General features: G+C 41.4%; 1 protein-coding gene and 1 long non-coding RNA gene across 2 annotated transcripts; one reads left to right on the forward strand and one right to left on the reverse strand.

The window, feature by feature from the left end:
- Nucleotides 1-3,165: 3,165 nt before the first annotated feature.
- Nucleotides 3,166-31,840, forward strand: mdc1 (mediator of DNA damage checkpoint 1). The gene is made up of 14 exons (XM_008120112.3): nt 3,166-3,641; nt 8,569-9,042; nt 9,731-9,812; nt 11,692-13,367; nt 15,667-15,762; nt 15,865-15,945; nt 17,824-18,294; nt 21,026-21,084; nt 21,313-21,882; nt 25,204-25,335; nt 26,875-27,057; nt 28,182-28,310; nt 30,840-30,950; nt 31,495-31,840. The coding sequence occupies exons 1-14, from the start codon at nt 3,518-3,520 to the stop codon at nt 31,747-31,749; spliced, it is 4,443 nt and encodes a 1,480-aa protein (XP_008118319.1). The 5' UTR covers nt 3,166-3,517; the 3' UTR covers nt 31,750-31,840.
- Nucleotides 31,841-32,674: 834 nt separating this feature from the next.
- On the reverse strand, nt 32,675-38,860 carry LOC100562706 (uncharacterized). The gene is made up of 4 exons (XR_118856.4): nt 38,680-38,860; nt 35,860-35,987; nt 34,960-35,085; nt 32,675-33,057 (listed from the first exon to the last, which is right to left on the reverse strand). It is a non-coding gene; the product is annotated as an uncharacterized LOC100562706 (long non-coding RNA).
- Between the last annotated feature and the right edge of the window lie 33,229 nt (nt 38,861-72,089).

Here is a 72,089-nt window from a genome sequence, read left to right on the forward strand (position 1 = left end):
CACTCAAGTTATTTCAACAAGCGTTTGGAGACCCCTCTGATCAGAATAGGACCAGGTGTTTAACCCTATTACTTCTATGAGTGTGCCATTAAAACATTACCTATATTTCTTCTACATCAATCTATGCTTTAAGTATCTGGAAGGTGATAACAGATCATGATAGAGTGGCCATGTCAGGAGCAAAAGAAAATTCCTGCAACTTTAACATGTTTACAAATGAATTTCTGTTGTGTGCCATCAGATTAATGGTGACCCTACTGCAAACCTGTCATGGGGTTTTCTTGGCAAGATTTGTTCAGGGGGTGAAGTTGCCATTGCCTTCCTCTGAGGCTGAGAGTGTGTGTCCTATATGTATAAGTCTAGAAACTTCAGTCAATAAATCAGCCCCCTCAAAACCTGGGTCGGCTTATCTACAGAGCGACGTGAGTACTGAATCATAACTCATAAAGAGGAAACGTCTCCTGCTATGAGTAGAATGGCAAAAGGGAATAACTCACTTCTACATTGCCATAAAATCCAGATTATCGAAGCAGGTAATCCACACTATCTGCTTTGAATTGGATTATATGAGTCTACATTGCATTATAATCCAGTTCAAAGCAGATAATCTGGATTTTATATGACAGTGTAGAAGGGGGCTAAGTGGTGCTTTCCCATCTCTGCAGAATGACCTGTGACTCATCCATGGGTAATTTCAAAATCCACAACATTGTCCTCAAAATCGACCCTTGACTAAGTCGACTTATCCATGAGCATATACGGCAATTTGCTCAATATCACCATGGCTGTGTATGGATTTGAACCTTGGTCTCCAGAGTCATGACCCAATGCTCAAACTACTACACTACACTACACTGACCCTTGTGCAAAATAATACTCATGTACAACAACACCCATTCTGTTGCACATGAGAAGCCTACACCAGTCACTCATGTTTCCCAATAAACATCTGGAATAAACATCCCAGTAACATCTGGAAGGCTGCAGTTGGGTCAATTTAGTCATGATATTGGGGTTTGAATTCAGATACAAGTCTTGTGAATAGGATACCTGACCTCAAAATGTCCTTTAATCTTTCCCCAACCTCAGAGCAACAAGTGCTCTTGGGTTGCAATTCCCATGATCCCCAGTCTGCATAGTGGATAATCAAAAGTGATGGGGAGTTGTTATTCAATAACATCTGGGGACTCAAACTGGGTAACAACTAAATCACACTGACCACTATGTAAAAATAAAATTATAGTTGACTCTCTGTATCTATGGATCCTTCATCCATGGATTCAGCGGACCTTTGAAGGCAACCATAAGGTGGATGTGGCCCTCTAAAATAGACCCTACAGCCCCTGGTATTTGTTGGTGGCCTACCATTCAAATACTAACCAAGGCTGACCTTGCTTAGCATCCAATATCAGATAGGATCTGGTGCTTTTAGGGTATTCGGGTCCTCAATTTGAACTATACATTGTGCAAAGCCAGTAGTCCTTGTTTGCCCCGAATCTCCATCCTTCATTGCCAAGGAACGACCCCAAATCCTAGGCAGGAAGAAAGGCTTCTTCTCCCTATTATTCACTTTGTCCACACAATGCTCCAATGATGACTTCATTCCTGCTGATGCCAAAGGGAACCTAAATGCAACTAATGAGAGTTCCAGGCTGAAAGACAAAACCCTCTTTAGTCTGCTGTTCTTTCTAAAATGATCTACTGTATAGACATAGGAGACAAAGGAACATCATCTCAAATCTCTGAGGGCCCATCCACATGGCTATATAATCCAGAATATCAAGTCAGATAATCTAGAATACCTGCTTTGAATTGTGTTATCTGGGGGCCCTTCCACACAGCTATATAACCCAGAATATCAAGGTAGATAATCCACAATATGAGCTTTGAACTGGGTTATCTGAGTCCACACTGCTATATAACCCAGTTCAAAGTAGATAATGTGGGATTTTATACAGCTGTGTGGAAGGGGCCTGATTCATGCAATTACATGGTGAATGGTAGGAAAACCCACCTGTGGTGTTCAGCTGTGATTTTTATTTTATTTTCATGTGATAAAAGCTTTCACCTGGTAACACCCACTGCTGCTCTTAAAGACCCATTAAATGGAAATATAATTGTGTTGTTGAAGGCTTTAATGGCCGGAATCACTGGGTTGCTGTGAGTTTTCTGGGCTGTATGACCATGTTCCAGAAGTATTTTCTCCTGACATTTCCCCCACCTCTATAGCAGGCATCCTCTGAGGTTGTGAGGTATATTGGAAACTAAGCAAGGGAGGATTATATATCTGTGGAAGGTCCGAGGTGGGAGAAAGAACTCTTGACTGCCTGAGGCCAGTGTGAATGTTGCAACTGGCCACCTTGATTAGCATTTAATGGCCTTGCAGATTCAAGGTCTGGCTGCTTCCTGCCTGGGGGGAAATCCTTTGTTGGGAGGTGTTAACTGGCCCTGATGGTTTCCTGTCTGGAATTCCTGTTTTCTGAGCATTGTTCTTTATTTACTGTCCCGATTTTAGAGGGGTTTTTTTTAAAATACTGGAAGTCAGATTTTATTCATTTTCATGGTTTCCTCCTGCCTGTTGAAATTGTCCACATGGATTTCAGTGGCCTTTAGCCATCTTTGCCAAAGAGGGTTGGTTCTTCCGCAAAATACAACACCCAGAACAGTTAACGTGGTATCAAACTGGATTAAATCAACAGGGTAGATGAACCCTATAATGTAGAAATAAGAAAAATGGTTTCAAAATTGAGGGGAAAAAACCTTAATATAGAATACGAGCTGAAGTCATGGAAAAGCTCAAGATATTTAAACACAATTACAACGGATACGGAGGACCGACTACCCCGCGGATACAGAGGACAAGCTCTTCGACATCTACGGTATCTGCATAGGCTCTCCATGTCTTGCATTTACTTCCGCCCTCTCGCTTGGAGGCCCAACAAAATGGCCGCTGCCGTGAAGTCGAAGCCGGAAACCCTATGGCTGAAGCAACTCTATGCTACTGGAGTTACGCTCTAGGCTGGACGTTTCCCGTCTCTGTGATTTTCCCTCTCTTATATTGGATCGGAAAAGAGCGAGGGACGTCCGGGCCGTTTACTCCCCGCCAACCATTAAAACGAACCGACCAATCGTAAGACCAAGAACTTTTAAAGTGGCAGCTACGGCATCCAATAAGAAAAAGGTCCTGCGCAAGAGGAGGCGGGACGCACCATAATTGATTGCCGGAGTCCTATTTGGGGGAGCAGAGAATTCTTGAAGCCCCTTTTCGATAGGTTCAAGTGGGGAAGAAAAAGGCGGGAGTTAGATTTAAAGGGACAGGCACCTAAAAATAAGAAAGATTGGGGAAAGGTGCATAGGTGTGCGTGGGTTAGATATTAGGATATCTTAAGCGTATGTATATATTTGGGAGGATATCAAGGGAATAATGCAAGGAGACAGAGGGTGTAGATGAGGTTTGGAAAGGCAAAGGGAAGGGGTAACATTGTACCTACCTATATGGATATATAGTGATTGCAAAATGGAGCAAACTCAGTTGTTGGACTGGGATGAGGAAGGGGATACCATTGAGTCTTCTAATGGGGATACCCCAAAACCTGTAGGGCGCCTGCACCTTTTGAGCAGCAAATATGGCCCTGAAAAAGGTAAGGATGCATCCAATGAGTGCTTTTATTTATATTTATTGTGTGTATGTGTTTATGTGTATGTATCACACACACAGACACACATATATAATGCCACCTTTCTTCCAGAGTGGGATGCAAAGGCAGTTTGCAAGTACATTAAATTAAAATATTTCCTGCACATTTTATTATATTTATGGATGATATTATTGTATTTCTATGCCACCTTTCTCCCAAAGTGGGACATAAGAATGGGAAAACATTACATTAAAACATTTTGATCACATTTACTATATTTATTTGTAATACTGTATTTATATGACACCATTATTATTATTATTATTATTATTATTATTATTATTATCATCATTATTATTATTACTACTGTCATTATATATTTATACCCCACTTTATTTCTCCTGCAGGAGACTTGAAAGCATCAGCTTTCAATTCAATATGTACAAATATGCAAACATTAAAACAGGATTAAATATAAGGAGCATCACAAAAATTTCCGGTGAAAAACCATTAAAACATGTTCAAAGTTAAAAAAAACAAAACCCTTTCTCCAAGAGTGGGATGCAAGGTGGCTTGCAAATACATTAAATTAAAAGGTTATTATTATTTTATTGTATGACACAGCAAACAAGATAGATATGCTGGATTTCGTATCACAAAATCACAAGTCGAACACTTCCCAAGTGTCTAGGACTGTGTGATGTATTTTCGGATGATGCGTGCAGATCCCAGTAGGGTGGCCTTTTGCAGTTGGCAGATTGTGATTTTGTCAATGTCTATTGTTTCCAAATGCCAGCTGAGATCTTTTGGCACGGCACCCAATGTGCCGATCACCACCAGGACCACCTGCACTGGTTTCTGCCAGAGTCTTTGAAGTTCAATCTTGAGGTCCTGTTGTTTTTCCTGTTGTTTTTCGTCAATGCGACTGTCACCTGGGATGGCAACATCAATGATCCAAACCTTTTTCTTTTCCACAACTGTGATGTCTGGCGTGTTGTGTTCCAGAACTTTGTCAGTCTGGATTCAGAAGCCCCACAGTATCTTTGCGTGCTCATTTTCCAATACTTTTGCAGGTTTGCGATCCCACCAGTTCTTTACTGCGGCCAGGTGGTACTTGAGGCATAAGTTCCAATGAATCATTTGGGCCACATAGTTGTGCCTCTGTTTGTAGTCTGTCTGTGCAATTTTCTTACAGCAGCTGAGGATATGATCAATGGTTTCGTTGGTTTCCTTGCACAGTCTGCATTTTGGGTCATCAGCTGATTTTTCGATCTTAGCCTTAATTGCATTTGTTTTGATGGCTTGCTCTTGGGCTGCAAGGATCAGGCCTTCTGTCTCCTTCTTCAGTGCCCCATTAATGAGCCATAGCCAGGTCTTCTCCTTATCAGCTTTTCCTTCAATTTTGTCAAGGAACTTTCCATACAATGTTTTGTTGTGCCAGCTGTCAGCTCTAGTTTGTAGTGCGGTTTTCTTGTACTGATTCTTTGTCTGCTGTGCTTTGAGGAGTTTCTAATTTTTGACTTCAATCAAAGCAGGTTCTTCACTTTGCTTGACATATTCTGCCAGGGCATGTTCTTCTTCTTTGACGGCTTATTTTACTTGTAAGAGTCCTCTGCCACCTGATCTTCAAGGCAGATATAGCCAGTCAACATCACTGTGAGGGTGCAGTGAATGATGAATGGTCATAAGTTTTCTTGTTTTTCTGTCTAAATTGTCCAGTTCCGCCTGTGTCCATTTTATAATGCCAGCAGTATATCTTATGACAGGTATGGCCCAGGTGTTTATGGCCTTGATGGTGTTGCCTCCATTGAGCTTGCTCTTGAATTTTAAAATTAACACATATATCATTGCGTAATTAAAATACATCCGCTGCCTTTCTCCCCATGGGGACACAAGGCAACTAACAATCCTACACTTTAGTCAAGTTTAAAAAGCGCAATACAAAACTTTAAAAAAAACCAATTAAATAGTACACTGTGGTAGAAACATATTGAAATATAATAAATACACTTAAAATAGCCTTTAAAACTAAAGTGTATTTATTAATCTTGTTTTATTTAGATGCCACTTTGCTCCCAGAGGTGGGCTTGCAAAAACATGATTCCATGGCACTCTGCCATTGTAGTTAAAGTAGTGTCAAACTGCATTAATTAGTTAAGAATGGGAGTGAGACAACAGGAAGATAAGTCTAGGAAGTGAAATTCATTTCTGGAAGAGTTTTTATAGGGGAAAGGTGTCCACTGAAGCTTCATCTCCAGTCCTTGTTTCCACAACAAGCCAAATTTTTCAAAATCCAATTAGCACAGGGACAAAAGTGAGGTGAAATCTTCTGAACAGGGGCACAAACAGCAGAACAGACACCATATGGGTGTTAACCCTTCCCTGTGCCATCCAAAACGTGTGTGTGTGTATACACACACATACACATAAGTTGAATTTGTATGTAAGTTGGAACAGGTACATTTTAAATGTAATTCCAGCCATATATATTCAAATTCAACTTAAGAACAAACTTACAGAACCTACCTTGTCCGTAACTTGGGGACTGCCTGTATATTGACTGAATGCATAAAGAGACCTTTATCATGTTCATGCCATGTGTAAAATCTGAATGAGGGACATACCCTTGAATTTGGGAATTTCTTAGGGTATGAAAACAGTTTCTCTTACTCTTTAAGAGCAAATTGGCAAGTGAAACTTAGGTAGGGCCTTTTGGGGGCTGTGTGATACTGAGTTATCCCTTACATAATCACCCTCATTACATATTCCCGAACTAAGCACGATTGTCGGCTTGCTTTAGATTAACTTCAAACTGTGATTCACCTTTGATTATGTAATCGTATCAGAGGCGCTTATGTCAGATTGAATATCCACTGCCTATGGAAGAAATGGGGTCAGGGGAATTTGGAAAAGTTTTTGAGGTGTTGATTTGGGACGACTTCATCAAGGCATTGAATGTTTGCCTTTTTGCCTGGAAACCGCTCTGTGTCTCCACGGGAAGATAAGGTAGCCTATAAATAAATTATTATTATTATTATTATTATTATTATTATTATTATTATTATTATTACTTTTCACCCAAAAAAGTAAGCAAGATACAAAAGAACAAATGAAGCTGTTTTATATTAAGTCAGACCCTAAGAATCATTGAGTTGGAAGAGACCCCAAGGGCCATCTAGTCCAACCCCATTCTATAAGGCAGGAAGTCATAATCAAAGTTCTCCCAACAGATGGCCATACCACCTCTGCTTAAAAACTTTCAGAAAAAGAGACTCCAACACAATTCCTGGCAGCATATTCCAGTGCTGAACAGCTCTTACAGGAAGAAAGTTCTTCCTAATGTTTTGGTGGAATCTTTTCCCCTGCAATTTGACTCCATTGCTTTGTATCCTACTCTCTAGAGCAGGCATGGGCAAACATAGGTTGTTAGGAATTGTGGGAGTTGAAGTCCAAAGAACCTGGAAGGCTGAAGTTTGTGCATGCCTGCTCTAGAGCAACAGAAAACATCTTTTCAGATATTGAAACATGGCTTTCAGCCTTTTTTTTTCTTCAACCTAAACATACCCAGCTCCCTAAGGCATTCCTCATAGAGCTTGGTTTCCAAACCTTTGCTAATTTTGGTTGCTCTTCTCTGACACATTCCAGTTTATCCATATTCTTCTTGAATTCTGTTGCCCAGAACTGGACACGGTAGTCCAAATGAAATCAAAGAGAGTGGGACTGTGACTTCCCTCAATCTCAACACTATATTTTTATTGATGCAATCCAGAATGACATTGGCTTTTTGAGCTGCTGCATAACACTAGTGACTCATGGTCAGCTTGTTGTCTACTAAGACTCCTAGACTCCTTTTACATGGACTGTTTTCAAGTCCAAGGGTCACACATCCTAGGTAAAGGTAAAGGTTTCCCCAGTCGTGTCCGACTCTGGGGTTGGTGCTCATCTCCATTTCTAAGCTGAAGAGCTGGCGTGGTCCGTAGACACCTCCAAGGTCATGTAGCTGGCATGGCTGCATGGAGCGCCGTTACCTTCCTGCCGGAGCGGTACCTATTGATCTACTCACATTTGTATGTTTTTGAACTGCTAGGTTGGCAGAAGCTGGAGCTAACAACGGGCGCTTATTCCTCTCCCCGGATTCGGACCTGCGACCTTTCGGTCTGCAAGTTCAGCAGCTCAGCGCTTTAACTCACTGCGCCACCGGGGTTCTAATATATGCATCCTATATCTGTGCATTTTATTTTTTTCTGTTTAAGTACAGTACAGGATATTTCTTCTAACTGAAATTCAATTTGTTAGTTTTGGCTCAGTGCTCTAGTCTATTAAGACCCTTTTGAATAAATCCCCCCATTTCCATTGTTGAAAATCAAAGTGTGATCCTTGCAGGAGATGGGAGTGTAAAAATGTCCCCTTGCTCCTCACTGTCCTAGAACAAGGAAATAGATGGCTATCCTATGAAGCTCAAATTTGTCCAGAAAAGGGTGACCAAAATGATATAAGGTCTAAAAGCCAAGCCCTATGAAGAACAGCTTAAGGAGCTGGGTAGGTTTAGCATGGAGAAAAGATGACTGAAAGGGGGCATGATGGCTGTGTTTAAATATTTGAAAAGATGTCCCATCGAGGAAGGGCCAAGCTTGATTTCTTCTGCTCAGGAGACCAGGATGTAGAGCAATGAATTCAAACTGCAGGAAAAAAAGATCTCACTTAACCATTAAGAAAAAGTTCCTGGTGATAAGGACTGTTTGGCAGTGGAAAATGCTGCCTGAGAGTGTGGTGGAATCTTCTTCTCTGGAAGTTTTAAAACAAATTGGATGGCCATCTGCTGGGGGTGCTTTTCCTGCATGGCAGAATGATGTTGGAATGAATGGATATTGGGATTTTTTCCAATTCTTGATGATTCTATGACTAATGGCTTGACTTTTTTCATCTGTAGATTTCTGGATCTACCCAGGGGAGAATGTCATTGGGCGCCTGGAAAGCTGCCAAGTCTGCTTACCTGCCTCATCGGTCTCTAAGGCCCACGCCGTGATTGAAGTCCCCAGCTCTGACGGGCCCCACCTTTTGTATGACAAGGGCAGCCTAAATCGCACCCGGCGCCAACGGATGGTCTTGATTCCACAAGTCCGCTATAGCCTTCAAGATGGGGACTCCTTAATCTTTGGTGACGTTGGATGCCAATATTTCATGTTGACTCCAGAGGCTGAGCTTGAATCCCCCAATGACTCAGTGGAGATTCCCCCAACCCAGACAAGAGTGGAGGCCAGCACTTTGGTCATTGAGGAGACACCTGCGCCAGGGAGGAAGATGAGGATGCGCTTTGGCGGAGTCCTGGTTCAGGATTCGGACAAGGAAGAGGAAGAGGAGGTGAATGAAGCAGGCAGGAGCGTTCCTCACCGAAGAGGAGATGGTAAGTTTTAAAGGAGGCCCATATTTGGACTTTCATCTCTTATAGTGCCAGAATTTAAGCTGCTATAGTGAGTAGCTTCTAATTGAGTCCCCCCTTTTTTCCGTATCGAGAGCGATTTGAGAAACTGCAAGTCGTTTCTGGTGTGAGAGAATTGGCTGTCTGCAAGGACGTTACCCACATGTTTTACCATCCTGTGAGAGGCTTCTCTCATGTCCTCACATGGGAAGCTGGAGCTGACAGACGGGAGCTCACCCTGCTCCCTGGATTTGAACTGCTGACCTTTCGTTCAGCAGTCCTGCCGTTACAAGGGTTTAACCTATTGGTCCTGAAGCTGGCTAAAAGATCAGAGCTTATTTATGGTGAGACAAGCATGTTTTGAGGGTTTCATGCTGTCGCTTTGGATTGTTCCCATGCTCCATCCCAACCACTGTTTTGGTGAGCCAGAGGTTATATTCTGGTGGAGTAGAAGAGAGTTTACATGGGGCATCTGCATATGATATAGGGGTCACCTTCATCCCCAGATTCCTTTTATGCATCATGTATCTCTCCTCCATCTCCCAAGATCCAATTTGCTCAGTGACCAAGCAGTGATCCTATCCAAAAACTACAATATGATTTATGGTAGTGAGAAAGAGGAAAATGTTTTCCTTACTGCTTTCTCTGAAATTTAATCTGTTTTTTCCATTAGGCTCAGTTTCCTCTCTTGAAGATGCTAGACAGCCCAATTTGGCCTCCTCCATGTTTTCTTCTCCTTCTGTTGTGCCGGAAAGGTATGCCATTTTTGAGTGCTAGTTTTGGGAGAGGCCTTAGCAACCTTAATTATTGTAATGTGTAGAAGGGAATATGTTGTTGTATTGTCGAAGGCTTTCATGGCCGGGATCACAGGGTTGTTGTATGTTTTCTGGGCTGTATGGCCATGTTCCAGAAGTATTATTTCCTGACATTTCTCTGTTGTTCACAATACCTTTTTTTTCTGAATGATGGCTCAGAATGATAAAAGAATTGAAAACGTGGCAACTTCCAGTGGAACCTGTAGAAGAAATATGTTGAAATGCCCATAAGATGGTTACTTTATTAGTAAAAAAAAGAAAGGGAATGGTTACTTGCTTCTTTTAGAAGTTTCAAAAGCAGTCAAATCACATTTTTAAAAAGCAGTCACCTCTAATAAACACCTTTAATGTTAAACACTTGCTGTTTAATGTTAAACACATACTTATGTTCAAAACCAGGAATTGACTTTGAGCCACTCCTGGTATTTCCTGTTGTTTGTCTGTTCCCCCCACAGAAAATTGGTGGCCACCCTTACACCAAAGGATGGTTGCAGAGTTGCACAAAGCTTATGAAAGTTGCTATTTGGACAGTAAATCCCAGACCTCTTTGGGTTGCTCTAGCTGGAAAATTCTAGTAACTGCAGTATAACTGCAGTCTCTGTGGCAGTAACTCTGGGGCATTAGATTAAATGGATTGAAAATTTAAAAATCAAGCTCCCATTAAATCATCATTAATGAATGGGTTATATTCCACAATGGACTGAAAAATACATTTTTAAAGCTACCATTTGAGTATCTTTTGCCGGAAATGCATGGATAATGCAGAAGAATTTGGATTTTGGATTTTTTTTTAAAAAAAGATTGAAATATCTGTATAATGAGATATCTTTAGACAAAACTGTCTAAAATATTGTATAAAATTACCTTTGGGTTATATAAAATATTGCCTGAAGGTAATTTTATACAATATTTTGGATAGTTTTGTGCATGAAACAAAGCTTGTATACAATGAACGATCAGAAAGCAAAGGTGTCACTATTTCCGCCACCTCTGTGTACAATTTTGAACTTTGAAATATTTTGGATTTTGTAATCCCGGATAAGGAATGCTCAACCGGTATTATAAAATATACAGTAGAGTCTCACTTATCCAACATAAACGGGCCGGCAGAATGTTGGATAAGCGAATATGTTGGATAATACGGAGGGATTAAGTAAAAGCCTATTAAACATCAAATTAGGTTATGATTTTACAAATTAAGCACCAAAACATCATGTTATACAACAAATTTGACAGAAAACGTAGTTCAATATGCAGTAATGCTACGTAGTAATTACTGTATTTACGAATTTAGCACCAAAATATCACGATGTATTGAAAACATTGACTACAAAAATGCGTTGGATAATCCAGAACGTTGGATAAGCGAGTGTTGGATAAGTGAGACTCTACTGTATATATTTTAAAAGTTCAGATGGCCAAACACCATATGATGAATTTTAAACCTGAACCTTATGCTTAATCTTCTTTGTGTATTTTAATATGTATCTTCTGGAAATATGTTTTATTATGCTTATTTTAAAGAATGCTTGTAGGTGAGTGTGTTTTACAATGTTGTAATCCACTTTGAGCCGTGAAATCTGGCAATAATAATAATAACAATTATTATTAATAGAACAGGCATCTACCCTTCACTTCCATATTGTGGGGAAATAAGTTTTGCCTTTCATAAAAAAGAATACAAACTGTTCTTAGCTGCCTACATATTTAATGGCTTAGTAGATGAATCACTACTGTTTCTTTAACTAAGCCAGAATTTTAGGTGTTTGAGTAGAGGAATCTGCTTTTAATTGTTACGTTTATCATTTGTACCCCACAGTGATGAGGAAAGTGGGGAACTCTCTGTCAGTGACTTGCCTTGTCCTTCCTTGCACCTGCGCTTTGAAAGCCAGGATTCTGAAGTAACTCCTTTGGAGAATGGTGGCCCTCCACCTTTGGACAAAGAAAAAGCAACTGTTCAATCAGGAACTCCTGAGGCTGAACCAAAAGGCCCCCCAAGCATGGAAGAAGATGCAGCTGAGAAGCAAGGAGCTGCTCCTTCTGGCCATAGCCTTGTAGAGAACCTCCAACTGGATAGTGATACTGATGTGGAAGATGAGGAGATTGCTGGTAGCATGTCCAGATCATCAGGGCCTGGAAACTTGGAGGAAGATGACAAAGCTCTAGAAATAAGCAGTGACACAGATGTGGATGACCCTGTGTTGGTGGATCCAGATGCCACCAGTCAAAAGACCCACCCTGCAGTTATCTATGTGAGCAGTGCTTCTGATCAGGAGGAAGTAGCAAAGGACTCGGGTATCCCAAAGGCCCAGAAAACTGCTGAAAATGGGGATGATGACACAGATGCGGAGGATGGGATGGAAAACCCAAGTGTCGTGTATCTTGAAAATCATGAGCCTGTGCCTCAAATGGAAGGTGGCTGTCAAAGTATGGGAAAAGCAGAAGAACCACATCCTAAAGGCTCCCAGCCTGGTGAGAATGAGGACAGTGACACAGATGTGGAGGAAATCACCCAAGAGCCAAAGGAGAAGGCTACATCTCAGCGATCTCATGAATGTCAGAACCGTGGTGCAGATGTGGATGACACACCCCTCAAAATGGACAATCCAAGTGAGACTTTGAAGACCCATAAAGCTGCTCTGGACAGCGATGAGGATGCAGATGTGGATGACACACTCCCCAAAGCTGAGACTTTGAAGACCCATAAGGCTGCCCCAGACAGTGATGGGGATACGGATGTAGAAATGTCTAACTTGGTGCTGGAGAACTCGCATATTGCTCAGCTCCACAGTTCTCATCCGATAAGCTTCAAGGACAATGATTCAGATTTGAAAGACATCCCACACAAAAAGGCTGTGTGTCAAGTTAGCAGTTGCCTGGATCAACCGAGTGCTGATACTAAAGAAGTATCTAATCTTAATGTTCAACAGCAGAGCAGTGAGGAAGCTGTTAATGAACAATCCAAGAGCTCAGATGGGAAGGAAAACCCTGAGATCATTGACAAAGGAGCCGCCTTGCCTCAGATTCAGTGCCTGCCTGCTCTCTCTGTGGATAGCGATACCGATGTTGAAGAGGAGGAGGTGGAAATTCAAGATGTGGCCCCCAAAGTGGAGCATAAACCCATAGTTGCTGGTTCCAGTGGAGACGGTAGCAGAAGCAATCCTGAGAATAATGCTGTTGAATCCCCAAATAGTCTTGGACCTATTGAGGTTGAGGATAGTGATACAGATGTGGAAGTGGTTTCTCCATCCCATAAGGAATCGGTGGCTCAAGATGATGATGCAGACGTAGAGGAAGTGGTTGCACCATTGCCAATGAAACCCATAGAAGAGCAAGAGACTCAGCTATTAGCTTCTGAGAGATCTCAGGCGAATGGAGAGAAATTGGACGGCTCTGCAGTGGATGTGAGAATCCACCATGAACCTGGGAAAGAGGATGACGATACAGACGCAGAGGAAAAGAAGTCCTGTTCGGGAGAGGAGAGCAGCACTGATGGTGAGGGAAGGAGAAAGAAATGAAGGCAAATTTCCTTTCCTTCACTGGTAGACTTTCTAATTGTGGGGTCTTAATAGATTTTTTAAAAGACCCTAGTGCTGTGATCTGGTTAGTCATAAAAGATCTAAATATGTTGTCGAAGGCTTTCACAGCTGGAATCACTGGGTTGCTGTGAGTTTTCTGGGCTGTATGGCCATGTTCCAGAAGCATTCTCTCCTGACATTTGGCCCACATCTCTGGCAGGCATCCTCAGAGGTTGTGAGGTGTGTTGGAAACTACTATACAAAATCCCAGAATACTTGTAAAGTATCTACACAAACACAAGATAGTCTATGTACAAAGAAAATATGTTCAAATAACATATAATATTATTAAAGTTCCCCATATAAAGCTCAATTTGACAGTACCAGACAAAATGAAAAGGAGCAACAGCTCTAACACAAAAGTTATCCAAGTCTGATATTGGTTCCAATGTATATAGGCTTCAGGGATACATAGTCAATGAAAATATCTTTTGGAAGATATTTTCATTGACTATGTATCCCTGAAGTGTGTTGGAAACTAGTCAAGTGGGGTTTATGTATCTGGAATTTCTAGAGTGGGAAGAATTCTTGTCTGCTTGAGGCAAGTGTGAATGTTGCAATTGGCCAGCTTGATTAGCATTAAATGGCCTTGCAGCTTCAAAGCCTGGTTGCCTCCTGCCTGGGAGAATCCTTTGTTGGGGGGTGTTAACTGGCCCTGATTGTTTCCTGTCTGGAATTCCAGTTTTTTAAAAAAGTTTTTTTGAGTATCTTGATTCTAGATTTTTTTTTTAATACCAATAGCCGGATTTTGTTCATTTTCATTGTTTCCTCCTTTCTGTTGAAATTATTCAGTTGCTTGTGGATTTTTATGGCTTCTCTGTCTTGCAGCTTCAAAGCCTGGCTCCTTCCTGCCTGGGGGACTCCTTTGTTGGGTGGTGTTAGCTGGCCCTGGCCAAATGTGATAGGACTGCCTTGGCCTGCTAACACATCCCAACAAAGGATTCCCCAGGCAGCAAACAGCCAGGCTTTGAAGCAGCAAGGCCATTCAGTGCTAATCAAGCTGGCCAATTGCAACATTCACGCTTGCCTCAAGCAGACAAGAGTTCTTTCTCCCACTCTGGAAATACCACAGATATATAAACCCCACTTGCCTAGTTTCGAATAGACTTCACAACCTCTGAGGATGCCTGCTATAGATGTGCGTGAAACATCAGGAGAGAATGCTTCTGGAACATGGCCATACAGCCCGGAAAACTCAGCAACACAGTTATAAATATGTTGAGGTCAAAAGGCCATTGCTCTAATGCCAAAATATAAGTTGTGGTAAACCAGAAGTTGGGAATAGATGGCCTTCCAGATGTGAAAGGATCACAACTCATATTATCCTGGACTGTTATCTCATCCAGAAGAATGGTAAGTTACACATTCAATACACAAATAAATAATAAGATTTCTCATCAAAGTTAGCAATGGTGGAAATCCCAGTTGTAATAGCACCAAGTAGGCCACAATTTCCCTGCTGCCCTTATGTTGCAGAGAAATATCAGGGACTTTGAATCTTCTCTGAGCTGTAGAGTTACATCTTAGCGTGGCCTTGTCTTATGTTCTTTAGAAACTACAGCTCCATTTGTTAACACAATGCATGCTGGGATATATATGGGAGCTTCAGCAAAGCATTGCAATGTGGATTGATTTTTTTCAGCATTTGAACCAATGCTGAATGGGATACTTGGTTTCTTTTAATCCCTCCCATAATCTGCCAGTATTTTGTCCCCACTGAAAATGATAAGATTGTACTCCTTTTGTGGCACTCCACGATTCAACTACCTCTTAGAGCAGTGGTTCTTAACCTGGAGTCCCCAGGTGTTTTGCCCTACAACTCCCAGAAATCCCAGCCAGTTTACCAGCTGTTAGGATTTCTGGGAGCTGAAGGCCAAAATATCTGGGGACCCACAAATTGAGAACCACATATTTTGTATTTTTTATAAACTTCGCCATCCCAAACCATATGTATGGAAGTGCCATTGTCCCTGGATGCATCTACACTGTAGAATGAATGCAGTTTGACACCACTTTAACTGCCATGGCTCAATGGTATGGCATCATGGGAGCTGTAATTTTTCTAAGTCTTTAGCCTTTTCTGCCAAAGAGGGCTGGTACCTCAGAAAACTACAATTCCCATGATTTCAAAAGCATTGAGGCATGGCAGATAATGCATTGGGATTCATGGCTGAACTTTAGAAATAAGAGGGTCTTGTTCCATTTTGTCCCCGCAGATGATCAGGACATAGATCTCCAGGCAACACAATGTTTTCTGCCTTCTGAGCCCTCATCTCCTGGGATTGAACCAGCAAGAGATCCCATCGTGGCAGGTGGGGATTGTTCCAGGGTTCAAAGAGGAGCAGCTTTTGGGGTCTTTATAGGCTTGTGTGTTTTCACTAGAGAATAACACCATTTTTCTAACCCCATGCCAGATTCCCATAACAATCTGGAAGAGGAACCGACTCAGGACTTCAGAACTCCTCCTGCACAAACCAGGCTCCTATCTGGGAAAAGTAAGTTTGTCAGAGGCCTCTCTAATTAATAGCTCTTTAGTGTAATGCATTCCACTTAGGGCTGTATTTGAAGAGTGTTTGCAAACTTCTTCATTTGTTTTATAATTGTATTTTAATTGAATTATTTTAATAATTGATATGGCTTGATTCTTTTCTAATTTTTCGCTTTGATCTGTTTTTAACTGTGTTGCTTTTTTAAAGTTGTTAGGTGCTTTGTGTCCCAACTTGGGGCAAAATAGAGCAAAAAGTAGAGCACAAACAACAACAACACAACAAAAACAGTAATTCCATAGTTCAGCTTGCACTCTGATGGTATTTCAGAGAGGATGCAAAGGAGCTGCTATCTAGCCATCATCATCATCATCATCATCCATAGTGACGTTGACATTGACCTATGATTAGAACTAATAGAAGTTTTTATAGTTCTGGGATTGCACAGAAATCACTCTTCTGTATCACTGCTTTTTGCACCCAGTTCATCTGAAAATTGAGTGGAGTTTGTTTCCAAAAAGTACCAAGTCCATCTGAACAAGTTTCCACTTAATACTGCAGCAAGGGCAGCATTGGCACTCTTTTTTAAAAACTGGTGTAACATATGATTTTTGTGTAGTGCTCTTGGCATTTAGTGCTGCTTGCACCCTAGAGTGACAACTTGTAATGTGAGCATGTTTTCATGAACCTGAAGGAGGCATACCTATGATGAAAGTTTGTGTGAGTGAATGGATCAAGTGTTTGTGCTTAGTGTTCATGGTGGCAATGAAACCAGCTTTTAATCCCATCCTTTTCACAGCCTCTTTGATAATGCACTCATCTCCTATGAGCTTCCCGAACATTTCAGGTGAGGAAAACATATGAATGAGGTGGGGGTGATTGTGAATGGATTGCCAGGAATATTTCAGGTTTTCAAGTTCATTGTCTGAGGAGGATATGGAAAAGTGGCTACTAAAAGCCTAAGCAACATATTCATGTACTCATGTAAGCATTTAATAGTTTTAACATCGATTGAATTGATCAATATATGCTAGACGTAATCTAGTTGTTTTGTGATCCTCATGGAGCCCCACCCAGTTCTTTTTCCCACCAGAAAAAAGACTTTGAACACCAGAATTTGTATTTCTATTGCTGAAGTCAATTAGATTCCACTAACTTCTGATACTCACCTCTTTCCAGGGCTTGACCAAGGTACAATAGCTAAATACAATAGATAAAAATATAAAACTGTTTAAAATATATCAATTGCAAACACATAAAGTTTAAAACATACATCACAATCATTCATACCTTTAAAATTCACAGTTATAATACTATGTAACAAAATTTGAGAAAAACGTGTTCCTGGTTTTAAGGTGTTATTTCTTGTTTAATTGTGCGGTAATTACTTTGAAAGTAGTTGTTATACTCCAGAAACTTTGTTTTTGTGGCTGCCACAAACTATGTTGAACACGATTTTTTTGTTCCTGGGTTATAAATGTCATTTCCTAATTGGCTCAATCATAAAAACATGGAAAAGGTTTATTTAACTGCAAAAACTTTGTTTTTGCGGGACATCCTACAGCACATTTTGCTATAGCTTTTCAATGAACATCTCTCAAGAGTTCTCAACAAATTTTATATAGTTTGTGCCAGCCACAAAAATGAAGTTTTTGGAGGATAACAACTGCTTTCAAAGTAAGTACCACGCAATTAAACAGGAAATAACACTTTCAAAGTAGGAATAGAAAATTTTCCAATTTTGTTGCATGATTTTAGAGATGGTAGGGCTTGAATCCAGCAAGGTTTGAGTTATGATCCCATATGGAAGGCAACAGTTTGAGGATGAAGCAGGCTGGGATGCAGTATGAAGACTCTTGGAATTGTATTTTCTTTTTCTCCACATAGAGTGGAAATCCCCACAGAAAGAGGAAGATTCTGACTTAGATGCTTACGCGTTGGAAGCCACTCAGGCATTCTGCACAGAGCCCAGGTCTCTCTCAGAAGAGCCCACACAGGCTTTTGTTGTGGAAGAGGAAGAAGAGATTATCCAGAACACTGCTGAAAGGGGTAAATGCTCTGTACCAGAAACACAAAATGTGACAGTTTCAGCTACTAGCAAGCAGCAGGCCACCAGTTTCTCCGGGAAGAGCACACAACCTTATTCTATAGGAGTTGCCTGTTCTGAGCCCAACTCTGAGACAGCCGTGGAGGAGGTAGCAGAGGAGTGTAACAAGGAAGAGGAAATCCGGGCAGTTCAATCAGTGCAAATGCCCCTCTTGGGCAGCAGCCAACCTTTGACTCTGCAGGAGGTGCAAAGGAAGTCCATGACTGAGGAACGAGTTTGTATGATGGTCCCCGAAGTTGGAAGTGCAGGAGGTGAGTCATGGGGATACAGTGTATGGCTGTATAGCAATTAAACACACATCTGTGGCATGTAGACCCATAGGGTTATAAGCCTGACAGCCAGTGTAAGATGCTGGGATTTGAATGTGGGATTGATACTTGAGGGTTCTGAAATCGCATCCTTTACTTAGCTATGAAATTTCAATGGGTGGCCATGGGCCACTTTGCCTCCCATCTGTCTCATCTACAGAAGAAACTGGAAACACATCTTGGGGTGCTCAGTTGATGAATGTTTTTATTTTGTATACAAGCACTCTTCTATCCCTGTCTCATTGGGAAGGAGATCATCCCCTTATCTTCTTCGGACAGATAAGACTGTTGCACCTTTCTGGGCTGAAAAGGTATTGGGAGTGTTTCCACCATCTCTTTATTCCTGAATGGCAAGCATTTTGGTTGTCTCACTTTGAGATTCCTTTCCCTAGAGGGGAGACAAAACAGTAGAACATAGTGGCTATAGCAGGCATGGGCAAACTTCATCCCTTCAGGTGTTTTGGACTTCAGTTCTCACAGTTCCTAACAGGCTGTTAGGAAATGTGGGAGTTGAAGTCCAAAACACGTGGAAGGCCCAAGTTTGCCCATGCCTTGGCTATAGTGTTGGAAAACCAATTACTGGATGGTTAATGCAGTTAGGAAGAATCAGGAGTGATGGATTTTGTGTCTGGCTGGGCTTGCGATCAGGTTTTTCATACTAACCATTCATTGCCTCAGTCAGGGATTTGTTACCTGCCTATTGCAGCAGTTTCCTGCAAACAGAAGGAACAGTATTACTGACCAAGTGAGATGCTGAGTGAAATGGATTTGTCCTGGTTTAAAAAGGCAACAGATTTTAAACCATAAAATGAAGAAATTATTATAGGAAACAGCTTCCAGAATCCCCCAGTCATCATAGCTGGTTGTGCTAGCAAAAGGGAGATCTGAGAACTCTTATTTTGACCTTACCTGTATGATTTAACCCAACTTGCATCAGCCCTAGCTTGGGAGCTGTATTCTTTATCATCTTCTTGTGTTTTAAACTGTGTGAATTGTTTATGTATTTGTGTTGTTACTTTTGTAACATTGTGAGCCGCCCCGAGTCCCCACGGGGAGATGGTGGCGGGGTATAAATAAAGTTTTTTTTTAATTATTATTATCTGGAAAACAGGCAGGCTGGAATGTGGGGAGGAGATTGAATGGATTTCTGCAGAATTATGGCCTAAAGGAAGGAAGAAAAGTGCCTATCTGTTGTCTAAGACTTTTATGGCTGGGACCACTAGGTTGCTGTGAGTTTTCCAGGCTGTGTGGCCATGTTCCATAAACCTCACCTTCCTAGTTTCCAACAGACCTCACAACCTCTGAGGATGCCTGCCATACGGTAGATGCAGGTGAAATGTCAGAAAAGACTGCTTCTGCGACATGGCCATGCAGGCCGGAAAACTTACATCAACCTACTGGTTGCAAATTGTTTTTATTGCGACTACAACAATTGTACCTTGCCCTGAAATCTGTGAAAATCGGGCAAGTTCACATACTCATAAACAACCTTACTGTCAGACCCCAGGCAGCAGGGCACCAAGAACCATACACGGAGGCCAATCTCTATCTAATATCTTTATTAAGGAAATGTATAAAAGTAATAAAAACAAGTGAAGAATATAGTTCAGAAGCAGACCTTTCAAATGAGGTCAAATAAAGTCCAAAAATGTATTGTCCAATAAATGATATTAGAGTTCAAAGTTTAAATCCAATACCGAAACACACACTATTGCCAAGCAATAGTGTGGGGAAATGCCAGAGTCTTAGGAGTCCAAGGTAGCTTGACAACAAGGCTGGATATAATCTTGGTTCTTTAACAAGGTCCGTGACTAGGAACAAGTCAAACAGTGATTCTTGGAACAAGATCCGTGGTTAAAAGCAAGGCAAGGCAGTACTTGAATTCTTGATCCGGGAAGCAAGGAACTGGGGTTACGAAGTCCACAAACGATCTTACTCCTGAAGCTGCTCTGTTGACTCCGCAAAGATTCTCCCGCGTCAGGCACCTATATTGGGGTCTCGTTTTCCCGCCAACAACCTCTTTCCCTAGAGAACAGGAAGCGAAACCCAACTTTGTCCAGATGCAAGACTCCTTAGAATTTCCCAAGGGAAGCAGGTCTAATCAGCCTGTTGTTTGGCTGCAATCCGTAAACTCCTGCGATTCTGTTCCCTCACTCCTCTGTCTGCACAATAGGACTCTCTCCTAGGGAACGGAGGCGAGGAATGTCCAAGGTCTGTTTTACTGAATTCTTGGGTACAAACATCAACATCCGGCAGGTGAAAAGACTCCGGCTCTTGTTGAACCGGCGAAAACCCCATGTTTTCGTCTTCATCTGCCACGATGGCACTAGGAACAGGACTACAAGGCCCATGAGGCATCACACTTAATGAAAAATCTGGAGCTTGCTTTCAAAAGGTGCCAAATCCACTAACCCACACAAATGATAATGAGTTATAGGGGGCAGTGCATTATGTACAGATCAAAATTATCAAAATGTATCAAGTCACTTTGGTACAGGGGTTGGGCCAGAAGACCTTTACCTCAGGAAAGAATATTTCTGGAACATGGCCACAGAGCCTGGAAAACTCACAGCAACCCAAGTGTCTGTTTCTGTGACATTCCATTGATTAGCTCTGCCTCTTAGTGGCAGAAACAGAAGTTGCATCCACTTTAAGCTGTTGCATTTTTTTGTAGGTGGACAATTGGAAGAAAGATGTTCAGTGCCAGTAAAACAACCAAGAGATGCTGACCAGGTGGGCATGATGTTGGCTGTATCCTTGTAAAATGCGGCATCCTATTCTGGTGGGAAATATAAGATTCTACCTCCTGCAGATTTTCCTTTCATCTCAGGAGTGAGTAAAGTATAGCCTTCCAAGACTCTACTTTGGAAGACTTCCTTCCAGTCATCTTGAGATCTTTTCTCAAAAGTCCTCAGTCCAAAAGAGTTTCCCCTTCTGACGTTATCACTCTTTATATTACAGGTGCCAGGATGTTCTAAAGAAGAGCCTCTTCAGCCAGAGGCCTCTGCCCCTGTGCAGAGGCACAACTTGCGCTCCTCTTTGACTCCTTCCCCAGCTCCTGTCTCACAGAGACGAAGCCTCCGATGTCGCATCCGTGCAGTATGCACCGACACACAGCAGTCAGAGGAACCGGCTGCCCCTGTCTCCAGGCTCAGGAGGCTGCGGCAACAGACCAGTTCAGCATTGTACATGAAAGAGCTGGAAGGAAAAACAGATCAGCCCAAAGAAGAGAAAGCACACCCCAACAAAAAGTCCAAGACTGCAGAGTCAACAGTAACCACGCGGCTGAGTCGAACGAGGAGCACACAAAGGGAATCTGATGCCACTGGCAGGCTGAAGGGAGATATGACAGTGGCTGCGGGCAGCCCAGGGACGAGGGAGCTGACAAGGCGGGGGAGAAAGGGAGCAACAACACCACCTATGAAGAAAGAGGAGCCAGAGCTCCCTCAGACCAGGTCCAGCAGGCGTTCAAACTCTTCAGTGAACACGCCAAGCCCGAAAGGGACTAGAAGAGCTGTTAAACCTGAACAGGTGGGTGGCGGAAGGAGTGATAGGAAAACTTGGTTTCTAAGAATTAAGAATAGTTCTGGTACAATGGGTCTCTTTTAAAATAATTAAATGGGTCCAATTTTTCATTGACTGTAGATTATTCTCTGTTGAGGTGAATGTGGATGTGCTAGAGCACATGTGTGAAATGCAAGCCCCACAGGCCGAATTCGGTCCACCATGTCATTTTATGTGGCCCGTGAGGCTTCCAATGCCAGGGCAACATAGTTACACTTATGCAGTCTTTATTTATTTATTTATTTTTAATAAATTTTTTAAATTAAATTTTTGCAGTGTTACACAAAGAAAAGGGGGGTAAACTAAAGGGGATGTTGTGGGGGGAAGATGGGTATGGGTTATTAGTTGGGAAGAGAGAGGGAAAAGAGAAGGAGAAAAAAAAAGACTAAAAACTGGGTAGAAAAAGAAGTAGAATAGAATAGGGCAACAAACGGGGGTAAGTACCCTAACAGGGGAGGGGGGGGGGGGTAGTAGACTTCCGATCTTCTAACTTCCATTCCAGTTGTTTCAACAATTCGCTGCTTCTTGCAAATATTCGTCTAGAAGTAACCAGTTCGTTTCTCTCATTGGTCTTCCAGTAGTTTTTTTTAGCAAAAAAGTCAATCTGTCCATGTTTTTAATATCCATTAATTTCTCCAGCCATAGTTCCTTTATGAGATTTTCCCCATCTTTCCAGTTTTTAGCTAATACCATTCTGGCTGCTGTGATGACATAAGTAAATAATCTCTCTTTGTCATCTGTTTCTCTTTCTAAATTAATTTCTTTTTCTTTTTTAATATTATATAGGGCTAATAGGAAATATTCTGGTTTACAATCAAATTTTACTTTGAATTTTTTTTTACATTCCTTATGAATTATCAGCCAGAATTTTTTAATTACCTTGCAATTCCACCACATGTGGAAGTATGATCCCACCTGTTTTCTGCAGTGCCAACAAATACTATCTTTGTCTTTGTACGCGAGTCCTAATTTTTTTGGTGTCAGATACCACCTATGTACAGTTTTTAGCCAGTTTTCCTTTAATTCTATTGAGTAACACATTTTAATCTTTTTATTCCAGATAGTATTCCATTCGTCCATTGTTATCGGTCTGCCCACATTTCTAGACCAATTTGTCATTGAATCTTTAATTATATCTGTTTCTGTGTTCCACTCTAATAATTTGTTATATAATATTGTTATAATTTTTTTCCCTTTTAAGTAGGTTATCCCAGAAGTTAATATTTGTGTTAAAGCCTATTACTTTATCTTTTTTATAGCACTCTTTTACTTGATAGTATTGGAGCCATGTAATGTTCTTATAATCTTTTTGGATTTCCTCCCAATCCTTTAAAAGAGGTGTATCTTCCGTGAGCTTTTCTTTCTCAGTGGTATCTTTATATGTCGGCCATTTTGCCACCCAAGTAATCTACGTTGGGTTGCCTCCAAGGGAGAAAGCCAAAGGGGTGGTTTTTCGTATAGAAATCTTTTATATTTTTGCCAAATTGTAATTAAAGCCGATCTAACAAAATGATTTCCAAATTGTTTATTAATTTTGACTTTATCCTGCCATAAGTATCCGTGCCAGCCCCATCTCAAGTTATATCCTTCTATAGTTAATAATTTAATTTTTTCCAGTTTTACCCAATCTATTACCCAATCTAAAGCACACGCTTCGTGATATAATTGTAAATTTGGTAAATCGAATCCCCCTCTTTCTTTTGGAGTAGTCATTGTTATGAATTTAACTCTTGGTTTTTTGTTTTGCCATATAAATTTGTTTATTTCTTGATTCCAATCATTAAATAATTTTTTGCCTCTAATGATGGGGATATTACGAAATAAGTATAGTAATTTGGGCAGAATGTTCATTTTAATTATCGCTATTCTGCCCATGAGTGATAAGTTTAAATGTTTCCAGCCCTCTAGGTCTTTTTTTATTTCATGCCATTTTGTCCCATAATTTAATTCCAATAGTTGATTATTTCTACTTGTAATCCAGATTCCTAGATATTTACTTTTTTATTTTTCTATTTATTTATTACATCACTTTTACCCCGCCCTTCTCACCCATCAGGGGACTCAGGGCGGCTTACAATATAAACATACACATCAAAAAACAGTTTACATCAGATTTAAAAATAAATCGAGATTTAAAATTACAATAAAATTAAGAGTATACATTAAAAATATACATAATTATACATTTAAATATACATTTACGGCACTTTTCATGTCCAGGTGGAGTCTGTCAGTAGGTCATATATTCATATCTCATTTTTGCTGCTACTCATGCTCAAATGCCTTATAATTACAGTCTGCCCTTTGAAAGCAGCCATAATGATGTAGCCCTTTGTGAAAATTGCGCTAATAATATTAACAATAACAACGACAGCAACAACATTTTATTTGTACCCTGCCACCATCTTCCCAAAAGGACTCGGGGCAGCAAACAAATCTTTTTTATTCATAAGATAAAAAAAATTACATAGACATCAAAATGATAAAAACATGAGCAGATATCCTTAAAATATCACATAATAAAATTAAAATACCAGAGCATGACTGTTCACATTGCTGACATTTAATAATATGGAATGTGATTGTCCTCTCTTTCCTGTATCCACGTGTGACCTGGAACTGAACACCCACCAACACAGTGGACCCAATGTACGTGGTTTAAACTTTTTTAACAATCAGTGTCAGATTCTGGAAGATCTTGGAGTTAAAATCAATCTCAAAACAATAAATCGCTGGAAAGAAGTGGTTTATTCCATCTTCCCACAATCCTAAGAAGACAGTTCTAAAGTTTTCCTGCTCAAACCTCATCAGACCCCAATTCCCATCCTGCCCTCTACTGGGCAAAGACTCTGCTCACAGTTTGTTGACTGCAGTTTTAATTTCCCTCACAAAACAGATGTCTTATCTACACTAACTTCCCCAACTGTCCCCAACCTCCCATCCCCCATCTCACTTCTTTATGGCAGAGAAAGGAAGCAGCCAGTCCCAGGCTGATATAGTGATCCTGATACCCAGATGTTTTGACTAGTTAAGCCCTTTGGTTTATTTCTGTTGTCTCAGATACATTTATTGTTTTATGCTTATTTTAAACTATTTTCATTGTTTTTTAAATATATGCTGCCTGATTTTCCCAAAATTTATAAATGGATATAAATGCTTTAATACATACTAATTGAATGAGCGCAACACCCAGAATCCACAGCCAGCATACTCAGAGGGTTCTGGGACTTACAGTCCCCAAAATGTAACACTTTCTAAGGTTTGGAACTTGTGTCTTCTTTCCCTCAGGACTCTCCAGCACAGTCCACACCATCCTCAGGAAGGAGGCTACGGCGCCAGAGCACGGAGAGCAAACTGGTGGGAATGAGATCCCAGCCCCAATCCCAAAGCTCTGTGGGCTCTGGTGCTCCTTCTCCAAAGGTATCACATGCATTCATTGGGGTGTAGGGAGGAGCTTAAGATGTTCCAAGGAAATTCACCAGCTCTGTTTCTTGGATTTTGGAGTTTAACACATAGGTCTGTCTGATTAAGGTATCTACAGCCCCAGGTAATCTGACATTGTTGGAGGTGAATGAGTGAACAAGGTGGCAGAGGAGGCATGGGAAGCACCGTGTAGAACTAGCTCTGTAAAGCTAGCATAGAAATCGAATGGGACGTCATATAAAAGGTGGCTCCACACCCAACAAGGAAGAGCAATAAGTTGCTTATTGCACCAGGAATGAAGCTGTAATGGCTCTTCTGCCATTGGGCTAGTTTAAAAATGATTTTTCTTAGATGAGTAATTGTTGTGGGTCTGTATTTACAAGGCTGCTGTGGGACTGGATGCTGAGATGGATGCTTGTGGAAATTTAGGCTCCTTTCTTGTTCTCCCCCTTGGGGTGGCTGGCCCTTTCATCTGTTCGGAAGAGTGAGAGGCCTCTAACAAGTTGCTCTGGACCTCAAATTATAACTGTCAGAACCTCTTCAGCTGGAATGGCCAACGATCATTCTGTCTGGGAATTTGGATAGTTGTGGTAGCTTTATTGCACATTCAAAAGTGACTATTTATATTATTCAGTTACCAAAAAGGCGCTCCGGTCCCTAACCCATGAGATAGGTGGAGGCTTCCTATAATAATTCTTGAATAGTGAGGAAAAAGAGTGGAAAATGAAAGTTGAGTGATGCCCCATTATAAGGAAGGCAGGGAATTTGAAGTAGCCAATGCCTTTGTCATCTGACTAGCTTAAATGCCCAAATGTATTGCATAAGCCTCAGCAGCACCATCACTTGCGTGACCCAGACTGGACTTACGGGTATTACTGTCACCAATCACAGGATTTTCTTGGCAAGATTTGTTCAGAAGCCTTGCCATTATCTTCCTTTGAGGCTGAAAGAGTGCAACTTGGCCAAGGTCGCCCATTGGGTCTCATGGCCAAGTGGAAATTCAGACCCTGATCTCCAGAGTTGTAGTTCTAGCATTCAACCACTACATCATGCCACCTTTCATTTAAAACTATATAATGCAAAAACAGTTAAAACAATGTAAAACACACTACAACCCCCGTGGCTTCATTTACCAACATATAGCAATTTTATGTCCTCTCTAGATATTTTCAGACCCTCTAGTTTAACTCTATGGCATTCTTGGGCCAGAAGTCCTTTATTTCAATAGAATTCGCTATTTGCTATTTTATGTATCCATGTGAAATCAGGAAACATCGTGGTAGATCCAGGGCTCTTACTATAATGCTGACCATAACATTTGTGCAAGTTGGATAAAATCAACTGGTCCCCAAGGGACTGTAGCATTGGCTTGCCCTTGTTGGTTGTTTTTTAATCTTCATGCTTTGATTCTGGGCTGTTGACTTTGGCTGGCTTACTCCTTTCTGCTAACTGTTTTGAGACTGTGCTTCTGATAAGAAAAGGTTTTACGATAGGTACTATATATTTATTAAGCGTCTTTCTCACCTTGTCTTCCAGGTGCTGTTCACAGGAGTGATTGATGAGGAGGCAGAGCAGGTAGTGAGGGAGCTGGGCGGATCCCTGGCTGAATCTGTCTTCGACTGCACACACCTTGTGACGGACCGCGTGTGTCGCACGGTCAAGTTCTTGTGTGCCTTGGCTCAAGGCATCCCCATTGTTACCCTGGAATGGCTGCAGAAGGTGAGCAACTGCTCTGCCCCATGCTCTGTTTCCAGGTGCAGCTCCACTGCAGCATTAATGCAGTTTCACACCACTTTATCTGCTATGACTCAGTGATGTGGAATCATGGAAGTTGTATGGGCTCCACAATCTTTGGCAGAGGAAACTAATGGCATTGTAATACTACAACTAGCATCCTATAGTTTTGAGTCAAGACAGTTAAAGTAATCTCAATGTGCATTAATTCTATACTGCAGACCAGTGGTTCCCAACATTTTTTTGACCAGGGACCATTCTCCAACATTCATACCAAAAGGGTTATGAGTCAGTTTTTTTGTCAACTTTAGATTCAGTTTGGTTATCTGGGGTGCTGATTCAGAAAATTGCATTGGATAGGCCACATCAGCTCTAGTTTCTGATACAGAACATATGTTATCGAGTAGTCGCCATCTGCTCGTCCACAGAAAACCATATTTAATAATCTAGAGCTGATGTGGTCTATCCAATGCATTTTTTTTGAATCGGCACCCCAAATAACCCCACAAGGTAAAAAGGTAAAGATTTCCCCTGACGTTAAGTCCAGTTGTGTCCGACTCTGGGGGTTGGTGCTCATCTCCATTTCTAAGCCGAAGAGCCGGCGTTGTCCATAGACACCTCCAAGGTCATGTGGCCGGCATGGCTGCATGGAGCACCGTTACCTTCCCGCCAGAGCGGTACCTATTGATCTACTCACATTGGCATGTTTTCGAACTGCTAGGTTGGCAGAAGCTGGATCTAGCAGCGGGCGCTCACTCTGCTCCTGGGATTTGAACCTGGGACCTTTCGGTCTGCAAGTTCAGCAGCTCAGTGCTTTAACACACTTCGCCACCAGGGCTCCACAAACAGGCCTAGAAATGAAGTAACTGTGAGGCAACAGACCATATTTTAGTTCTCGTGGACCACTGGTGGTCCATGGACCACAGGCTGTGAACCACTGGTGTAGATGCACCTTCAGTGTGGGGAACATGTGGATTTCTAGATATTGTTGGACTTCATCTTCCTGCACCCATATCCAGTGGTGAGATATGTCTTTGTGTTAATGGGTTGACCTTTCATCCATTTCCTGCATTCTTATTTATATCCTGTCCCTGCCCTCCCTTTAACAGAGTCGGCAGAACTCCTTCTTCCTGGCACCAAAGAGCTTCCTTGTTCGTGACCCTGAGCAGGAGAAGAAATTCCGGTTCAGTCTCGCCACATCACTACGGACAGCACAGCGAGACGGGGGACTGTTTCAGGTAAGATCATAATTAAGGCCCCCTTCCTTGAGGCTGCTCTGGTCTTCACAGGAAACATTTACCAATAATTCACCTGTTTCAATTTTGTCTTAAAAGCGGGTTGTGTGATTCTAGTTGAATCAACAGTGCTATGCTACACTTCGAGTATGCCAAGTTTATAGCAAATATTTTATTTATTTATTTATATTTATTTATTTCCCACATTTATATCCCGACCTTCTCACCCGAAGGGACTCAGGGCGGCTTACAGTAATGGCAATGATTTGATGCCCATACAAAATCAATATCAAACAGTGCATAAAACAGTTAAAACTATTAAAATACAATATATATTACAAAATATGAAGGATATGCAGATTATCATGGTTTTTTTTTTGTTTTTCTTTTTCTTTTAATTTGAAATTGAAATTGAATGATCTGCTTTTTGCACAAGCCCATGCCCAGCCCCCTCAAATTTTGATCTGCCCATCATATTACTGGTTCTGGTTTTTAGGTTTGCTTTGTTTCATTTTAAGGGTGTTTTTATATCCTACTGTTTTTACATTGTTTATTTAGATTGTTATTGCTTATTATGTTTTTAAATGTGTTTTTAGTTAGTTAACTCTGTTGTTTACTGGCTGGTCCCGCTTATAAGTCACCCTGAGTCCCTTTGGGGAGAAGGCAGCGGGATATAAACATAAAATTATTATTATTATTATTATTATTATTATTATTATCATTATTATTATTAATGCATAAGAATAACCAAACAGTAAAGAAGCTACAGTATAGGGTGAGCAAACTGGCAATTTGAAAATATTGGCCTGAATTCTGTGGCTTAGCCTAACTGGAATATACCCATTGAATTGATGAGACATATTTATGTGTTGCTTATTTTATAATTATTTTATAATTTAACACTAGAAAACTATGTCGCACCTCAGCGCTGATTCACCTTGCTCTAACACACAAACTCCACCACAGCAGACTTAAGTCTTTTCTTTTCTGTTTATTGAAGAAAGGAGGTAGCAAATGTAGTAAAAAGCAGGAACACTAAGCAAAGACCACTGGCAAGAGTGGATTTATAGTAGGTAAAATCCAATTCTCACACTACGACGCAAGCCGGACCTTAACTCCAAACGAGCAGTTCTGTCTAATGAGCCATCTCCTTCACTCCCACTTCCATCTGAAGGTCAGCCTTATCGTTACTTGATTGAAAATCCTCCATCCTCCCTTCTGTTCCCATGTCAACCTCAGCTTCTGAATCTTCCACCTGGCTTTCTCCTGAATCAACAGCCCCCTCTGAGAGAAGCTGAACTTCCCGTTCATCATCAGAGTCTGGGTCAGGCTGACCCACAACAAACTAATCGGGAGAAAATAATCCTACCGTACAACTGTTGTACTAAATGCAGTAGCATTGGATTTAGGTTATGTAAAACTAATTATTTGCATGTATACATGTCAAAAAGAATGGAGCTCAGTGATCCTTCAAGATGGAAAAATATGCAGAATAGGATTACCTGTGTATGTAAAAATAATACTGTATTTAAAGTCAAATTTAGAATTATTAATTTAAAAAAGAGAAGACAGTATACTAATTGGAAGTAACATCTAACTTATGTTTATTTATAAATATAGCATTAGAGGTGTGGCATTTCGTGTTTTAATGTATCCTACTTCAATCTTTCATCTTCTGTTAGTAGTACAAACATATATACTTGTTATTCTCTGATTTTGAACAGTCCGATTGCTGCTCGATGTTGTCTAAAATTTATATGTTAAATAATAATAGCTCACTGCAAATGAACCATTGCCTGGTTCATTTCGGCTATACAGTAGAGTCTCACTTATCCAAGATAAATGGGCTGACAGAACCTTGGATAAGCGAAAATCTTGGATAATGAGGGATTAAGAAAAATGCCTATTAAACATAAAATTACATTTTGATTTTACAAATTAAGCACCAAAACATCATGTTTTACAATACATTGACAAATTTAAGCTGGGAATTCCTCACTTTTACATTAAAGAACACAAATGGATGAGTCTAGCCTGAAGGATGAGGATTATAATGTTCTGGGTTGTATTGACAAACACTTGATTTTACTTTAAGTTTGCTTCTTAGCCCTTATATTTCTGTTTATTAGGGAAGACAGGAATAAGCTGCTCCGAAAATCAGGGGAATCTTCATACTCTAGTTGACCCTCCATGTTTGCAGGTTTAATTTTTGTGGATTTGATCAATCTGATCTCTAAAAAAATCTCTGAGAAAGTTGTTCTTATAAGTTTTAAAAAATTGGATTTTTTTCTTTGTATTTTTTCTAATTTTGTGATAATTCTATTGTACATGGAAGTTAAGAAAACCTGTGATGATGTCATGGGGAACATGACTGGCTGTGGCATGCAATGCAGATGCACTTGCCTTGATGCGGATGGACTGCAGCCCCATAAGAGAGGGACTTGGGATCGTCAGTTTCCCATCCTTCTATCCTTCCTTGCTAAGATTTGGTACAAACACACGCATGCCATAGATCTGTCTCTTTTTTCCCAGGGCTACGAGATACATGTCACCCCTAATGTTAAGCCAGAGCCTGAGCATATGAGAGATATCATTAAATGCAGCGGTGGGACATATTTACCCAGAATGCCCCGAACCTACAAGGTAAGCAAGTGATAGTGTACATATATAGAAAGGAGAATGTACTGGCAGAAAAGGCTGCTCAAAATTATCAAAGGTGTGGAAGCCAAGTCCTATGATGAGTGGCTTGGGGATGTTTAGCTTGGAGAAGAAAAGTTTTTGTGGGTCCATGACAGCCCCAAGGAGAGACAGATAAGAAATAATTATATTTAAATATTTGAAAGGATGTCACATTGAGGGGAGGGAACAAGCTTGTTTTCTGCTGCTCTAGAGACTAGGACTAGCAATAGATCCAAATTGCAGGGAAAGATTTCACCCAAACATTAGAAGGAACTTCTTGATAAGAGCGGTTCAACAGTGGAACTCTCTGCCTGGGAGTATGGTGGAGTCTCCTCTGGAGGTTTTAAGGCAGAGGCTGGTTGGCCATCTGTCAGGGGTACTTTGATCATCTTCCTGCCTTCCAACTCTAGCATTCAGTGAAAAGAAAAGCTGAGGTTTGTTTATATTTGAATCCATGCTTTTAATGGAAAAGCACATTGTAATGTCCTTGTGTTTTAACCCTTTTAAGGACAAGCGTGTCATCGTTTCTTGTCCGGACGACCTGCCCCACTGTAAGCCAGCGCAAAATGGCAAAGTGCCAATCACCAATTCAGAATTCATCTTGACGGGGATCTTGCAGCAGAAGATCGATCTGGATGCCCATCAGCTGAATGCAGTGGCTATTTCCTCCCCCACAACTTCCCCCGCCACCAGGGCCAGCAAGAGGAGAGCTGTGGCACAATCAGCCCCTGCCCCACCCAGTAGAGCAAAAAGACTGCGCTGATCCTGCCATCAAGTGTGGAGATGGTGCCTTACAAATTGTAAATAACTTTTCTTTCTTTGTCATTCTCAATAAAACTGGGTTTCAAAACCAACTCGCTTTTTTGAAGTAGGATATCTGAATAGGAAGTGATTTGTGACGCCAATGCTATACAATTTCTATTTACTCCTGCAGCTCATTAATCAAAAGATCATACTAACAACTTTGTGGGCCTTAATTTAGCTAAATTCACATTGCACTTTTAGCAATCTTTGCTTTAATGGCTTGCTGAAGTTTACCAATGCGGATGGTTTTACTTTAATTTTGAGCAGGGGTTGTAGTGTGATAGATTGTTCTGGTATCCCCACACCTTTTCAGCTCAATTTCCAGTTTGTCATTGATGACTTTTCCATAAGTGACCACCTTCCTCTAGTGTTCTCTGTTCTTGTTGCCTGTTTCAAACTTTGAATTTGCAAAATTGGAATCATGTCCATGTTTGAAATGGTTGTCGTAAACTGAAGCCTCCGTTTTCAATTTAAAATGGGATATAATCACAGCAAATTGCCCAGGAGCTATGATGAGAATATTTGATAACCTAATTATCCAACTGACAAATTCTCTTACAAGCAACCCTCAACCTGGTGGGGCACAAGAAGTTCAAATAATTCTAGGTTTGATATGAACTGTATTAAAATGAACCAACAATAAGACTCCTGTAAGTGGGCACTGCAGGATGATTCTGGGAAATGTAGTTTACAGCTGTGGTAACAATTTTGCAAAGTCATCAACTCATTGATTTGGAGCAAATGCATTCCTGTTGCATCATCACAACCACTATGGCCGATCACTCGTGGTCGAGTGCAACTGTTTTCCAGAGATAGAGCAAGACATATTAGGGTCTAGTCTTTTTCCCAAATCCCTAGAGACTACTAAAATAGCACACCATCGATCTATTGTAGCATTTTATTCTATGGAAAATTGTGTCTGATTTTACATCCATCCTGTTCTTTAGAAGTCCAAAAGTGGTGATGTTGTCATAAGTGGAAATAAACTTATCCACAATAGACCACACAAGAGGAGAAGCTATTGGGAAAGAAGGGACCAAGGTTAATAAGCTGGTGCCATGTGCTGAAAGTTGTCAAGAGAGGAATCTCCATGAGAGGTGTAAGGGGGGAATTTCTTGAGGGTGGACCTTGGCAAATGTCCCATCTCACTGACGTTCCTCCTGCTGGACACTTCCAAAATTGCAGTTCTTGTGGATTTTACTTCTCATCCATCTTGCTTTTCTCACAGCTCAGCACAGTAAGTTTATGCGTCTCCACACCCGACCACCTAGGGATAAAGCAGGGAACAATGGTTATTTGTTTTATCAGAAACAGAGGAGCAAGTTCATCTCACACTTTTGCAAAGAAAGGCTTTTATTCCATTGCTTAAACTCTTTAGTTAGCAGTTCCCATCAGACTTTATACCCAGAACTGCACAAGCAGAGGTGTGTACATATGTGAGTCTCCAAATTGCCAGCATGCCTTTGCCTTTCTATGAATATAGCCTATAGCACATGACATTCCCTGGTGGTCCACATCCAAGTATAAACCAGGCCTGACCCTGTTTAGCTTCGAGTATCAGGTTATTCAGGCCCCATCCAACAATTTCTTTAAAATATTTAAAAAATTGTTTAACGGAGGCCCTACGCAAATAACTGAAATTGCGGACAAATTAAACCATGCATATGAGTTCTATGGATATGGTGGAGGAGGCTGTACTGTATAAAGGAAAACCTTAATCGGGCTCTAAGTAGAGTGATGACTATATTCTTGATGTTCAAAACATTGGTCTGAAGACCAAACAGTGTAGAACTGTTCCTGTCTTGTACATAATAGCCTCAATGTCTCTAACCCTTATGGTGCCAACACGAAAAACAAAATCACAAAGCTGGAGGTGTTACCCACGTACCTACATTTATAATTTTGATCTTGTTTATCAATTTGATCCTCAAGATCATCAGACATGTGCAGAGGCTACATTTATTTTATTTACTACATTTATGTACTGCCTTTCTCACCCCTAGGGGGATTCAAGGTGGTTTATAACATATTAATGGCAGAAATTCAGTGCCAACATACATATAATAGTAAAAATCATAATAACTAAATACTAACATATAGCTATAAATTAAAATCATTAGAACAATTAAACATATGCATACACAACGTTTAAAATATTAAGACAAAAAATTAAAACATCCTAATATGAATATTAAAATCACAAAAATTGTATAATGGTCATTGCACATACTTTAAATTATTCTTTGTACTGCATTACTCACCAAAAACTTGGAAATCTTCCAGTCTTAATTCAAAGCAGTTAAAAGTAAACCCAGAATTTTGTAATTGTGTAGTGTGGAAAGGAATCAGGAGAAGCAATTTCCCTTTGGAATAAGCCATTTCATATCAAAAAATATTTTTAAATTGGCAAAAACAGTCGCTACTCTGGCTACTCTCAGCTGCAGACATATGCAAACCCCTGTAAAGTTGTCGTGCTACAAATGTAGGGTACGGACCTACCCCCACTTTTAAATGATATGACTTCAGTGTCCATTCCTTCTGTTCTGCCTAATCTTCCTCACCATTTAAATACCCCAGAAACTGACTATTGCTGAAAAAAGGGCATGTCAGACTTAAGACCCTGGTACAGCTTCCCAGTCAAGAACTGTTCTCTCATGGTTAGGTCTCAAATCTTTATGCTCTACCTCCAGTTCTTACGTGTCTAGACATGGGAGGCAAAGACACGCCTTCGAAGGAGGGACCCTAGATCTGACCTCATCCCTGTTCCTACCCACTAAAAGGCCTTTACCTGAAAGTGGAGCAAAGCAAAGCAAATATTTTCTGCAAAAGTAAGACTATCAGTTTCAACAGATAAAGTTTCTCTGAAAGCAATGGCTAGAATGAATCATTTGACGCTATATAGTTGACTTGTAGGGCTCAGGTAAACACTCTTTAGTGGGCTACAATTCCCAGAATCCTATGCTGGGAGACATAATCCAAAAAAGTAATGCACTTGCCTCAACAAGTTAAACAATACACACAGGGCTTTGAATGCCCCATTCTGCATATCATTTTTATTATGACCCCTCTGAAACTCCTTGTTCTTCCAAAAATACAGACAGCAAAGGACATATCCAGTAAGATCACAACCCACTAGACCCTATTCTATAACCAGTGAAATCATAATTACCTTTTTAGGGCAGTTTTCAAAGCCGAGATTCAGCACCCAGCATTTAAGGTCACTTCTCAAACAGACAAAAAGCGACACGGATGAGTTTCAGGAAAGGATGCCAGCCGGAGGAATCGGGTGTTCCATCTGAACAGGGAAAAGAGTAACGCATTCTGACTTTGACAATAAGGTTCATACTGCAAACTTCACCATACTCATGGGGGAGCAAGCCATGTGGTGTTCAAGGACTTACTTCTGAGTGAACATGTTTAAGATTTTGCTGCTAGTCCAAAAACATAATAATAAAAGCAAAAACAGAAAACCCACATGATGTGTCAGACTTAAGACCTTAGTACAGCTTTCCAGGCAGCACTATTATGTCACGGTTAGGCCTTATTCTTTGTACTCTACCTCCAGTTCTTACGTGCCAAGACATGGGAGGCAAAGACACGCCTTCGAAGGAGGGACCCTGGACCTAATCTCACCCTTGTTCCTTCCCACTCAAAAGGTTTTCACAGAAGCTAGATCAAAAGAACCCAAATTTCCAATCGGCAGAAGTAGGAAATATTTATCAATGGAAAAGAACAAAAGTGGGGAATGGCTAGAATGGACTACTTGACACTATACAGTTGATCCAAAGCATTCAGGAACATGTTCTTTTGTGGATTACAACTCCCAAAATCCCCCTGCCAGCACAGCAATACCAGGAGACATCGCACAAAGTAACGAAACAACTTGCTCCAATGGGAATAACATGTAGAAATACAGGTCTCTGAGTTCACCATGCAGCTCTCTTTGTTTAAAACCTCTCCAAGACTCCTTGTTCTTCCCTGAAATACCAGTAGCAGTAGAGGACTCACCTGCTAATACTATGACCCACCAGACTGCATTCTATAACCAGCAAACACATACTGTAATTACCTTTTCTAGAAGATAGCACTGTTTTCGATCTTCAGCATTTAAGATCACTTCTCAAACGCATAAAAAGCAACACAAATCATTTTCAAAAGGAAGAAAATGACATCAGCCTGAGGGATCCAGTATTCCACCTGAACAAAGCAGAGAGAAAAAGGAAATATGGTTTTCTGTGGGCAAGCAGATGGCGACTATTGGATGGCATATGTTCTGTATCAGAAACTAGAGTTGATGTGATCTATCCAATGCAATTTTCTGAGAAGATGTGGTCTACCCAATGCAATTTTCTGAAACCAGAGTTGATGTAGTCTATCCAATGCAATTTTCTGAATCAGCATCCCAAATAACCAAACCGAATCTAAAGTTGACCAAAAACTGATTCATAACACTTTTGGTACTAATGTGGTCCCTGGCCAAAGAAAGGTTGGGAACCACTGGTTTATACCAATGTGAAATCACAAGAGGATTCTGGTGAATACTCCTAAAGAATCAATCACAGACTTGGAAGAGACCCCCCACCCCACCTCTGGGCGAATCACTGCAACCCCCTTCTGCCATGCAGGAAATTACAATCAAAGCCATTCAGCCTCTTCTTAAAAACCTTCAGAGTCCCTATATTAGAAGAACAGCAGGATCAAAATAAAACACATACTGTAAGTAAAAAGCTCCCATTAAAAATTGCTGACACCCACGGAAAATGCCATGTCTAGCCAGGGGTCCAAACCTGAAAACCAATTCCCAACGTACATTGGTAAGATTAAATTGCAGACAGGGAAGATCAAGTTCTCTGAATAGATTTCTTAAAGAGGAAGGTGCTAATCCTGTCCCATCTGCACCCTGCTTTTGTAAATAGAAACTTGACTATTAATTGGAAATGTATTAAGTAATTGGAAATGTATTAAGTAAGCATTTCCTACTTCTCCTGTTGAGGGAAGGTGCTAATCACTTGCTAAGTTTATATGCACCAGGCTATGGTTAGAGAGGGTGTGTGTCTACACTGGAGGATTAATGCAATTTGACACCTCTTTAACTGTAATGGCTCAAGGTTATGGAATTCTGGGAGTTCTCTGACAAACACTACTGGTTCCTCACCAAATGACAACACGCAGGACCATAGTACTTAAAGTGGTGTCAAACTGCATGAATTCTACAGAGAAGACTAAAGACTTTCCAAAACTCAACTTCCAGTATTCTATAGCAATGTTTCTCAACTTTTGGTCCTCTGGATGACTTCGACTTCAGCTCCCACAGTTCCTAACAGCTACCATGTTTCCCCGAAAATAAGACAGTGTCTTATATTAATTTTTGCTCCCAAAGTTGCGTTAGGTCTTATTTTCAGGGGATGTCTGATTTCTCCATGAAAAAGAATTTACACGTATTGTTGAACAAAAAAATTAACATTTATTATATACTGTACAGTAGTTGTCATCACAAACCAACATAACCAGACAAACTGTGAATCCTATCAAGAATTTCTTGTTACTACCATTATTTCTATGGACAACAGCCTATGGTACATACATTTGACGATCCTGCATGCTCTGGTGTTCTGTTTGGCGGGCATGCTTCCAAACAAAAACTTTGCTAGGTCTTACTTTCAGGGGAGGATATTTAGCAATTCAGCAAAACCTCCACGAGGTCTTATTTTCAGGGAAACAGGGTAGTAAATTGGCTGGGATATCTGAGAGTCGAAGTTCTAAACACCTGGAGGACCAAAGGTTGGGAACCACTGCTCTAGTCTATAGCATTGAGTGTTGGCAGTTAAAGTGGTGTCAAAATGCATCAAGGCTTCAACTTAGGTGGACACAAAGTCCAAAAAAGTCCTATGAGGAGTGGATAAAAGAGCTAGGTATGTTTAGCTTGGAGAACAGAAGGCTGAGAGGAGACATGATTGCAGTGGATGTCACACTGAGGAGGAGGCAAGCCTGCTTTCTGCAGCTCTGGAGACCAGGACACAATGGAGCAGTGGATACAAATGGCAGAAAAAAAATATTTCACCTAAACATTAGGAAGAATTTCCTGACAGTAACAGTAGAATATGCCACCTGGGACCATGAAAATGAATGAAAACTGGCTACCAGTATTAAAAAAAACTCTAAAATCAGGACAGTAAGTAAAGAACACTCAGAAAACAGGGGAATTTCAAACAGGAAACAACTGAAGGTAGCTAATACCTCCTAACAATGGATCCCCCCAGGCAGGAAGCTGCCAGGCCTTGAAGCTGCCAAGGCTATTCAATGCTAATAAAGTTAGCCAATTCACACTTGTCTCAGACAAGAGTTCTTTCTCCCACAGTATAATCCCCAATTGCCTGGTTTCCAACTGATCTCACAACCTCCGAGGATGCCTGCCATAAATGTGGATGAAACGTCAGGAGAGAATGCTTTTGGAACATGGCCATACAGCCCAGAAAACTCACAGCAACCCACTATATCAGTGTTTCCTTATCCTTGATCCTCAGCTGTGTCAAACTGCATTCATTCTATAGTGCATACCTAGCGCAAAACAACCAGGAAGAGCACACTTGGAAACACTCTATAAGTGTTTTCCTACTTTGGACTCCAACTCCCAGAAGCCTTAGCTGCATTGGCCAAGGATAAAGGATTCTGGGAGATGTAGTTCAAAACACCTAGTTTAGGTAACTTGGGCTCCTAGATCAAGCACCGGCAAACTTGGGCCCTCCAGGTGTTTTGGACTTCAACTCCCACAATTCCTAACAGCCGTAGGCTGTTAGGAATTGTGGGAGTTGAAGTCCAAAACACCTGGAGGGCCCAAGTTTGCCTAGGCCTGTCCTAGATGAGGCCAGTTCATGCTAACCACACTTACCTGGTAATTGGTCTAAAGTTTAAGGCATTTCCGAACCGCCTTCCATCCGCTGCCATTTCGCTTCTCCGATGGAAATGGATTTTACTTCGTCCCGCGTTAGAGCGAAATGCGAAGCGCCCGCGCATAGCAATGGCTTTTTCCTTCACGCAAAGAATGTCGGGATCCCCTTCAACTGAATGAGTTTCCTCGCCTCTCTTCCCATTGGCCAAAAGAGAAGAGGGCGGAGCTTCCTCCTCCGCATTCCTTCTCGCCCTTGCGCCAAAGCCTGGATTCAATTTCAGTTACGCATGCGCACTGAGGACAAACCTTAGGGTTTTACATGTGTCTTTCAAGGTGCTTTAGAACTCCATCTCCCAAGCTTCCCTCGCTTGGACTGCCTGCGGAGGGAATGCTGGGAGTTGTAGTCGAACAACACCTGGAGGGAGTTGTGTATCTATGGGAGGCGGGAAGGGACAGAGAAGAATTCTGCCTCTCTCCTCCACTATGAAACTTTCCTCCACTTTCCCAAATTTCTAGCACTTCAGAGAATGATGAGAATAGTGAGTTGTTGTGCATTTTCCGGGCTGCATGGCCATGTTCCAGAAGCATTCTCTCCTGACGTTTCGCCCACATCTATGGCAGGCATCCTCAGAAGTTGTGAGGTATATTGGAAAACTAAGCAAGGGAGGTTTATATATCTGTGGAAGGTTCATGATGTGAGAAAGATCTCTTGTCTGTTGGAAGCCAGTGTGAACGTTGTAATTAATCACCTTGATTAGCATTAATGGCCTTGCAAGCTTCATTCCTGCCTGGGGGAATCCTTTGTTCAGAGGTGTTAGTTGCCCCTGATCGATTCATGTCTGTAATTCCTCTGTTTTCAGAGTGTTTTTCTTTATTTACTATTCTGATTTTAAAGTTTTTTTAAAATACTGGCAGCCTTTTTTTTATATGTAAGTTATAACGGATGTAAGTTAATAATTTTTAACTGATTTATATTGCACTGTATAATTTTTATATATGTGTTTTTTGTAAGCCGCCCTGAGTCCCCTGTTGGGTGAAAAGGGCAGGATATAAATATTGTAATAATATAAATATTTTGTCCATTTTCATGGTGAACTATGATGAGAATAGTTCACACTTACACTGAGAAATTAATGCAGTTTGTTACCGCTTTAACGGCCATGGCTCAATGCTATGTAATCATGGGTGTTGTAGTTTACAAGGTCTTTAGCTTTCTCTGCCAAAGAGTGATAGTGCTTCACCAAAGTGCAAATCTCATAATTCCATAGCATAGAGCCTTGGCAGATAACGTGGTTTTATAATGAATGAATTTTGCAGTGTAGACTGTAGATGTACCTTATTTCACCATGTATGAGCCCAAAAGAGTTTTAAGGGTTTGTTTAGTGCCCATTTTAATGCATTTTAATGTTTATTGTTTGGACTTACATTTTAAAAATCTTATATTCATACTTTCGTATTGTTTTAAAATGAATATTGTTTGAATATATTGTTAGTTGACTGGAATCCAATTGTTGGAAGAAAAGGCAGGATGATGAAGATAATTGTGATGATAGTGATGATGATGATGATATTTTAATGGGTTGTTGTGAGTTTTCCCAGCTGTATGGCCATGTTCCAGAAGCATTCGCTCCTATGGCCATACAGCCCGGAAAACTCACAGCAACCTACTGATTCCTGCAATGAAAGCCTTCAACAACACAATATTTTAATGTACAGTATTCTAGACAACAGTATATAATGTATAAAGCGCCACCTTTCTGCCTAAAGTGAGACATAACATAGTGGTTTTTTTTGTGTCGGGAGCAACTTGAGGAACTGCAGGCCACTTCTGGTGTGAGAGAATTGGCCTTCTACAAGGACGATGCCCGGATGTTTTACCATCCTGTAGGAGAGGTCTCTCATGTCCCCACATGGGGAGCTGGAGCTTACAGACGGGAGCTCACCCAGCTCCCCAGATTCAAACCACTGACCTTTCGGTCAGCAGTCCTGGCAGCACAAGGGTTTAACTCATTGTGCCACCAGATTAAATGCATCTATAAAGTCACATATAAAAACATAGTTAAAATGCAACCATAACAGCATATATTAAAGTTCACACACATTAACATACAGAGGATGGCTCTACACTGCCACATAATCCAGATTATCAAAGCACATAACGCAGATTGTCTAATTTGAACTGGATTATATGAGACCTACACTGCCATATAAAATCCAGACTATTTGCTTTGAACTGGATTATATGGCAGTGTAGACTCATATAATCCAGTTCAAAGTAATTAATTTAGGTTATTTGCTTTGTTAATCTGGATTATATGTCAGTGTAGAAGGGGCCTTAGATGTAGTTATTTTGGTTTTCTGTGGGAGAGCAGATGGCAACTGATAGATGGCATATGTTCTGTATCTCAAAATCTAGAGCTGATAGGGGAAAACTGGTGCCACTTTTGGAATCAGCAGGTCAAATATATACCTAAAAACAGGGTTAATATTTGAGGCACCAAAATGTATGTTGGCCAGGTTTTTTTTGTGTGTGTGTGTGTCAGGAATGACTTGAGAAACTGCAAGTCACTTCTGGTGTGAGAGAATTGGCTGTCTGCAAGGACGTTGACCAGGGAACACCCTGATGCTTTGATGTTTTTAACATCCTTGTGGGAGGCTTGTCTCATGTCGCCACATGGAGCTGGAACTGGCAGAGGGAACTCGTCCGTGCTCTCCTCGGGTTGGGTTCAAAATGGCAACCTTTAGGTCAGCAACCCAATCTTCAAGTAATCAGTCCTGCTGGCACAAGAGTTTAACCTGCTGTACCATCGGGGGCTCCATGTTGGCCAGTGAAATAACAACGTTAATAATTGTATTATTATTATTATTATTATTATTATTATTATTATTCATGGTTGAATGATAAATAAACAAAATGTTCTAGTGTAGGCAAAGGTTACATGCCACCATATTTCCCTCTTCCTCCAAATCCCTCTTTGAAATGATATCCAAAATGATAACTGGAACATTTTGAAATGAGCACAAACGAATGAGAAAATTGGCTATGCATTGCATCCTTTAGTAACTGGTAGGTATCCCTGACCTCTGCCTTTTCTTTTGCTCACTCAGCTTGCAATGTCATGGGCTCTGCTCCCCCTCCCTTTTTCATTCTTTCATTTCTTTCAGGCCTTGTTCCTCTTGATCAGCTTCATTTCCTTTTGTCCCAAAACTTCTCCAGACCAGCTGCACTTACTCTGCATTTCGCTATGGCTTTTAGCATATTGCTTCAGGGGGGATCTGCTTATAACTGGAACATCTGGACAGATGGGGAGTGAAGCCAAAATGGCTAAATTCCAAATCCGAGCCCCTCTTTCGCCTGCTCCATATTTTTCTTCTGAACAAAGAATGCCTTCCACACAGCCATGTAACCCAGAATATCAAGGCAGAAAATCCCACAATATCTGCTTTGAACTGGGTTATCTGAGTCCACACTGCCATATATTCCAGTTCAAAGCAGATAATGTGGGATTTTATTCAGCTGTGTGGAAGGGGCCTAAATGTTATTTGACCAGAAGCTAGCCACTTGGAGTGCCTCTGGTGTCGCTATAAGAAGGTCCTTCATAGTGCATGTGGCAGGGCTCAGGCTGCATTGTAGTAAGTGGTCTGTGGTTTGCTCTTCTCCACATTCACATGTCGTGGACTCCACTTTGTGGTCCCATTTCTTAAGGTTGGCTCTTCATCTCGTGGTGCCAGAGCATAGTCTGTTCTGGTGCCACGAGATGCCTCATGTGCTATGAGAGAAGCCACCTGGGCAACGTCTTTGTAGACAGCTGATTCTCTCACAACCAGAAGCAAATTGTAGGGGAATAATAATAATCATAATATCATAGAGCCAGAAGGGGCCTTATTGGCCATCAAGTCCAGCCTAGCAGGCTCTCCAGTTAAAACATTCCAAGCAAATAGCTGTCCAGCACCTTTTTTTTCAGATGTACAGTGGAGAGCCCAATGTCTCTCTTAGGCCCCTTCTACAATCATACACTTTATTTATATTCCGCTCTGTCTCCCCAAGGGGACTCAGGCAAACATTCAATGCCGTTTTACAGTTAACAAGGGGAGACAATACATAGACAGAGGCAGGCATGTAGCGGGGGGGGGGGGGGGGGGGGGGCTTGAGGGGCTTCACACCCCCCCCCCCCACAAAATTCTCAGAGTGGTCTGAGAGAAGGCCTTACATTTATTATTTAAACTGTCATGTTTATTTGTATCATGATCTGATCACTATGCTCAATATATCCCATATGCATGGGGGTATTGGGATAATGATACAAAAGGTTTGCTAGGGTAGATCCTCTCTCACTCAGACTCAGCCCCCTCCCCGCCCCAATCAAAATGCTGTCTACGGACCTGGACAGAGGTAAAGGCTTTCCCCATCTTTTCCATTTCCAGCATCAGGAAGCCACCGGTGTGTGTGTGTGTGTGTGTGTGTGTGTGTGTGTGTGTGTGTGTGTGTGTGTGCGTGCTGTTGCTCCATCTTCCATGCCAAGGAGCTTTGTTGTCCTTAGACGTCCTTCAGATCGAATTGCCTTACGGGTGCCTTTTTATAACTTCCCCACTTTTTAAAGCAGTACCTATTTATTTATTTATTTATTTCCAGCATTTCTATCCCACCCTTCTCACCTGAGGGGACTCACTTTATCTACTCACATTTCTGCTTTCAATCTGTTAGGTGGGCAGGGAGCTGGGGCTGATGGCGGGTGCTCACCCCGACCTAGGCTTGAACTGCCAACCTTTCAATCGGCAGGATTTTCCACATCTTAGTGAGCCAAACCCGGATTATAATCTGATATAATCCAGATTAACAAAGCAGATAATCCACACTATCCTCTTTGAGTCCCCCTTTGGGCTGAGAAAAGCGGGATATAAATGAAATAATAATAAATAAATAATCTACTTTGAACTGGATAATATGAGTCTATACTTAAAGAGCTTAAAGAGCTGAGCATGTTTAGCCTGCAGAAGAGAAGGCTGAGAGGAGACATGATAGCCATGTACAAATATGTGAGGGGAAGTCATAGGGAGGAGGGAGCAAGCTTGTTTTCTGCTGCCCTGCAGACTAGGACACGGAACAATGGCTTCAAACTACAGGAAAGGAGATTCCACCTGAACATCAGGAAGAACTTCCTCACTGTGAGGGCTGTTCGACAGTGGAACTCTCTCCCCCGGGCTGTGGTGGAGGCTCCTTCTTTGGAGGCTTTTAAGCAGAGGCTGGAGGGCCATCTGTCGGGGGTGCTTTGAATGCAATTTCCTGCTTCTTAGCGGGGGGTTGGACTGGATGGCCCACGAGGTCTCTTCCAACTCTAATGTTCTATGATTCTATGATACTGTCATATAATCCAGTTTAAAGCAGAAACTCTGGATTTTATATGGCAGTGTAGAAGGGCCCTAAGCAACTAGTTCCACTGCCAAACTGCTTTTACTGTGAAGTTCCTTTGCATCCTAGGTAAAAGTAAAGGTTTTCCCCTGACGTTAAGTCCAGTCGTGACCAACTCTGGGGGTTGATGCTCATCTCCATTTCTAAGCCGAAGAGCCGGCGTTGTCCGTAGACACCTCCAAGGTCATGTGGCCGGCATGACTGCATGGAGCGCCGTTACCTTCCCGCCGGAGCGGTACCTATTGATCTACTCACATTGGCATGTTTTCGAACTGCTAGGTTGGCAGGAGCTGGGGCTAACAGTGGGCGCTCACTGCTCTCCCGGGATTTGAACCTGGGACCTTTCGGTCTGCAAGTTCAGCAGCTCAGCGCTTTAACACACTGCGCCACCACCATCCTATTCTGTAAATTAAGCTCATTAAACCTGGTCCTTCCCTCCAGGGCAGCAGAGAACAGAACTTCTTCCTCTTTGTGGCAACCTTCAAAGTATTTAAAAAGGATGATCAATGTTAATCATTTTACTCCATCTTCATTTCACCAAGCAGAACATGCCCAGCCCTTGCATCCTTTCCTTTGTCTCTTATTGCCCTTCTCTGAACTTGTTCTAACTTGTCTATATCCGTCTCGAAATCAGGCACCCAGAACTGAATGCAATTCTCCAGATGAGGTTTATTATTATTACAACAATTTATTACAATATTTATATCCCGCCCTTCTCACCCAACAGGGGACTCAGGGCGGCTTACAATAAAACAGACATATAAAAACAGTACAATACACTATAAATCAGTTAAAAAATTAACTTACATATAACATTCATAAAATGCATTTATAAAATACTAGCTGTGCCCGGCCACGCGTTGCTGTGGCTTAGTCTGGTGGTGTTGGTCAGTCTACATTAGGTTGTATTTATGCTGTGACCTCCACCTTCTTTATACTCACATTAGTAGTAGTAGTTGAAGTCTGTTACCTTCTTCAATTTTTGTGTTGATTGATAATTGGTTGAGATCCCTGTTGTCTTTGGTTTGTTGTTAGTTGTAATGTCTGATTCTGCTGAGTGCGTTTTATATTTTTATTGTGGTACAATAGTCCTTTTTTTGTTTTGCCTGTGTATGTGTTTATTATTATTGTTGTTGTTGTGGTCATGAAGGTTGGATAAGTTAGATGCTACTGTATTGTTTTTTGGAGGCCCAGTGTAGCACTGACTGGCCTCTCAGCCTCAGTGCCTGGCTGTTTCTTGCCTGTGATTGTGTTGATTCTTATTGTTGTTGTCATTGTTATTATTGTAATTGTTTTTTTGGACGCCAAGTGTGAATGTAGTGATTGGGGAGGTGGATGAGTTGTGTTGTCAAATTTTGTATTTGTTATAGTCACAATGCGTTGTTGTGAGTTTTGTGGGTCCAGATTGTGGTTTTGTGGTGTGGTTGTGTTGTTACAATCGGGAGGCAAGGCTTTTGCATTGTTTTGCCAAGTTTTGTGTTTCTGGGGCATTTAGTTGTGTTGTTATAGTCATGATGCGTTGTTGTGAGTTTTGTGGGTCCGGATTGTGGTTTTGTGTTGTGGTTGTGTTCTTACAACTGGGAGGCAAGGCTTTTGCGTTGTGTTGTCAAATTTTGTATTTCTGGGGCGTTTAGTTGTGTGCCAAGTTTCGTATTTCTGAGGCGTTTAGTTGTGTTGTTATAGTCACGATGCATTGTTGTGAGTTTTGTGGGTCCGGATTGTGGTTTTGTGGTGTGGTTGTGTTGTTACAACCGGGAGGCAAGGCTTTTGCATTGTGTTGTCAAATTTTGTATTTCTGGGGCGTTTAGTTGTGTTATAGTCACTATGCGTTGTTGTGAGTTTTGTGGGTCCGGATTGTGGTTTTGTGGTGTAGTTGTGTTGTTACAACCGGGAGGCAAGGCTTTTGTGTTGTGTTGTCAAGTTTTGTATTTCTGGGGCGTTTAGTTGTGTGCCAAGTTTCGTATTTCTGAGGCGTTTAGTTGTGTTGTTATAGTCACGATGCATTGTTGTGAGTTTTGTGGGTCCGGATTGTGGTTTTGTGGTGTGGTTGTGTTGTTACAACCTGGAGGGAAGGCTTTTGCATTGTGTTGCCAAGTTTCGTATTTCTGGGGTGTTTAGTTGTGTTGTTATCGCATGATGCGTTGTTGTGAGTTTTGTGGGTCCTGTGTGGTTTTGTGGTGTGGTTGTGTTGTTACAACTGGGAGGCAAGGCTTTTGCATTGTGTTGCCAAGTTTTGTATTTCTGGGGCGTTTAGTTGTGTTGTTATCGCATGATGCGTTGTTGTGAGTTTTGTGGGTCCGGATTGTGGTTTTGTGGTGTGGTTGTGTTGTTGTAACCTGGAGGCAAGCCTTTTGCATTGTGTTGCCAAATTTCGTATTTCTGGGATGTTTAGTTTTGTTGTTATAGTCACTGCGCAAACAACTTTATCATTTTATATATAGAGACTAGCTGTGCCCGGCCACGCGTTGCTGTGGCTTAGTCTGGTGGTGTTGGTCAGTGTACATTAGGTTGTATTTATGCTGTGACCTCAACCCTTCTTTATACTCACATTAGTAGTAGTATTTGAAATCTGTTACCTTCTTCAATTTTTGTGTTGATTGATAATTGCTTGAGATCCCTGTTGTCTTTGGTTTGTTGTTAGTTGTAATGTCTGATTCTGCTGAGTGCGGTTTATATTTTTATTGTGGTACAGTAGTCTTTTTTTTTGTTTTGCCTGTGTAGCTGTTTATTATTATTGTTGTTGTAGTGGTCATGAAGGTTGGATAAGTTAGATGCTACTGTATTGTTTTTTGGAGGCCCAGTGTAGCACTGACTGGCCTCTCAGCCTCAGTGCCTGGCTGTTTCTTGCCTGTGATGGTGTTGATTCTTATTGTTGTTGTTGCTGTCATTGTTATTATTGTAATTGTTTTTTTGGAGGCCAAGTGTGAATGTAGGGATTGGGGAGGTGGATGAGTTGTGTTGTCAAATTTTGTATTTGTTATAGTTACAATGCGTTGTTGTGAGCTTTGTGGGTCCGGATTGTGGTTTTGTGGTGTGGTTGTGTTGTTACAACTGAGAGGCAAGGCTTTTGTGTTGTGTTGCCAAGTTTTGTATTTCTGGGGCGTTTAGTTGTATGCCAAGTTTTGTATTTCTGGGGTGTTTAGTTGTGTTGTTATAGTCACGATGCACTGTTGTGAGTTTTGTGGGTCCGGATTGTGGTTTTGTGGTGTGGTTGTGTTGTTACAATCAGGAGGGAATGCTTTTGTGTTGTGTTGCCAAGTTTCGTATTTCTGGGGCGTTTAGTTGTGTTGTTATAGTCATGATGCGTTGTTGTGAGTTTTGTGGGTCCAGTGTGGTTTTGTGGTGTGGTTGTGTTGTTACAACTGGGAGGCAAGGCTTTTGCATTGTTTTGCCAAGTTTTGTATTTCTGGGGCGTTTAGTTGTGTTGTTATAGTCATGATGCGTTGTTGTGAGTTTTGTGGGTCTGGATTGTGGTTTTGTGTTGTGGTTGTGTTCTTACAACTGGGAGGCAAGGCTTTTGCATTGTGTTGTCAAATTTTGTATTTCTGGGGCGTTTAGTTGTGTTATAGTCACGATGCGTTGTTGCGAATTTTGTGGGTCCGGATTGTGGTTTTGTGGTGTAGTTGTGTTGTTACAACCGGGAGAAAAGGCTTTTGTGTTGTGTTGTCAAGTTTTGTATTTCTGGGGCGTTTAGTTGTGTGCCAAGTTTCGTATTTCTGGGGCGTTTAGTTGTGTTGTTATAGTCACGATGCATTGTTGTGAGTTTTGTGGGTCCAGATTGTGGTTTTGTGGTGTGGTTGTATTGTTACAACTGGGAGGCAAGGCTTTTGCGTTGTGTTGTCAAGTTTTATATTTCTGGGGCGTTTAGTTGTGTGCCAAGTTTCGTATTTCTGGGGCGTTTAGTTATGTTGTTATAGTCACGATGTGTTGTTGTGAGTTTTATGGGTCCGGATTGTGGTTTTGTGGTGTGGTTGTGTTGTTACAACCTGGAGTGAAGGCTTTTGCGTTGTGTTGCCAAGTTTCGTATTTCTGGGGCGTTTAGTTGTGTTGTTATAGTCACAATGCATTGTTGTGAGTTTTGTGGGTCCTATGTGGTTTTGTGGTGTGGTTGTGTTGTTACAACTGGGAGGCAAGGCTTTTGCATTGTGTTGCCAAGTTTTGTATTTCTGGGGCGTTTAGTTGTGTTGTTATCGCATGATGCGTTGTTGTGAGTTTTGTGGGTCTGGGTTGTGGTTTTGTGGTGTGGTTGTGTTGTTGTAACCTGGAGGCAAGCCTTTTGCATTGTGTTGCCAAATTTCGTATTTCTGGGATGTTTAGTTTTGTTGTTATAGTCACTGCGCAAACAACTTTATCATTTTATATATATAGATAGATAGGCGTGTACAAGTTTAAAAGACTGGGTCTGTCAATTGAGTTCCAGTATACATAATAGTAATTAATGCTGCTGATTCTTATTCGAAAGCCTGGCCCCACAACCAAGTTTTTACCTTCCTACGGAAGGATAGGAGGGAGGGAGCCTGCCTGACTTCAATGGGGAGGGCGTTCCATAGGCGGGGAGCCACTACTGAAAAGGCCCTGTCTCTCGTCCCCGCCAGCTGCACCTGTGAGGCTGACGGGACCGCGAGCAGGGCCTCATCCGACGATCTTAAGCTTCGAGGTGGGTCATAGCGGCCTTCCGACTGACCAGGAGGACCTCTGTCTTGTCTGGATTCAATTTCAATTTGTTGGCCCTCATCCAGTCCGACACAGCGGCCAAGCACCGGTTCAGGACCTGAACAGCCTCCTTAGTGACAGGTGGGAAGGAGTAACAGAGCTGGACATCATCTGCGTACAGATGACACCGGACCCCGAAACTCCTGATGATCTCTCCCAGGTTTGAAAGGCTCATGGTCTTAGTGGGACTATTCACTCCCTCATCTTGGAAACTATGCTTGTATGAATGCAGAGTAAAGGAGTGTTTGCCTTATTTGCTGCCATCCATAAAATGCCCATTTATGCATAGCAGGAGCAGTCAGATCTTCCCGTCATGGAACCATATTTGGTTCATCTTTTCAGCCTTGGAGTTTAATTCTGTTAGTAAAAGCATACAGGGTCAAAATACATTGACAATCACTTAAATTCCATTCCAATGGGATATAATTTACAAGAATATGCGCATCTCCAAATGCCAAAGCTTTTCGTAAGATACAGTTAGATACAAGAGGGATGTGTCTTTATAATGGGGGCACAGACCCAACTCTGGCCTCTCGCCCTGCTGTGCCATTTCAATTCCAGTAATCCCATTACGTTTGACATCCATAGTGAAAAATAGCAGCAACCCCACTCTTTCTAGATATGTGTTTTTATTTTATTTGCACATGCAGGATGAACCCTGTCTCCACTATTGAGATGAAAGACTTCTGGCACAAGAATACCAAAAAGTTGCACTGAAAGACCTAGAAAATGCTTAGAGAGATGACATATTTTGTTGGATGTGGAAAAATGAAACATGGATATGTGGAGTTGCACTGTATATGTAGGAGCCCCCAGTGGCACAGTGGATTAAACCACTGAGCTGCTGAACTTGCTGACTGAAAGGTCAGCGGGTTTGAATCTGGGAAGTGGATGAGCTCCCGCTGTTAGCCCCAGCTTCTGCCAAACTAGCAATTCGAAAACATGCAAATGTGAGTAGATCAATAGTTACTGCTCCAGTGGGACGGTACTGGTACTCCATGCAGTCATACTGGCCACATGACCTTGGAGGTGTCTATGGACAATGTAGGCTCTTTGGCTTAGAAATGGAGATGAGCACCAACCCCCAGAGCCGAACACGACTAGACTCAACTTCAGGGGAAAACCTTTACCATATATGTATTTAGTTACTTGTTGAATTTTTAAACTAATCCAAAGCAGAGATTTTGTGGAGATATATTATGTTTTTAAAATAGGGAGAGGAAGAGAAGAGATAGATAAATGACAGATAGGCAGGCAGGCAGGCAGACAGATAGAAAGACAGGCAGAGATAGATAGATGGGCGGACTATAGAGAAGAATAGAAACAAATACATCAGTGAAACAGTGGCCCCATTTACACTGACATATAAAATACAGGTTATCTAGTTTGAACTGGATTATATAGCTGTGTAGATTCATATAATCCAGTTTAAAGCAGCTAATCTGAATTATATTTTTTTGATAAACTGGATTATATAGCAGTGTAGAAGGGGCCTAGAAAGTGAAATGGAGATTGTTATCAAGCAACATCTGGAGGACCATACAATCTCCACAACCCTACTGTAAGGAGTACGTACATAACCAGCCACTAGATGTCCACCTCGGACCTTGTTTTTGACTTTTTCTGAAAATCCCCTGTTGGGAAATTCCTTCCTAATTTCCTTTGTCCATTGACTCAAAACTGAACCCCTCTCACAAGTCACTCTGTGCCCCAAGGCTATCAGTTTTTCTGAGCCATTCCTTTCTTGCCTCCTTTATCAGATTCAACTGTCTACATACCTATTAAAGGTCTGGGATCTTTGGCAAAAAGAAGGGCTCCAGACTGGAACATGTTAGTGTTTTAAGATTTCACCTTGCAAGCAGAGGTTTGGATTATTGTCTGTTGGGGATGCTTTACACCGGGATTTCCTACATCATCTGAGTTAGGATTAGAGCAGTGGTTCTCAACCTGTGGGTTCCCAGATGTTTTGGCCTTCAAATCCCAACTCTTCAACTGGCTGGGATTTCTGGGAGTTGTAGGCCAAAACACCTGGGAACCCACAGGTTGAGAACCACTGGATTAGAGGATCCTAGAAGTCCCCATTACCTTTGCAATTCTATCATTTTGATGACTCCAGTCATTGCCCCTAACCCTGTGGTTCACCATCTGTGGGTCCCCAGATATTTTGGCCTTCAACTTCCAGAAATCCTAACTACTGGTAAACTGGCTGGGATTTCTGGGAGTTATAATAATATAATAATAACTTTATTTTTGTATGCTACCTTGATCTCCCCAATGGGGACTTGGAGCGGCTCACATGGGTTGTAGGCCATAACACCTGGGGACCCACAGGTTGAGAACCCATGCCCTAATTAAAGCTCTGAGAAAAAGCCTTCTGTTCGGCCAATGCATTATAACAGTGGTTCCCACCCTTTGGCCATCCAGATGTTTCATATTACATGTCCTAGAATACCAAATCCTTGACCATTGTCCATGGTGGATATCACCTTTGGGAACAGAAGCCCAAGGTCCTGTCTACACTGACCATTTAACACAGTTTGAAGCTAGCTTCTGACTGGTGGCAAGACAAAAAGAACTCTTATGAAAGTGCATGAAAGAAAGCCCTTAATGCACATCAGTGCTCTGCGGTTTGCGTAATCCTCATCTGGACCTTTTACTGGTTCCAGAATTTCCTATGTAATCACCTGTACAAACCACTTCCTTCAATACGAGTTTGAAATTGACTGAAGTGATCGGTGTGAATGTGTCTCTAAACATCTGGAGGGTCAAAGGTTGAGAATCACTGCAGTAGAAGATTTGCGATGAATTTGGTTTAGTGTTGTCAGGACTCATTGGGTTCAAGTTAAAGGACTTTATAATTATCATGATCTCATTTGCCAGACTTCAATGCTATCTCTTGAGATTAGTTATGATTCCAGCAACAATGTGTTGCCGTGATGCCTGACATAGATGTGGGTGAAACTTCAGGAGAGGATGCTTCTGGAACATGGCCATACAGCCTGGAAAACTCACAGCAACCCATTCCAGCAACAGTTGAAAAGGGAATGGATTTCCCTAGCTGTAATGTTTATGAAAGCTGGACAGTAAAGAAAGCCGATAGGAAGATGATCAACTCAGCCTTGCAAGACCTGATAGTAGTACTTGGAGGATTGTTGTTCATGAGGTCACCATAAGTTGAAGTCAACTTGACAGTAGTTGTGTTAAGAGGTGTCCCTGTTACAACCCATATTATGTGTGGGATGGCTTAGTTTGGAGATCACGATGCATTCTCTTTACAAAAGACCTGCCTATAAGCACTCAAAACAGCTGCCTGAATTTTTGCATTCTCCATGGGTTCTTGCAATAGAGTCTGTAACAAAGAGGATTTCCAATTCAGAATTTACTGCTGTGCCACAACCCCTGAAACCAATCTGGATTTCACTCCCCAGCTGGTGTCCTGACCCTACTGGTGAAGCATCTGTTAATGGATGATTTGCTCCGTCTGACCTTGACACAAGAGCACATTGTGCCACCCACGATGGCCTTCCCTTTGCAGGAGCCCAAGGAACAAGGAGCAGGGTGAGAAATGAGTGGGAGAAGATCTCCGCTGGGGAACAGGTGTGCCTCTTGAGCGCATGCCCCAACCGTAATCCCCTAAAACCCCTTTTCCTCTCAAGAAGGAAGGCGTTTGCGTGACATCCAGCTTTGCCCTGTGTTCTACTGGGGTATTTTCAGACTTGAACTAATTGCCTGATTTCCTTCAAAAAGGGCTTTGGACTTGCTTGCGCAGTGGTGACTCAACGGTTATGAAATTATGGAGAATTTGAAGAATTGCATTTTTCCTTTTCTCACAGTAAGGTGGAATGATAAGTCCAGTTTTTCCCACCTGCTATCTTCCAGGTGTATTGAACTATAGCCCCTATCATCTCCAGATGGCTGGAGGGTGGTAAGAGTGGCATGCCAGCACATCTGAGAGTTCTGGGTTCAGACCATCAATGTTATAATGTCTGGATCCATCTGTCCGTATGCCATTTTAGATTGATGAGATGCTTGTTTATCAATGTTATGAAATCATGGGAGCTGGAGTTTTACAAGGTCTTTAGCCTCCTCTACAAAAGAGTTCTGGCGTTCCACCAAAGTACACATCTCAGGATCCCATATATTGAGGCATGGCACTAAAAGCTGCATTAATTCTTCAGTGTAGATCAGGCACGGGCAAACTTGGGCCCTCCAGGTGTTTCGGACTTCAACTCCCACAATTCCTAAGAGCCAATAGGCTGTTAGGAATTGTGGGAGTTGAAATCCAAAACACCTGGAGGGCCAAAGTTTGCCCATGCCTGGTGTAGATGCACCCTCATTTAAGCAACATTGATTTTTTGATGTATTGAGTTTGAGCTATAAACTCAATCTAAGTGATCCCATGTGGATGTTTCTTTTTTTAATGGACTTTCAACAAATATATCAGCCTCCCAGGGGTCCTGAGATTATAACCAATAGATAGAAACTACATTTGAAACACATGAATAATGCAACTTCTTAAAACAGACATTAAAACAAGCTAAAAACTCTAGAGCCCCCCCCCACCCCCCCGTGGCGCAGTGTGTTAAAGTGCTGAGCTGCTGAACTTTCAGACTGAAAGGTCACATGTTCGAATCCGGAGAGCAGAGTGAGCACCCTCTTTTAGCTCCAGTTTCTGCCAACCTAGCAGTTTAAAAACATGTAAAGGTGAGTAGATGAATAGGTACCGCTCTGGCGGGAAGGTAACGGCACTCCATGCAGTCATGCCGGCCACATGGCCTTGGAGGTGTCTACAGACAACGCCGGCTCTTCGGCTTAGAAATGGAGATGAGCGCCAACCCCCAGAATCAGACACAATTGGACTTAACGTCAGGGGAAACCTTTACCTTTACCTTAAAAACTCTGGAGATTGACAAGTTAAGCTATGGTTGGTTTTAACCTCTGTTGAATTGGGCTTGTTCCCCATGTAAGCCATCCCAAGTCCCTTCGGGGAGATGGAGGCGGGATATAAAAATAAAGTAGTAGTAGTAGTTATTATTATTATTATTATTATTATTATTATTAATTCATGGACATAAGGATTCCCACTGACTGTTGTTATGTACCCTCAAGTCAGCTCTGACTTATTTCAAGCCTGTCCTTAGGTTTTCTTAGTAAGGTTTCTTTCTTTGGAAGAGGTTTGCTCTTGCCTTCCTCTTAGGCTGCGAGAGTATGACTTGCCCAAGATCACTCAGTGACTTTTCTATGGTGGGGCAGGGATTCACAACCTAGTCTCATCTAGTCCAACACTCAAATAACTTCACCACACAGGCTCTCAGTAAAAGCCAACTTGCATATAATGATTAGCAGGTGCATTTACACGGTAGAATTAATACATTTTGACAGCACTTGGACTGCTATGGCTCAATGCTGTGGAATCCTGGAATATGTAGTTCAGTGAGGCATCAGAACTCTTTGGCAGAAAAGACTGTAAAACTACAAATCTCCTAGGATGTTTCTGTTAATGTTGGCTCAGATCTCATGCTTCACAAACTCTGGCTTCTAGAATGACAGATAGCAGGTCTCTTTCAGCTACAGATGGAAAAAAATAATTTTCTCGACTTTCAGAATCACCCTTGTTGGTCATTCTAGCTGTGGTCCAAAATATAGCTTTCCAAGCGCTGGAAATCTTTAAGTTACTTGGAGACCACTGTTATTTTTGTTTACTCCACCCAGCTGAATACATACAACTCTCTTAACTATTTCATGGACAAAAATGTAATCCTCAAGATGTTAATAGATTGCATCTCCCATCAGACCTAGCAAGAATAGCCTATACTGAGGAATGCTGAGAGCTGCAGTCTAACAACATCTGGAGAGCCATGCTTCATCCATTCCTAGTAGTTGGGTATCCAGAACATACCTGACTACCTTCTGGGAGCCAAAATAAAAACCCAGTGGTGTCAATTTAAAGTGCAAAATGACAAGGAAAGGCAACTTTCATGCCCAGTTTTGTAAAAACCCACCGGAATTTGGCCAGCCATGCATGGAAATAAAATACCGGGCAGGACAGATCTTGATCTAAGCATAATCGTTATTGCCCATAGCGTGCTATCACATGTTTTCTGGTGCACTGTTTGCTACGCTTTTTTGGTTTCCTGAAAGAAAGGATTTACTTGCTAAAACTCCCAGAATTTTTTGGATGTATAATAGTTCATTCTCCTCTCTTCTCACTTCTTGCAATTATTCTTAATGATCAGATAACATCAAGAGACACCAGAATACATATTTCTAAGAAATGGATATGCTTGTTAGTGATGGTGAAATTCATCTACAAAAGTTTCATTTTAGTCCATCTGACTTTTCCTTTCTGTTAAGTTTCTGAGACAACAACAAGAATGACATAGACCAGGTTTATTCATGCAAGATTAATAATAATATGGTAGCTCTAGGGTTCTAGGAATGATAATCTTCAAAGTAATGTTCCCAAGGTCTGATAGAACAAAGGATTCTTTTTTTTATCTCAAGGTCTTCTTCTAAATGTCATTATACAGAGAGTTTGAAAAACTCCCCCTTTTCACTGCAACTTGCTTTTTTTTGTGTCAGGAGGGACTTGAGAAACTGCAAGTCGGTTTTGGTGTGAGAAAATTGGCCGTCTGCAAGGATGTTGCCCAGGGGACACCTGGATGTTTGATGTTTTACCATCCTTGTGGGAGGCTTCTCTCATGTCCCCGCATGGTGAGCTGGAGCTGACAGAGAGAGCTCACTCACTCTCTCCGGATTCGAACCACCAACCTGTTGGTCAGCAGTCCTGCCAGCACGAGGGTTTAACCCATTGTGGCACCGGGGGCTCCACACTGCAACTTGCTGATTTGGTCACTGATAAAATTTTCGAAGTTGTCATCCATAAAGAAACTTGGGGTGCATTTACACTGTAGAATTAATGCATTTTGGCACCACTTTAATGGCCTGTGGCTCAATGCTATGGAAGCATGGAGCTGTAGTTTGGTCACCTTGTAAAACTTCAACTCCCATTATTCCATTAGCATTGAGCAATGGCTGTTAAAGTAGAATCAAACTGCATTAATTCTACAGTGTAGATGCACCCCTGGCTACAATCTGATCTTGCCCATTTAACATGTCCTGATTTGGGTAATACTACTAACCATTAACAGCAGGCTTATCCTCAATGTGTTTGCCTTTTTTGGTTAAAAAGATTAGCAATGATATTTGAAAAATTCTGAATAGCAATTGTGAAATCTTTGAACATGCCTTTTCATGAGTTCCAAAAATAAGGCAAGCGCTCTCATGGTTTAAAAACATGAGAAAAGTTTGCTTTTTCTTATCAGACTCTTACATGCCTCAGTATCCATTGCTTCAGGAGGTGACCAGAAATCATCACCTCCTGACATATGACCAGTGGGGAAAACTCCCAAGTCATCTTTTCCTCCCAGTTGTTTTAGGTATGAATTTAACTAAGTGAGGTTCCTGCACTGGGTCGAGGTTTGGACTAGTTAGTGTCCTCCAAGGTCCCTTCTTTCTATAAAGTTTTGTGGTTCTGGCTCTAAAAGGATCCAATGTGGTGTAGTGGTTTGAGCACTGGAGGATGACTCTGGAGATCAGAGTTTGAACCCCTGCTCAATTAATTATGAAGCCCACTGAGTGACCTTGAGCAAGTTACACACTCTCAGCCTCAGAGGAAGGCAATAGCAAACCTCTTCTGAATAAGCCTTGTCAAGAAAACCCTGTGATTGGGTCCCCACAGGTTGGAAACTGTTGCAGACAGCAACCTTCTCAAGCCTCCTCTATTTGGTGTTTGTTTATTTTATAATGTGTTGGTTTATTTACTGAAGTGTATGTCTTTTTTGGTTTGCAGTTTCCTTATCTCTATGTACTTAAAGCAGTGGGAGGGGATGCAGACCATGTGACTTGTTTAGTGACTGTTTAGATGTTCAGTTTTAAAAGGATGACAATTAGAAGATGTTGAGGCTTGAGTCTGTTAGAGTGCAGAAGCCAGTGTTAGAAGTTAGGAGACAGTTGAGGCTTGTGTTTCTTTGGAAATAGACTGTCATTAAAGAGAGCTTACAGTGCAACATAGTTTTAAGAGACTGTTAAAGATTATCAGTTAAAGATACAAACTGAAATGTTTTAAAGTTTTAACTTTGATAAGAAATGTGCCTGTATATTTAAATACATGAAGTTATCAGGAAAACAAACACACTACTTTTAAAGAAGTCTTCTTGAATCTTTGTCTGATGAAAGCATCAAATAGAAACAAGATATCTATGTGCCCAGTGATTATCCATTACCCAATAAACTCAATGAACACTCCTGAAACTCTGCTACTCAATAGGTTATGATCCTAACATGTGATACTCCCTAATAGGTTGTGATCCTAATCCATCATCCCAATAGAAACAACTGGAAGGGACACCAAAAAACATACAAACAAACAAAAAAACCCCAAAAAACAAAAACAAAACAAAGTTGTTCCAAATACTGTGGGGGGTAGCCACACTGCAAACTTACAGCAGTTTCATGCTATTTTATTATTTATTTATTATTTATTTATTTAAAGCATTTATATTCTGCCCTTCTCACCCCGAAGGGGACTCAGGGCGGATCACATTACACATATAGGCAAACATTCAATGCCTTTTTAACATAGAACAAAGACAGACAAACATAGGCTCCGAGTGGGCCTCGAACTCATGACCTCCTGGTCAGAGTGATTCATTGCAGTGATTCATTGCAGCTGCTCTCCAGCCTGCGCCACATACCATAGTTCCTTCTTATAGAGCTAGAGGAGGTATTTCAAGAAGGGGAAACAAGACATTCAAAGCTAATGGACTGCCAGGTAACCATACCCTGTTTCCCTGAAAATAAGACATCCCCAGAAAATAAGACCTAGTAGAGGTTTTGCTGAATTGCTAAATAGAAGGCCTCCCCGAAAGTAAGACCTAGCAATGTTTTTGTTTGGAAGCATGCCTGCTGAACAGAACACCAGAGCATGCAGGATCGGTAAATGTACGTACCATAGAGTGTTGCACATGGAAATAATGGTAGTAACAAGAAATTCTTGATAGGATTCACAGTTTGTCTGGTTATGCTGGTTTGTGATGACAACTACTGTACAGTATATAATAAATGGTCATTTTTTGTTCAACAAGAAATGTAAATTCTTCTTCATGGAAAAATAAGACATCCCCTGAAAATAAGACCTAGCACAACTTTGGGAGCAAAAATTAATATAAGACACTGTCTTATTTTCAGGGAAACAGGGTAATTTGGGGAGAGCTATCATGTCGCCATTTAGAGAACCCAAGTAGGCTGCATCAAAGGGCCAGAATTGGCCCCAGTCCTTGAGAGATGTCCTGTCTTCATTTGAGAAGGTAGAATCATAGAAATAGATTTGAAAGAACCCCTGAGAGCCATCTAGCCCAGCCTCCTGCCATGCAGAAACACATAGCTAAAGCACTCCCAACAGATGGCCATCTAGCCTGTTTTTTTTTTTAAAAATTCCAGAAAAGAAGACTAGGCTGCACTCCAAGGAAGCACATTCCACTGTTGAACAGCTCTTTTTCCTAATGAATCTCTTTTCTGAAAGTTTGGATCCATTGCTCTATGTATGTCCTAGTGTCTGGAGCAGCAGAAAAAGGCTTCCTCCCTCCTCAATGCAAGATCCTTTCAAATGTATGAATGGTTATCGTGTCCTCTCTTCACCTTCTCTTCTACAGACTAAACATGCCCAGCTCCCTCAGCAGTTCCTTATAGTTCTTGGCTTCCAGACCTTTTAACATTTTGGTCACTTTTCTCTGTTGATCCCCAATGATATCCAGTAGAACATTTAGGAAACCATCAATCAGTAATGATACTCAGGAAGGGATGTGGCCATCGGTAGAATCCAAGAGGGCCTAGATTCAGAATTACAAGGTCGCCGAAGGGAGCATTCGTAGCTTGGCTACTAAGAAGACTTGAATCATGAACTGCTTCTATGAGCAGCTTGCCATGCAGCAATACAGGCAGTGAAGCCTTTCCTATCATCAGTGTGAATATATTTTAGCAGAATCAGGGTGTTGAGTTATAAGCCATAGAAGCAAAGCCATTAAAATACCTATTCTATACAGTCCAGCTGGCATTTTTTGGCTCCTTCTATGTCTAGAATCCAGCAACCCCAGCCGGCCTTGGAGCTGTGCATTTGATCCCAATGACCTCCAGACAGCACCCATAGCAACCGCCCTTTTCCCATAGAGAAGGGCTTGCATAGTTTGCCATCAAAGCTGGCGGTCCTCGTTAAACTATTAACTTGTTCTCTCCTTGGATCTCTGCCATGACTTTGGACGGGTCGGAAGGGCTTTCTCTCTCTCTCTGTCTTTCAGAATGTAGTGCATTCAAGCTGTATCTCGGGTCCTTTAAGAAAGGGTGCCCTTCTCCTTGCAAGAGACTGAATGCTAATTCGTGCTTCTCCGGAATTTCTGTCTCATGACTTGACTTCCCTCCTCTGTATTCTTGAAAGTGAAATGAAGTGTGGCTTCCCCTCGGGCTAATCTTGGCAGAAAGGAGAGGATTCTGTGGGTTAAAGCAGGTGGGGGAACAAAGCCCCCGAAACAAAGTAATTTCTTTAGACCACAGCTCTTAGTATCATTGAACTGAAAATAGTAACTTATCTTTTTTGAATTGTGCCAAAGTTCGATTGGCCCTCCACAGATTTTACATCCACACATTGCACCATCCACGGTTTGAAAATATATATTTTTTAAAAATCCAAAACACAGGGCCGGGCTGTAGCTCAGCTGGCTAGTACAGTAGAGTCTCACTTATCCAACATAAACGGGCCGGCAGAACGTTGGATAAGCGAATATGTTGGATAATGAGGAGAGATTAAGAAAAAGCCTATTAAACATCAAATTAGGTTATGATTTTACAAATTAAGCACCAAAACATCATGTTATACAACAAATTTGGCAGAAAAAGTAGTTCAATAGGCAGTAATGCTATGTAGTAATTACTGTATTTATGAATTTAGCACAAAAATATCATGATATATTGAAAACATTGACTACAAAAATGCGTTGGATAATCCAGAACGTTGGATAAGCGAGTGTTGGATAAGTGAGACTCTACTGTAATCAGCTGCAATAAATCACTACTGACTGAGAGGTCATGAGTTCGAAGCCCGGGTCAGGTTAAGCCCCCGACCATTAAATAGCCCGGCTTGCTGTTGACCTATGCAGCCCCGAAAGACAGTTGCATCTGTCAAGTAGGGAAATTTAGGTACGCTTTATGCGGGAGGCTAATTTAACTAATTTACAACATCATAAAAACTGCCAGCAAAACACGAGGAAAGGAATGAGGAAGTACAGCCACTAGTGGACAGTGAAGCAACAGCTCCCCCTGTGGCCGGAATCGTGAAGCTGGAAAAAAAATGTTAAATGCCTCTGTGTCTGTCTATATATGTTGTTTGTCTGTTGGCATTGAATGTTTGCCATATATGTGTTCATTGTAATCCGCCCTGAGTTCCCTTCGGAGTGAGAAGGGCGGAATATAAATACTGTAAATAAATAAATAATAATAAATTTCTTGATTTGGCCATTTTATATTAGGGCCACCATTTTACTATGCCATTGTATACAGTGTTCTCTCATTTATTGCGTGGGTTAGGTTCCAGGACCACCCGGAATAAGTGAAAATCCACAAAGTAGGGATGCTATATCTATTTTAATATTTATACATTATTTTAGTAGTTATACAGTATTTTAAGTCTTTATCAACCAATTGCCTCCTTCTCCTCCCGTTGCTGCTTGGGCTCTTTTTCTCTCCCTTCGGCTTCTCCTTCTTCCTTACCTTAGGCTGTAAATTGTAATTTTTTATGATTTATAATAGTCTTTTAGAGTTTATTGAAAAACCGCAAAACAGCGAATCCGCGAAAAGTGAACCGCGAAGTAGTGAGGGAACACAGTATATGGAATTTAAGCATGCCACAGATTTTGGTATCCATGGGAGCAAATGGAACCAAACCCAAGAACATACCATGAACACAATATATCACAGCTTTCCAAACATTTGCAGTTGGTGACATACTTTGTAGACATACATTACAGAGCTATTCGGCACTGGAACTCTCTGCCCCCCCGAGTGTGGTTGAGGCTCCTTCTTTGGAGGCGTTTAAGCAGAGTCTGGATGGCCATCTGTTGGGGGTGCTTTGAATGTCATTTTCCTGCTTATTGGCAGCGGGTTGGACTGAATGGCCCGTGAGGTCTCTTCCAACTCTAGGATTGTATGATTCTATGATTATTTTGCGACACAGTGATTCAGCTTTACTAGCAAACCAGAGGTTAAACCAACCCCTTTTAAGAGATAGGGACACATCTATAAATTGTAATAGCAAAATGTATGGGGATATAACATATGAAAACCTTTTTTAAATATATGATTTACTGCTTATTTCACATAAACTCAGAGGTTTATTGTCATGTTTGTGCGATACATTTACACACTGCAGCCAACACACTAATGCAGTGGTTCTCAACCTGTGGGTCCCCTGGTGTTTTGGCCAACACCTCCCAGAAACCCCAACCAGTTTACCAGCTGCTAGGATTTTTGGGAGTTGAAGGCCAAAACATCTGGGGACCCACGGGTTGAGAACCACTGCACTAATGTGTCATGAAAGCTTGGAAAGTTTGGAAAGCTCTGTAATGTAAATGATGCAAAAGTGGCCCTTTGTTCCCCATTCCATATACTCAGTCCTGTGTTTCCTTCTGTAAGGAAGATTCCTTTTTGTATTTTTGCATAATTATACTGCTTTAACTATAAGCCGCCCCGAGTCCCTCTGGGGAGCCACCCCAAGTCCCTCTGGGGAGATGGTGGCGGGGTACAAAAATAAAATTATTATTATTATTAACTACAATCTAATTTTAGATTTTAAAAATCTATTAAAAAGCACCACGGTTTGATACTCAGTAGTGGCTTCTGCAAAAGCTTTTCTGGACTGAGAATTATTTGGCCCTCCAGACTGCATGTTGGACTCTAGTATCCAGGATCCACCACCATGAATTATGTTTATTTATTTATTTACAACATTTATATCCCGCCCTTCTCACCTGAAGGGACTCAGGGCGGCGTACACAATTGGCAACAATTCGATGCCTACACATAATTAAAGCATAGCAATGAAAATCCAATTAAGACAATTAAAACAATATAAAAATATAAAACATACGGTTAAAAATCCATTCATCCAAAATCCTTGTGCTGTAGCCATAAATCAGCCCGGTCTTTATCATTTAATCTTCGAAAGCCATGTTTTCAGGGCTTTTCTAAAACTAAATGTTAGCTAGGGGGTGCCACTATTTGCAGTTCAACAACATCTGGAAGGCCACAAAATTCCCACCTCCCCCTTTAACTAAGAGTTGTTCGTACTACACAGCTTTAACATTATGATTCCACTTTATTGCCATAATAACATCCTATGGTATCCAGGGGTGTGTAGTTTAGTGACTCATTGGAAAGAAATCAAAATGCCTTCCCTGAAAGGAGAGTTGCATTTTGAAGCCATTTCAAATATGCAGGAATAGCAACAAATCTTACTTATCTGTAAAGCAAGAGTGGTTAATTGTTGGGAATTAGGGGGTTGTATGAAAAGTACATATTTTTGGCCCCAAATAATCTTTAGGGATTTTGTTGTTGTAGTGTGCTATCATTATCATCATCATCATCATCATCATCATCATCGACCATTTTAGCATCAGAATACTGTAAGCCTTTTTTTAAACAACACCCCCATTCATCTTACAGGCCATCTTTTTTATCATGTCAGAAGTGACTTGAGAACATACTGCAAGTCGCTTCTGGTGTGAGAGAATTGGCCATCTACAGAGACGTTGCCCAGGGGATGCCTGGATATGTTACCATTCTGCTGGGAGGCTTCTCTCATGTCCCTACAAGCTAGAGCTGACAGACAGGAACTCACCCCATCTTGCGGATTCGAATTGGCAACCTTCAGGACAGCAACCCAACCTTCAGGTCAGCAGTTCAGCCGGCATAAGGGTTTAACCCACTGTGCCACCACGGCTCCACACAGGCCATCTGAGTGAAGTATTTTGAATGTGGAGGGGAGCAGAAAAACAACCCTAGGATCCATGGGTGGTACTGTCCCCTATTGCTTGCTAAGATGTACAGCATTCTGTTATTTTTTATTCTGCAACAGCAAACTATCATGAATCTGTTTTCGGAAGTCATGGACCTACCACAAGAAAAATCACATCTTCTTGGAAATAGGTCAAGTGACAAAGCAACCTGCTCTTGGCTTTCTCTTTCCTGCTGATTCTAAAGAACAAAATCCTTTCCTCTTCCTCTCTAAATTCCACATGTCATGGCAAATTTCTCTCAATATATGAACACATTGTGAGGAGGGGGTCACTCGATAGGGTTGCGGGCAGATCAGGCAGGAGGGAGGTCCAGCTGGATTTTGTTGTTGCGGCTGCTGCTTTAGAGCAAGTTGCCATAAGAGCAAAAGGTGAAACTCCCTTTTAAAATAGATTATTTTAATTAGAAAATCACTCATGTTTTATAGCTGAGAACGAACAATATGAAACACAAATTTGCAGAATAAATATGTTTTACTATCAGGAGTGACCATTCAATTCTTAATCTGGGACTACAGAAATAGTAAAAGAAAAAAAAAACTAGGAATAATTGTGTAGCCTTCCAGATGATTTTGGACTACAACTCCCAGTAATCCTCACCTGTTCAACCTCAGTGATGAATGCTGGGAGCTGAAAAACATTCCCATCCCTACTTTACAAGATGAAGTACAACTTTTGGTGAAATGTCCAGTTGAAGAGTCTTTGTTACGTTTCTACAAAATAATTTGACTAGATACCCTTTTCTGGTGGTCACTGCTGACTGGGGATGATGAGAACTGCAGGCTAACATACTTACCAGATAGGAGAATGGTGAATACGCCAATGCCTTAGAACTTTTATCACATGAACCCGATATTCAGAGGGAGACTGGCAATGGGACGCACACGGTGTAGTGTGATAGAGACGCAATGCCGGTTTGCTTGCCTTGTGCAATAACGTCTGACTTGTAAACTCCAGGAAGTCAATTGATTGGGATCATATTTGTTGTTGATTGAGGTACAAGAGGAGCCAGCAAGCAAAACAGCAATGGGGGCCTTTCTTATAATTATCACAACCTCAGTCCCTGTTGCTACTAGAGGTTTACAATAGGCTTTTTCTAAGTAACAGGGAAGATCAGAACCTTTTCTGTTACAGCTGCCACAAGTTAATTGGATGTGTTATCAACTTCTGCATAAAACAAGGCACTAAGTTTGCAAGATTTGAACTTTGCATTTTGGCTTAACTTGATGGCTCGTTGAGAGCTGAAGAAGCTGTTGCTGGGAGCAGTTATGCAGCGTCCTGAGGCTGAAGATTGAAGACATTTGAAATGCTGCTTATTTATGGCAAGATAACATTCTACTAATAACAAAGTAGAGAGACTGTATTGTTTGTAGTGTTTGCATGTTGTTGTTTAAGGAAGAAGACTCACAGGAGATATTGTTTGTTATATATTGATGAGAGCAACTCTTCTGTTTTGCTTTATGTTTTTGTGCTACAGTGGATAGAACTAATTTTTCTTCTATTTTAAAGCAACAGACTCATGTGTATTTTTTTGAGTTTTTATCACACTAAGAGTAAGAGGGGCTTAGATATTATACGGGCTGCTATCACTTTCCTGATAGTCCCTGGGAAGGAAGTTCCAGATGTCAGGCCATGATTCAAAGCTTGGAAGAACATGCATTTGACTCCTTCCCCTGCCAACATACCTGAAGCAAGGTCAGCATTAATAAACAAATCTGGAGGAGGAGAGCTCCTGTGAGGAAATGAAAATCAGGAGAAATAATTCACAGGGGTTGGGGAAGGCTATGGAAGGGTTTCGAAGGGAAGGAGGGAAGAGCACTAGAAAAGAGTTTGGAGGTACATGGGAAAATTAGTAGTGTTATTTTCTTTTAAGTGTGTGTAAGGTAAAGGTAAAGGATTTCCCCTGACATTAAGTTGAGTCATGTCCGACTCTGGGAGTTGGTGCTCATCTCCATTTCTAAGCTGAAGAGCCAGCGTTGTCCATAGACAACTCTAAGGTCATGTGGCCAGCATGACTGCATGGAGCGTCGTTACCTCCTGGCTGGAGCGGTACCTATTGATCTGCTAGGTTGGCAGAAGCTGGGGCTAACAGCGGGAGCTCATCCCGCTCCCAAGATTTGAATCGCCGACCTTTCAGTAAGCAAGTTCGGCAGTTCAGCGGTTTAATCCACTGCGCCACCGAGTGCTCCTGGAGTGAGTACTGGTTAATTGCTAGGAGCTACCAGCAGAAGCCTACCTCAGAGTTCAGGGATAGTTTGTGATGGTGGTGGGACTAAAGCTGGATCCACACTGTCATATAATCCTGTATCTGATTCCAGATCATCTGCTTTGCACTGGATTTACTACCATATAATCCAGTTCAAAACAGATAATCTGGATTCAGAAACTCGATTATATGGCAGTATACATGAGGCCTGAGAGAAGGGACTCTCGCCTGGTGATTTCAGAGCCTGGCCTGGTTCATACAGGGAAATATCATCTGCCAAATTGTCTGGTCGTAAGCCATATAGAGCTTTATAGTTCATAGCCTGATATTGGCACAATTGTGAATACAGTATGTAGTATAACTGAATATGGAGTAGTTACAGATCCATAATTCTAGGGGCACATCATCCACACTGACCACTTAAGTCAGTTTGAAACTGGGATTGAAGAAACTGTGCAGGTGATTACATAGGAAAACCAATTTAAAGCTCAGATGAAGCTTTCTTTCTTGGGTATTTGTTGTCTGGCCACCACATTCTGAAGCTAGCATTGAACTGCTTTAAATTGACTGTGTAGACGAGGTTGGAGCCAGCGTGACATTGTGATTTGATCACAGTACTATCTCCCCATCTATACTGCCATATAAAATCCAGATTATTTTCTTTGAACTGGATTATATGGCAGTGTAGAAAGGGCCTATGACTCTGGAGACCAGGATCTGCATCCCTGCTCAGCTATGATAACCCACTGGCAAGTCACACTCTCTCAGGGATAGAGGAAGGCAATAGCAACCACTCTGAACAAAACTCTATGACTTGAAGACACACAGCAACAATTGAACAACAGTTTTCCCCAGTTTCTCTTTGAACTGCATAAAACAGCCTTGAGAAAAAAGGACCAGCAAAGCTCCATTCATCTCTGTCTCTGCATGCACAAATCCCAATCCTGTCAACACTGCAAGTCATGATTTTAATTTGTCAACACTACTGGATTAGGGTGCAATATTTGTGAATTTGAAAGGTGCATCCACAGTAATGCAATTCCCCCAGAAAAACCAGTATCCCTTTAATGCCACTTGAAACTTTCTCGTCAGCAAGCTTCAAAAACCTCCAACTTGTTTTTCGTTCATTGGTTGCAGTCAAATCTGCTTAGGTCTCTCTCAACACACTTCGAGTTAGAACGGTGATGTCAGACCTCATCCTTTACAATTAAGGATGACCTGTCTTTCTAGCTGACCTTGATTTCCCATTAATCAGAGTTCATTGTTAGGGGTCAAGCTACTAAACAGGGGAGCATCTGGCTCGTAACAGCTGGGCGCTGGAAGCAGGCCCCCTTCCAATATCATTACAATCCTATTATTTTCCCAAGAATATAAAAATAATGGGCCATTCTCATCTCCAAGGAATCTACCTGACTTCATTCTTCCCCTGGGATGGGACCATGACATACTGTGGAAGCTGAACCATCGTTGCTTTACAACTGGAGACATATTCAGAGAACTGACAGTAGTCTCAAAGAGCATTCAGATTCCACCAATGCACAGTAGGCTTTTGGTATCCATTGGGATTTGGTTCAAAAATCTGTAGATCAGGGGTCCCCAAAATAAGACCCGTGGGCTGGATGTGACCCTCCAAAGTTATTTAACCAGCCCACAACCAAGTCCCATTATATAAAATGGTAGCCCTGATATAACATGAAAAAAAATCAAGATTTGTATTTTTAAATTTAAAAACACTTTCAAGGGGTAGGTGGTTAAATTAATGCAAGCAGAATTTGTGGATATGGAGGCTGATTGTATTTGTATTCACTCTGTTGTCCTATTTGCCTCTGATGAAATACAGTTGATTCCACGGGCTTTCAATGCAATAAGAAAACCTTCTAAACCTATCTGCTTATGACAACCCTGGGAATTTTATAGGGCTTTCTTAGGCCCCTTCCACACAGCTGAATAAAATCCCACATTTTCTGCTTTGAACTGGAATATATGGCAGTGTGCACTCAGATAATCCAGTTCAAAGCAGATATGGTGAGATTTTCTGTCTTGGTGTTCTGGGTAATGTGGCTGTATGGAAGGGCCCATAGGCGAGAAATACTCAGGATTTATTCGAAATAAGCCTACGACCCCTGGTATTCAGGGGCAGTTTCCCATCCAAGTATTAACCAGGGCGGACTCTGCTTAGCTTCCAAGGACTCTAGTGCCTTTAGGCAGTATAGATCCATTTTCTTTTTTAAAAAATCCTATTTCAGAAGGCTCTCAGGAATGGTTTTCATTCTATAGATTATTTCATTGCTTTGCAAAATGATTTGTCTCTCTATGCTATTTTGAAGGGTTTTTTTTAATCAGTTCTGGTTTTAATATTCCACACTGGGAAATAGCAGAACATAAATTAATAAATAAACTTTTAAAAACTTAAGCAACTTTGGCAATTGGAAATCTTCTGAGAAAGGGATTTTTTAAAAAGTGTATTATACTTTTAAAGTGAACCAGTATAGCATAGTGGGTTGAGCATTGGACTACAACTTTAGAGACCTAGGTTTGATTCCCTAGTCAGCTGTGAAAACCCATTGGGAACTTTGGGTGAGCCACATACAACCCCAAAAACCTCATAAAACGTTCCTTTAGGGCAGGTATGGGCAAACTTTGGCCCTCCAGGCATTTTGGACTTCAAGCCCCACAATTCCTAACAGCCGATATTGTGGGAGTTGAAGTCCAAATTGTGGGAGTTGAAGTCCAAAACGCCTGGAGAGCCAAAGTTTGCCTATGCCTGTTTTAGGGTTTCCATAAGTCAGAAACTACTTTAAAACACACAGCAACATTTTTTAAAAAGTTAACATGTTTTCAAATTACTTTTTAATTTAACTATATGCTATTCTGATTTGTTCATATTTCTGTTAATCTTGCTATGTGAAATGCCTTGAGTCCCAGCTGGGGAGAAAGTTAGGATGTAAATCAAATAAAAAAGCAAACAAGCAAGGCAGAGGCAGAGATATCTTTTGGATTCTGTGATGAACTCCAGTTTAGAAAAGTTAATCCACCGTAGTAACTGGTGTATTTGTTTCTCTGCAGGCCCAAGGACACATGATAAATGATGGGTTGTTAAGAGCGAGACAGTGAATGTGGTGTGTTATCTCTCCTCTGGGAACTCCACTAACACTGCTGCCGGTATGACATTTACACCCCCCCCCCCCCCCCGCTGACCTTGGAAACAAACAGCATTGTTCAAAGAGCATCAAAAGGAGCAGTGTCCAGAATTAAGGAAATGGTGCCACTTGATTCTGCTTTGCTTGGACTGGAATACTGTGTCCACTTCCAGGCATCACAATTCAAGAAAAATATTGACAAACCAGAATGTGGCCAGAGGAAAGTGACCAAGGTGATAAGACGTCTGGAAAAAATGCCTTATAATAAGGGAGTTGCTTATGTTTAGCTTAGATGGAGTTGGAAGAGACTTCTGGTGCCATTCAGTCCAACCCCTCTTTGCCATGCAGGAACACAATCCAAGCATTCCTGACAGATGGCCAACCAGCCTGTGTTTAAAAGCCTCTAGAGAGGGAATACACTCCAAGGCAGTGTGGTCCCTTCCACACAGCTGAATAAAATGCCACATTTTCTGCGTTGAACTGGGATATATGGCAGTGTGGGCTCAGATAACCCAGTTCAAAGCAGATATTGTGGGATTTTATGCCTTGATATTCGGGTGATATGACTGTGTGGAAGGGCCCTGTATTACATTTTCAAACAGCTCTTATTGTCAGGAAGTTCTTTCTCATGTTGAGGTTGAACCTTTTCTCCTGCAATATGAATCCATTACTTCATGTCCTAGGCCCCTTCCACACAGCCGTATCACCCAGAATATCAAGGCAGAAAATTCCACATTATCTGCTTTGAACTGGAATATATGGCAGTGTTCAAAGCAGATATTGTGGGATTTTCTGTCTTAATGTTCTGGGTTATATAGCTGTGTGGAAGGACCCCTAGTCTCCAAACCATTAGAAAGCAAGTTTGCCCCCTCCTCAATGTGAAATCCTTTCAGATATTTAAACTTGACTATCACATCTCCTCTAAGGCCCCTTGTACACTGCCATATAATCCAGTTCAAAGCATATAATCTGGATTTTATATGGCAGTGTGGAAGGGGCCTCAGCCTTCTCTTCTCCAAACTGATCATGCCCAGCTCCCTCAGCCATTCCTCATAGGGCTTCCAGACCTTTTGGTAACTCTTCTCTGGACACATTACAGATGGAGAGGAGACATGATAGTCATCTTTACATCTCTCAGGGGACGTCATATAGAAGATGAAGTCTAGGGAAAACATTCTTGCCGGAAGTCTTGGTATTAAGAAGTCAGTGATATGGTGCCTGAATGTTTTGATTGAATTCCTAATTACTATAAATCTTTACTTGTGTAAGGTAAGAGAGAGTCTGAAGAATGGCAAGGGGGGAGGGAGTATGTTAGCAGGTTGGCCTCTGGCTTTAAGGAGGATGGTTTCAAGAATTCAGCTCAGCTTTGGTTCATTAGAGGCGCCTGGTGAGAAATTAACTAGAAGGCTTGGCTGGTGCATAAGAGGGAGGATGTTTTATCTTTTTTTTGTTGAATCCTCAATGAAGGCATAGACCTGTTGCTATGCTGCATGAATTGGTCAAATTGGTGTCTTCCGCATTGTTTTTCATGTGGTTACTGCAATGGAAAGAGGAAACTGGGTATTGCATATCTTGCTTTGTATTCACATCTATATCTGTTTTGCTCTAAATACATTTCTTTCTTTGTTCATCAATCACCAGTGTGCTTATTGTTTCTGGATCCACAAGAACTAATTTGCAATTTGACAAAATATGAATTAAGCTTGTTTTCTGCTGATCTGGAGATTAAAACATGCACCAATGGATTCTTAATTATAAGAAAAACGATTCTACATAAGTATTAGCATTTTTTTCTAACATAAGAGCTGCTCCATAGTGGAATGCGCTTCTTTAGAGGGTGGCAGTTTTTCTGTCTTTAGAGGACTTTAGAGCATTGATTCCCAAAGTGGGTGAGCAATCCAGGGGAGCGGTAATGGCCACAGGTACATATATCTTTCTGTTTAATTGCTATTAAAATTTTAAAAAAATTAATTTTGAGGGTGCTGAGTAATATTTTTTCTGGAAAGGGGGCGGTAGGCCAAATAAGTTTTGGAACCACTGCTTTAGAGGTTGGATGGCTATTTTTTAAAGGAATTCTGCAATTGTGTATTCCTTCACAGCAGGAGGATTGATTAGATGGCCTTTGTGGTCCCTATCCAGTGTCAAAATTCTATGATACTATGGCCCTTTCTACAGTGCAAAATAAAATCCAGATCTGCTTTGAATGCCATTATATGGCAGTGTCGACTCTTGTAATCCAGTTCAAAGCAGATAATGTGGATTATCTGCTTTGAAAATTTGGATTATATGGCAATGTTGAAGGGGCCTATGATGAATGACAACACAAGAATCCATGGAAACAAAACAAACTCTTGTTTCACACTGCTCTTGTTATGATCCTACCTTTAAGCCATCTTGGATTCTGTGTAAGGAAAAAGCAAGATAATAATAATAATAATATACCCCGCCTCTATCTCCCCAAAGGGGACTCAGGGTGGCTTACATGGGGCCAAGCCCGAATAATAATAAAAAAAGATAGTAATGAAATGAAACTCAGTCACTGGCCATACTGATTGGGGCCCCTACCACACAACCATATTTTTTCTTGGGCGATCCCTCGTTGTCCAAGTATGATTGTCTTCCAAGTGTAGTGTCCTGGTGGTGGAGCCCTATTTTTGACCCGTATGTTCTTCCACAGTGAGGACATCAGTTTCCAGGTGGAAGGTGGCCCTGGTCAGGGTTGGCTTGATGTGCCTTACTCTTCGCACTTTTCTCCCTCCACTTGTGCTTTTTCAAATTCCACAGCACTACTGGTCACAGCTGACTTCCAGCTAGAGTGCTCAAGAGCCAGGGTTTCTAAATTCTCAGTGTCTATGAGGTCACTTCCAACTCTATGAGTCTATGATTATATGTTTTAGCACTCTAATGGAACTGTTCCCTTGTTCTTTCCCTATTTGCCCTGATTTTAGCTATGGATCTTTCGGAGCTCTTGCACTAGTCACCCTCTGCTGTATGTAGCAATCGACGCTCAGGCTTTTAAAGTAACTGTTGTGTTACATTGTTTATACCTTTGTTATATTGTTTTAAATTACTGTTTCAACTACTGTTGTATGTAATGCTATGTTGTTGTTTTTGGGCTAGTCCCTGTGTAAGCCGCCCCGAGTCCTTTCGGGGAGATGGAGGTGGGATATAAGAATAAAGTTGTTGTTGTTGTTGTTATTATGCCACAGTTTTAAAGGTTAGCTTTAAGCCCATTTTAAATCTCTTTTCCTGTCCACCAACATTATGTTTTCCATGTTGGAGTTGGGAGTAGAGTAACTGCTTTGGGAGACCGTGATCATGCATTCGGACAATGTGGCCAGTCCAACAGAGTTGATGGCGTAGGAGCATCGCTTCAATGCTGGTGGTCTTTGTTTCTTCCAGCACACTGACATTGGTCTACCTGTCTTCCCAAGTGATTTGCAGGATTTTTCGGAGGTAACACTGGTGGAATTGTTACCGGAGTTGAGTGTGATGTCTGTAAATTGTCCACGCTTTGCAGGCATATAGCAGGGTTGGGAGGACAATGGCTTTATAAACAAGCACCTTGGTCTCCCTACAAATGTCCCAATCCACAGCCATAGAACCCAGAATAGCAAGGCAGAAAATCCCACAATATCTGCTTTGAACTGGGTTATCTGTGTCCACACTGTAATATATTCCAGTTCAAAGCAGATAATGTGGGATTTTATTCATCTGTGTGGAAGAGGCCTGAGAGATTTTGTTATTTTTTTTTACAGCAGTTTTTCCCAAGCCTCTTGGATGCCGAGAGCCCTGGGGTTGGTTACAGGACTAAAATCCAT

The sequence above is a fragment of the Anolis carolinensis genome, chromosome 2, assembly GCF_035594765.1.
Source record: "Anolis carolinensis isolate JA03-04 chromosome 2, rAnoCar3.1.pri, whole genome shotgun sequence".
Classification (NCBI taxonomy): domain Eukaryota; kingdom Metazoa; phylum Chordata; class Lepidosauria; order Squamata; family Dactyloidae; genus Anolis; species Anolis carolinensis.

Coding starts and splice junctions, on each gene's coding strand:
- mdc1 (XM_008120112.3), top strand. CDS start 3,518: ATGGAGCAAACTCAGTTGTTGGACTGGGATGAGGAAGGGGATACCATT. Junction 25,336..26,874: donor CTGGTGCTCCTTCTCCAAAG/GTATCACATGCA, acceptor CTTGTCTTCCAG/GTGCTGTTCACAGGAGTGAT. Junction 30,951..31,494: donor GAATGCCCCGAACCTACAAG/GTAAGCAAGTGA, acceptor AACCCTTTTAAG/GACAAGCGTGTCATCGTTTC.